This window comes from Mytilus trossulus, chromosome 2, assembly GCF_036588685.1.
Source record: "Mytilus trossulus isolate FHL-02 chromosome 2, PNRI_Mtr1.1.1.hap1, whole genome shotgun sequence".
Lineage (NCBI taxonomy): Eukaryota > Metazoa > Mollusca > Bivalvia > Mytilida > Mytilidae > Mytilus > Mytilus trossulus.
Window position 1 is genome coordinate 32,686,592 of NC_086374.1, and position 72,089 is coordinate 32,758,680.

Sequence of the window (72,089 nt, forward strand, 5' to 3'; positions counted from 1 at the left end):
ATAACATTAGCATTGAAACGAACAAAAAATGTTTGAAAAAAAATGATTTGTATAACCACAAATTTAATAACAAAATGAAATGGTTTTTGTTGTACAAAAAATGCATTATACAACTTTTACTGTAGTCGATCTTTACAATGTCAGACATTTCAAAATTAATCTTCAGATGACTGTTTACATCATGGTTGATCGTTATACGCCAAAGAATAAGTACTTTGTGCGCAGCCTCCATTCAAACGGATAACCGCATCTAAACGTCTTTTGATTCCTGCTATAAATCGACTAATGTTATGCTAAGGTAGCAGCAACTATTTCTGATGAAGGGCATCGTTTATTTCATGATGTGTTTGAACTGGTGTGTCGTTTCGCGCACTTTCCGCCAAATAGTGTCCAATATATGCTCGATATGGTTCAAATCCAGCCTACGATTGGGCCAAGGAAGATGAACCGAATTCCATTGAAACAATAGATCTTCCTCCACGATGCTAATTTCCAACTTTGGCGAGATCCTCACTACATTGGATACAGAAAACTGTGTGTCTGTTCGTAAGCAAAGGTCTCCGAAATGGTCTTATCGCACGATAACCAGTAGCGATGAGTCGATCTCGAACAGTTCTTGTTTAAAGGCTCCTGTATGCCCACCACTCCCAATTTAGGATTGTAGTGTATGCAATGGGTTCCCTACTGACAAACCTTCATTATGCTTGATTTTCCCTCGCAAATAGTATAGGGAGTCTTCTTTATCTTGGAAGGTCTTTAACATCGTTGATTGCCTGATTTTTATTCTGAAAACGACTTATAGTGGAAAAAGCGATGACCAACAATACGTGCAGTTGTTACAGCGACATACCTGCTTCGCAATCTTGCTGCAGTTAAGAGTTGTTGAGGACCCATTACAAGGTGTCAATCACATAACTTTAAAAACTTGTTTATTTAAAGTGCTGAAAACAATGAGGATAAAAACATCTGTTTTGCTGTTGACGGGTTCAGTAGCTACATGTGCAGATAAGAACTTATCGAGTCGATATTTATGGATTAAATCCAGGTGATACTTAAATAACTAGTTCTATTTTACCAAATTATATCACAAAAAAATAAAAAAACTGGGTTTTTTTTAAATTTCAATTTCAATTTGGTGTTGCAATACTTTTTTCAATGTGTATATAATATTTTGTTGAGGCGCCATGGTGACTACCGATCACCTTTACACAATGGATATCAGCTGACCTATGTTGTCATGATGTCATAAAACCCCTGGTAGTTAAACATGGTAACACCACTCCCTACCATGGGGAGTGACAGGGAAAAGCCCCAAATGTTGGCAGGTTTAGGCTTCCCCTCTATAAGCTGAGGTGGAGGAGGTCCTGGAGTTACCCATTTGTAGACCCCATCGTTACCTGTAACCAAACCTGCAAATTGTAGAATTGTCATACCCAGACCAAGGACCGTGTGAAATAACCCACCAATCACTACCACTCACCCTGGACAGCCTCATGAGAGCCCATGTCAGCTACCAAATCTGACTTGGGTTCTCTCCACAAAATTTTCAGTATTGAAACATTGGAAAAATTGATGTTGTGCGTAAGAATGGATAAACAAATGCGTATTGTTACAGGTAGGTCGTACCTTTAAGTATTCGTTAATGACTCGTATCGGACAGTATTTTGGGGGTTCTCAGGTATCAATAAAGTAACAGACTTTCCTTTTTGGTCAGTGTTTGACCACCTTACTCTAAGCTCTAGGACTTTTTTCTTCACTTAAATATAAGAAATTTGTAAGTTGGAGCAATTTATAACAAAATTAATTTTTGAATAGTGATTTCCCCTACTCTTAGCAAACCAAAGAAGACAACTGAAAAAACTGCTGAACATACAACAGCTTTATATCTATTCATTCAAACTTTATCGAAACAATCTATAATATCTGATAACAATTGCACTGTAATTGGTGCTCTAATGTCATTATGATTTCCTCCTTGAATTATTTTTATTCCTATTAATGGCTTTCCAATTATAAAGAATTTTGAAGTATCTTGTATGCCTTGTATTTTATGATGTATGAAACTCCTGATGAATAAGGTGATATAGTACCCCCGTAAGACCCTGTACTGACAAAAAAAGCTATAAAATGCAAAATCATTGACTGGCACTGGCCAATGCAGTTTCAATTTGTAAGATGATCTAAAATAACAAAGTTTTGACAGAGCCAAATTGTATGTTGTTTGTGTATTTTCATGGACACACTTCGATTGCCAATATAATCTGCCACCTGACTGAAATGGTCCAGATCTGTGTTGGAATTTTTGTTGGCCACTGGTCTGCTTCTGTAGATATGCTCCTGAGCTCCCCCCAATGAGAACAAGAAAGACAATCAGCAATTTTGTTTTTGTTTTGAAAGGATATAAGTTGCCTTAACTGACGTAAAGATCATTAAAACTATTTTCTTACTTAAGTCACTACTCAACTTGATTTCTAGTTTTTATATTAATGATTTCAACAACCGCCTGATTATCAACATGAACAATAACTTTTTTGTTAACAAAATATGATTTGCAGGACATAAATGCTGCTACAACTGGAAACAACTCTAACAATATCATATCTCCGCTGATCCAAGTTTCAACCCAATGTTTTGGCCATATGAGTGGGGCTCACTGACCTGCAAAATATATTTCATACCAACCTTTGGATCCCCCTGCACTATCCCTGAACAACTCTTATTTTTCATTTGAAACCCATACATTGTCGGTTATTACAGTGACACCATTGTATTGTTTTTAAAAAATTGATTTTATCTGCTTGTTCACCCGATTGTTGTAATATGATTTTCTGAAATTTCTGCGACAGAAGGTGCGGTCTGGAGTAACCACCTTACAAGCATAATTCAGGAGCCCAAGAAGGAATTGTATATCTGTAAGAGTTATTTTAGAACTGTCTAAGGCATCTCTGATTTTGTGTGAGAGTTTTTCCTTTGGAAGTCGCATCATTAAATCCTGTGTATCAAATCATATTCACCCCCCCCCCCCCCCCAAAAAAAAGAGTAATCTAGTAGGCAAATAAGTCTTGTCACTAGCAAGAGGAATACATTTGTTGTCGCATACCTCTTGAAATATCTTCAAAGTATTGCCAACTGTTGATGTTTGGCTTGACTCGACAAAAAGAAAATCATTTAAATAATGGAGTCTATTATCATTTCCGCTTTTTTGCTGTATTATTCAATGCAAATTTCGCCCACAGGGAACAACTTATTGAAGCCCCCATTTGAAGCATTATATTATAATAATATTACCCTAAATTGTATCTCCAAAAAGTCAAAATCTTAGGGCAATTGGCAACAAACGTAAAACCGCATTTACATCACACTGTCTTTAACTGGCAAATATTTTGTGTCTATTATAATTAAACATGCTGCTTCGTCCACTGAACTGTACTGCACTGAACAATAATCGTTATCAATGAAATCATTTATTGAACTATTCTCAGGATAGGATAAATGTTGAATAAGTCTGAAATCCCCATCATTTTTTTTGCACTAGCCCTATTGGTGATACATGAAGTGTAGGAAAAGGCGGGTATCTGAAAGGAACAGTAATGCGACCAAGTTTAACTTACTTCATTATTTTTTCTTTACAAATGTTGGGTAGCTGTTATGTGCTTTTTAAATTGGAACTCTCACTTGGTTCCATTCAAAATATTTGAATGAAAAACCATATTTAAAACCAGATATAATTTCATGTGCTACATTGTTATGTTGGTAAAATTCTAAAAAATATTCCTAGACCGATACTTTAACAGTAGTTTTTGCTAATAAATAAAAAAAAATAATTTCTGATTTTTCTCCGTAGGACCCGGTTATTACAATGGACAATGGGCCTTTCTGTGTTTGCCACTGCATAATTCACATAAATGTTTAAACCTACAACGAGGGAAGTAGAGACAGTAATTGCCATTATTATAGTATTTACATGACATATTTACACATCCACTAGTTACTAGTGATTGTAAAGGTGTTTTAGTGTATGAAAGTGTAGGTGCATTTGAGTAATAATTACCACGATTTTGTGTATTTGTTCTTTATCTCTGTGATTGCACTGATACATTATGTTGTACTGTGTGAGATGTGATGTGTAATAGCTAATTTTCACCGTATATGTTTCCCCAAGATAAATTTTGATTATTTTCTATTTTTAGCCTACATTGCTCGTCATAAGCCTAGGTGGCCCAGTTTTTATACCTCGTTTTCGCTAATCTTATATCGAGCATATATTTTAGAAATTCCTGTGCCAATGTCCTGTATTTCTCAATGTAGACATTCATAAAAATCAAGAACGCTGAAGTCCATTCATTTATGAACAAATGAACACCCGACGATCTTTTCCAATGCAATTTTCCCCCTTTCTAATTTCAAATCCCCCTCGTCAACCTCTTCCACTTCTTTTGGCGTTCTCAAAAGATAATGGAGCTCTATAAATCTTTCCTCCCAAATCTTTTCTTTATCTGTAAAAGGCACGTGTTTCCTCACTGTGTCATGAATGCTTGACTCTTGTGTTATGTCTGAATGAAATCAAGGGATTTATTTGCCATTACAAAATTTGTGTGTGACGGGTCGTGCCTAAAAGACCCTAGCTGGCGATACCCTAGCATTTCTTCTTTTGGCATCTTTTCATTTAAATCATTTCATTTATTTCTGCAGCACATGCTTTGTTGTCGACGTGCCCGATACGGGAATTCCAAAATTCAGATTCCACAAATGAGAGCGCCATCTATGGCCATGCCAAATATGGCAATGAGCTACGGACTGCAACACCGACATACTTACACAAATATTTGATTGAATTAAACCAGAATATTGAAATTAAGATTAAATTTTTTTGATAATCTCTATTAATTATGACTTCATGCAGGTTAAAAGCTTGTTTTATAATATTTTCCATTGGTTCACTCATTCTTTAAAGAGATAAGAAAGTAATAAAAAGTTTTTATTTACGAAAAGTTATGGCCAAATGTGGTTCTAATCGTCCCTTCTTTTATTTAACCAACTACACCCCATTTATAGCAAGACATCTATAAAACTAAAATTACGAAGTCCAATTTGTCAGCAGTCATCACGTAAAAACGATGAATCAAAGAATTCAACTTTATATATAACTAATATAGTAGAATGCTGTTGATTAAAAATTACACCACTCCAGACCCTTTTGTTTTCCACATAATTAATATTGCCAATAATTAAGAAGTTCCGGGTCGAATCCGATACCGATACCAATAGTATATTCACCCGTTACCTATTACCTTTTCTGTACGTTCCGCATCTGACAGGCGCACCACCAAACGCTGTAATTAGGATTTTGCTATATACACGGGTCGTAATCACAGGGTTGACACTAATAAATTCAACCATTGTCACATTGTTCCCGATTGTAGTATTTTAATCAGTATGACTTTCTAAGATGACAATACGAATAATAAAAATCTGGACTTAACATAAGGCGTATAGGGCGTATAGGTACAGCATGTACAGTTTTCAATTTGTTAGCCGGAATGACGTAAAACACAGAATCAAAGAATTCAACTTTATATAACTCATAAAGGACAATGCTGTTGATTAAAACAATACTCCTTTCCAGGCCCTTTTGTTTTGCAAATAAAATTAATAATACCAATAATTGGTAAGTTCCAGGTCGACGGGTTCAAACAGAAAGATGTTGAAAGCAGAGAAAACTGTGCATCTTATAATCGGCATGACTTTATCAGATGACAATACCAATACTAAAATAAGGCTTTCGCATAGTTATATTCTTTAATTCAGTCACAAACCCGCGATATTACGGGTGTGTTCTAGTCTTACATATACATGTAATCCATTTAAAAGAATAACATGACTGTGTGTGATTTATATGCATTTTACAGTGCACATGATTTTTAAGTACCTAAATTTTGTAAAATTTTCCTTTATCTCATAATTATAGGCAGAAGATGGATTCTTTCATATGTTATAAGACTTAAGTTAAGGCTTATAGAAATTTTTTTGATTTTAATCTAGTTTCATCATTCATTGAAATACGCTTATTTAATTTTATGCCACTTTAGCTCTATAAGCAAAGTGCCTTTATGGAGACGTTTTGTAATTGTTTTGCAATGATGTTATTCTAGATTTGAAAGACATAATATTTATGATATAAATCATTGAATATTGTAATTTTTCTGGAAATATCAATTTAAACATGTACCATTCTTACTGGCCTTTATGACATTATGAAATGAAAGACATCCCTATGTTATGATTGTTACAGTACACAAACAAATAAAAGACGGGTCACCTAGAAATGTTCTCTATCATATATCGAATTACACCCGAACTATGTTATGTAAATAGATTCATTTTGATTGATATAACTGATTTGACGTAAACGGACACTAAAAACATAAAGCAGAGTTCTGATTTCAAATGAAATATACACTACCTCTTACATCATGATGTGTACAACGGGTCGGGTCAAAATCTAGACAACAGGGGTATGTACCAAGATCACATATTTCAATCCTGCGTATTTTCAGCGAAGGCGTTGTTCCACCAGACTGTCTTCAAAAAGTTCCACACTCTTGAGTTGGTGTCCAGTCTTTTTCCAATTGATTTTGAATGTTTTTGTATTGCCAAGTTCTGAGGTACTGTGATGTAAGGTTATATCTTCTCCAAGTAAAACATCACAATGAGTATAGGATACTTCTTTTTCTTTGCAGTGACTGGATAATAAAACGATATTGCTTCAATTTTAATGAGAAGCCACGTGCACCGTACATCCATCAACCGTAAGGAAATTTCAAACCGTTAAGTTATCAACAAGAGGCCTGATTGACAATATGTGAATCAATTTAAAAGAGAGAAAAAATTAAAATGCTACTTCAATGAACGCAAATAATTTCGAACACAAACCAACGACAGGCTCTTGGCTAAATGAAGAATGTGCAGAAGCAACCTTCATCATAACAATGGGATGTACTATGACAAAACATTAATATAACAAACAGTGCAAATTAGTTGGTAAGGGATGGACTCATTTAGTATATAGGTACTTATCACACACAATTTATACACTTTTGACACACAGACATAATTGTGTCTCGCCTTTACGTTTAACGCAAACGTTAAAATAAAAGTGACAATATTTGAACGATGAACTTTACAAAATTTTCAATGTCAATAAGCCATGATTGAAGGTGTGGGGCCAATGTACAAGCAGGTCATGATGACATCCGTCAACTTTCGAATTTTAGTATATTGATTGAAGTTTGGCGGGAAATGATAAACATGCATTCCATATTTAGGATGAAAACAACATAAACTATAATTCGGTATTGCATAATAAGATACAAAATCTTTGAGAATTCGAGTATTTAGTATGACGATAAATTTTCACTTCTGTACTGGTACTGTGAACAACAAACTTATTATTTTGTAAAATGTAAAAAAAAACAAATTGACATTTAACAACACTATTATTATATTCAAATGTTCGTAATTTTATGTCTCTTTGACTTATTATACCATGCGTCTCCGTTATTAAAATAGTAGAAAGGGCCTCGGTGACCGAGTGGTCTAAGTAGTTTTTACTGTAATCACTAGCTAGTCAACACTGAGGTTGTCAGTTTGAACCCCGCTCGCGCAGATGCACTTGACTACAATTTTTATTTACTAGGATTGTCAGTTTTCCTTTCGAAAGTCTGTGTTTTTCTCCCGGCACCCCAGCTTCCTCAATCAATAAAACCTGACCGCCATGAAGTAGCCTAAACGCGGTGCTTAAACACCCAAAAACAATAACAGGACTACATCAAACAAAACCTAAGTCACTTTTCATAAACTGTTTCTACAAGGATACTCATTAAAAATTTCAAGCCGCGATCTGTGATGACAAAAAAAACATCAACATAAATTATGCATCTACATGCAATATTTAATGATATTTCCGGGAATTCGATTTTCTTTGCAAAATGTGCAAAATATAAACGAAAATCTTATCGGTGGAGTTTTAAATGCATGTCTTCATTTTAGCGAATAATTGTCTATTACAGAAGACTAAAATCGTTTTTTACTAATAAAGGTCTGGGGTAGTCTGATTACATATGACATTGTGCGATATTTTTCTTTTTGTGGTTTTCAGATATTTTATGTTTCAAATTTTGCTATCTGTTATGACTTATTTCATATTTGCTGTTTTGTTCTATCAAAGTGACGCACCAAAAAAAGCGTTAATAATGAAGAATGAAATAAGAGCGAAGACCGAAATAGCTTCGAAAAATATAACTAGTATTTTGTTCATGTTAATAAAAAATCATGGTGACATTCCCCGGGAATTCATTGGACATTCAACCTACATGTATAGTGCGTGTATTCAGTTTGAATTTTAGAATGTCAGTGTCTCCTGTTGTATATTTTTGAGTTATTTATTTGTATGCGTTTCGCAACGTGCGCAGACGTTATAAGTGGGCAAAACAGATGAACGCATACCTGATAAGACCAAGTCAAAGCATGATAAAACAGATTCAATAGATGGTCATTATTATACCCGGAACTTTCCGTGTCTCTTCAACAACATTCAAACAGTTTCCATATCTCCCATGTGTAAGATATTTCAAGACATGTGCTTCCTGTACCTTTTTTATATGGTTTGCTGCGTTTAAGGAGCATATATTAGTTAAAGGTTAATCTCTCGGACAAATATACGGACGCACATCATGATTTGATTGACTGTTATTTATTATCTTTGTAACATTTTACCAAATATATTCACTACTAGTGATCTAAAAAATACCCCCTCCCCTTTTAATATTGTGACATCAGCAAATGGGACTTATCACCAACGTTTATCTTATACTGTATTAACAACAAGACAGGGCTATTAGTAGGACAAAAACTCTTCTTCTCTTGAGCCTAAAAATCTACTCGATTTTTTATTTTTTATTTTTTTTGCAAAACGTGATGTTTTGTTTTCAGTTTTTTTCGTCGTCTGTCGTTGCTATTATTTCAATTGGTTTTGTCTGTTTTTGAAATCGACTTTATGGAATGATTACCCCTAGTTATCTACTTCTTATTTTTATGTCTCACAATAAAACTGACACAAGCGCTTTGTTTCTAATCACTGCAATGTTTTCTCATTGTTAGCTTTTAGTAAGATTAGTTTTTCGCCGTTTTTGATTCGATCATTATTGTAATATAAATCAGGCCGTCGATTTTCTCTTTTGGAATGCTTCACGTATTACCAACTATTAAAGACTTTGATACTCTACTGTATAAGTTTTTCAAGGCGTTGAAGACCGTACGATGAGGTATACTAATTCATATCCTTTCTTTTAGTCTTTAATGATATATAGTTGTCAAATTGGTTATAGTTGTCAAATTGGTTATAATGTCAGATTTGACTATTCGCGGACTATTGTATGTAATGCTTTTTCAAATTTTGTGCAAAGTACTTCAAAAATATATTTATATTTCAAGACAGTTCAGTTTGCAGAAAAACTTCCATAATGTAGGGTTATTGATTTACGTTATAAGTAAACGTATAAGTGAAAGGAGTATTAACTAACTGTTATGTTCACCGGTTTGACTCATATTCTCATATTTGATTTAAAACCGACTATAATATATTTCTAAATTTCAAGTCTGTAATAAACCTGTAATAAACAGTTGACATTTGTTTCACTTGTAATGTTGATATTCCTTTCCTTTTAATGGCTCAACACGACGAATACATGCATAACAAAAATTAAGGAAATGGGATAGATTTGAAGTAACACGAATACGAACCCAATGAGGTAGAAGTATTCACCTGTACGTGATTAATTCTTCAGCCATGTTTTTGTCTAATTTGACAAAATTGAACCGAATTGGCTGTAAAAGCAAAATGAATGGAGCAGTGTCTCATAGATTTTTTTGCCATGGCCTTCTTATTTTTTCCTGTTTTAAAAGCTAATAATTTTTCATATCTTTCCAAATCATAATTTTACATGAAAACTTATATGTATATTTATACCCATACCATGTCGAAAAGACGACATTTTAGAAACAGAAGTGATAATTATCGCAAACCTCTCTGTGTGTGTGCAAAACATTTGAATGATTTATTAAAAATCAAAACAAGATAATAGTGAAACTTGCATATTTATTTGTAAAAAGTACATCAACATACATAAAATGTAATGAAAAAAAAATGAAGCACTCGTTCTCTTTCCACTAATTGCCTGTATTACTATACTTTTATAATTTTTAAAATATAAAAAAAAACTATCTTTATTAAATTTTTTATTAAAATTTTTATAAATCACGTTTAATATTGATCTCGTAAATAGAAAGGTTTAAACGGTATAATGGTTCTTTTCCAAATGAACTCGGAGTTTTTGTTTTGTACACAAATATATAATGATTTAGTCTAAATCTACAAGACAGTTTTTTAGCTGCCGCCATTCACTTGACGACAAGCGTTTTATTTCGTTTGTAAGTTTTTGAAAGTCCAGATTATGAAACCGTATCTGGGTTTCTTGTAATCAAACACGACCTTATCATGGATCTGAGAGATATATTGAGTCATAATTTTTGTTAACTACATGAAAATAAATTGCATTCTTATATCTTTTCTTAAAACATATGTGTAGCTTACTTTAATGAAAAATGATTTATGAATAAACAAAGTACCACATCTATATATCATAAAAACATAATCTACAACCATAAATACATATAATAGCCTCGGCATAATTGTTTGAGAATATTGTTAATAAAAACATTTTTTTCTAAAAATTATGTGCTTGATTGATATAATGGACAAAAGATTATAAACATAGGTGTATTCCTTTTGATCTGAAACAGCTTTTCTTTGATGGACAACCAGTCAAGTTAGAACTTAGAAATGTCAAACTAAACATTCGATATGATAAATTAGAACGCCCGTACCAGACTTTCGTACATCATAGATGTTATCATCTTTAAATATAATTTTTATCCATTGTAAAAAGTTTATAACTATAAATTATAAGGTAAGATGAGTTGTAGCAATAGGATTTCAATAAAAATAATATTTTTAATATTTTACAGATTCCAGCGTCTTACAATAGTTTTGCATAATTAGCTTGATAGTGTAACACAAGACTTTATATACCAAATATGCAAACATATGCATGGATATACTACCAAAATATATTTGATTCTTTTTATAAAGCGCCTTTCCAATTTCATTCGGAAATTTGTGCCATTCGGTTGCTAACTCATTTACGAATACCCCAATCCCAACTTTACGCATACTCTAAACAAATTTATCGAGGCTTAAAATTAACAATAAAAAGTCATACGGTGGGTAGTCTTTTTTTTCAATTACTGGGCATTTTAAGCTTTAAGTATCATGCACTAACTGCTATCTGTTGTCATAAAACGTATTAGGACATTCTTTTCATTTGACGTATACGTGTTGTATATACGTTTTAAAGTAAACTAAGGAAGTCCGACTTCAAAAGTTTAATATATTTTTTTATTATTAAAAGAGATAAATGTTTCAACACCTACGTATAATGTCGAGTAGCATGTAGCTTGTGTGTTTCTATTTTAAATAAAGTAAATAAAAATGTTTTGATACTTATAATTTCATTGATATCTATATCATTGATCTTTCGATTTTAGATATAACTTTTGATTTTTTAAAACGTCGTTCATGTGTTCAAAACTGCATAGCTGTCGCAAATTACTAAATACGAATTCGAAAGCAGTGTATTTTCTGAAGTGCCATCTAGTTTTTAATCAAAATACTTTGTTTGCAACTCTATAAGATTTTTCAACTCATTATGCAATTACGCATCTTTTAACCCAACTTCTGTATAATCAACATATAGTGACAATAATACAATACAATAATAATTTTTATGCATTTTACACCAAATACGTGAATTTGAAGACAATATAAACTAGATAAATGTACAAAAAAGTAAATAAATTTATCATAGCTACCAGGACTAAATGTTGTATATACGCCAGACGCAAGTTGAAGAGCGTCACACATAGATTTAATGACCCTAAAGAGCAATTAAGCAAAAGCTTTGTATATAATGATATGGCTCTTGCAGATTAATCTTGTTATTTCAATTAATGGCAAATCGGTTTTACAAAAATAAAAATAAAACGTATTATTTTTGTTCTTTTATTGTATTTTTGTACATTTATCTGTACTTGAACATTTGTCGTTTAGTTTTTTATGTGTACTCGTCCTAATCGTCGACATCCTTATTAATTTTCTGTTCATGTGGTCTTTAGGAGACATATTAAAATATTTCCCTTTCAAATGGTCGTTAGGAGACATATTAAGTGACGTAACCACTAGTCTATTTTAATTTGATTAGAAGATCTTAGAAAATTTATAATAAACCAACAAATATTAACAGGTTTTTACGGTTAAGCCATCATAACAAACAATTTATAAATTTTTGTTAGACAAAATAAGTACAATGACACCTCACGGTGATTTCTCCCGGTGAATTTTGTGGGGATGCCATATCGAACATTCAATTTGTCCTAAACCTTTTATCCTTCCTACAGGAAGCTGTGGTAAAATACCAAAAAAACAAAACAGTTAATTGTCAGAAATTAAGATAACAGGTTAAGGGTCAAATGTAAATCTATGGACATTTCTCACATTTCTCAAGTTACAAATTATACAAACATATACAAAGATTAAACAATGAATCATTAATAGTTTACATTTTTTTTTATCATATTTTAACGATACAAATATGCAATAAAACACGTAAAGATCAAAACATACATCATCATTGAAATTAGAATACGTTACTTGCTACACATAGAAACAAGATTGTAAAGTTTATATGATTAAATGATATATGGCATAGTTTCCATGTGCCAATTTCAAACCATTGCAAAAATTTCAGACAAGACGAAAGCGTACAAGAAATTACAAGGCAGGAGTAGATTTGTCTTGGCCAAGAATTCAATGTTATCCCATTATTATTTTCCCCGTCAAAGTTTATGCATTTAAGCGAGATGGAAGATATATATTCATACAAAATTAACAGCTCGTTTGTCCATAAAAACTTGAAGGCTAGTGTAAGAAAAATAAAAAAAAAGAACAATTTAAAAACAAAATCCAACTGCATAGAAAACTAAACTTGGTATAACGAATCTCACTTAAAACTGGAGTAAAAGAGTTTATAAGAAGGTTCAAGGGAGATATTGACCATGCGATCTGAAGCAACATGACATAAAACATATGGCGGATTGAGTTTGACGACACCAGTATTAATTGATCCTCTAGAAGGTAAGAAGGTGGGATACAATCAGTTTAAAGACTAAGACTAAAATAGTACACTACCAACTTCATTTAAAGACATATTTGAAACTAAAAATCAACAATACAGAGCATTTTTTTTACACAAATGGAGCATACATGTACAACAAAACATACAACATTTAAGGTCACAAATACATTAATAGAACAGAACAACATCAGCGCACACACGTTCAACAACACATACAAGACTGAGTCACCAATACAAAATAAGAACGGGACAACATCGGCGCAAAATGTTTAACAAAACATAAAACACTGCAAAACCAGTCAATAAAAATGTGACCTTTACTGATCACTTCTGACCCTCAGTATGAAATTGTTCTGCTATTTCTTTTTTCATAAAATGCTTTAATTCTGGTTAAGTACCGGATAGGTGAAATAAGGAATCTATAATCCAAAATGCGCAGATGTTCAAAACCAGATCATCGAGGTCCTTTATCTTACCGTGAGGGGTATAACTTTTGATCTATTTGCATGAAAGACAAAAGTGATGCATGCACAGAATATTGAAATAACGTACAGATAAGCGAAAATTCGCAATTTTGTCATAATCAGATAGTAACATTTTATGATCATTGAAAATCACGAATATAAAAGAAAATGTTAGATCTTCTTAGAACAACAATGTAAGTGGTTTTCTAAAATAAAATAAAAAACTTTAGCAGTTAACAATAAAAGTCTAAGATAATGTACTGTAAAGATTTTTTTTAATATTATGCTGATTGTAGTGTTAAATGATATGTAAGTGATTATCACTTTATTGCAGGATTCTGAATTGTTTTGTATATGGCTTAAGCGAGGTACGAAACTATTACTATTAGGATTGATGATTGTGAAAAGCAACAAACATGGAGGTTTCCAGCTCAACATTTATTAACAACTTTATGATAATATGGCTTAATTTAATTGAAAATGTAGCGAATACAGGGCTATTAAATATTTAACAGTAGTGGTAAATATAAGAAACCTGATAACACAACTGGTACTATGGGTTTAAATCTACCATGCTTTAAAAAAAAAAGACAAATGTGTTATTACATTCAGCAAGGTATTTGGCAATGGACAGACGAAATAAAAGTTTTATTATCTGCTTGTCGTTATAAAATTGTAACAGAATAATATAGAATTGAAGCTTTAGAGTTACGGGAATATTAAATACATATAACTATGAGCGAAACTATGATTTTGAGATACAAGTATTGAAATAAAGAAGAAATTAGTAAATTTAAAAAGGTATAAACGAAAAGATGTTCATGAGAAAACAATTCAGCTCCAAACTCTGTCTTTTAAAATCCTTTTTTGTGCCTTCAAAAGGAAAACTATGATAAATGAAACGTGTTTAAATTATTCTTAATTAACCTTCATGAAAATCTTGATACTCTCTTTGCCAAAAACCTCTAACATTGTTTCAGTAAGAAGAAACATTATTTTATATCATAAGCTTTTGAAAAATTCAGAATCTAATTTGTTAAATAAATGTAAATTTTATCATTTATCACATCTGTCTACTGAAGTAGTTACTGAGTTAATAAAAATATTCTTTAAACAAATTGTAGATTTTGTTTCTTGCCTTTAACCACACAGGTGGGTATACCAAACATTTTACTGACAGAAATTGCAGACATTGAAGATTAAATTATCTCAACTCTATTAAAAGCTTCTCTGATGTTTAGCAAATATCTTTTGATGGCAATGATATCGAATACAATTATCACTCCGAAAGTAGCGGCGATGAAAACTATACCCACTAATCCAATCTGCTGAGAAGATGTCCTGTCATCCTTCGCACTTGTACGCTTGCGGATGTTTTTGGACAATTTGTTCTGTTCAAGCTTCATTTCCTCAAGGGTTTGTTTCAAGAAAGGTGCCATATATTCTAACATTTCTTCCTTCGTAAAATTTTTGTTCTTCCAAAACTCAAGCTTTTGTTTGAATGAACAGAGACATGGACACATTGTTGCTGAAAAAGAAATACAATACGGGATTTGAAAGTATGAAAAATGTTGTTGTGGAGAGTTGTCTCAAAGGTAATCATACCACATCCTATATATATATTTATTAAAGTTATGTACACCGGTATGTACATGTAAACATTACCACGTGTATTTGTTTATAAAATTACACGTGTTTGAAAGTATATAATAGATTAAATGTTTTTCATTGGTCGAGTTAGAACTGACCATAATATTTGAATAAGGTCATTTCAAATATTTCGTGCTATACTTTTGGCGGTTTTGTATATTAAAGATATTGTCATTCGAGGTTCGCTTTTGGTGCAGTAAAGTTGTAAGCTTGTGCTTAACCTGAGTATGTCTGAGAATAGAGAAGGAAGTCCAATGTCCGAAGGTGAGACTGAGCATTCACACATTTCAACCGGTAAATCACAAAGTAGCAACCACATAGTAGAAGAGCGCCGTGATTTAGCTGATACTTTTGAACTTTTTAAAGTATATTTTGACAATAAGCTTGTAGATCTTAAATCAGATTTGGTCCGAGAACAGGACGTAATTTCCAAAAAGTTAAAGGAAGAGGTTTCCCTTAAATTCAAGCACGAGGGCAACAAAATACAATACAAATTTAACGAGGAAACTATTACCGAGTTAAACAAGGTTTATAGCTTTGTTCCCCGTTCAGAAACCAAGGTGTCGCGTATCATCATAGACCTCATAGATAAGGTTAAGGGCAGAAACAAACTGATACGCATAGCAGATACTTCAGCCGGTGGTTGGGCTACTGTCAGAGAGTATGAAGCAAATGTTATCGCTTCAGACTCTGAAGATGAAAAGAAAATCCGCCAGGCGGAGTCCAGAGCCATGCGTTCGACTAAAGACAAATCCCGACGCCCAAATCCCTACAAGACAACTTCTAGACCGGCTCCCGTTGAAACTGCTCCTAATCCTTATTATTCCAATCAGTATCAGCGTCAGAACCCGCCGCCCTTTCGAGCTGGCAGCGGGCGGCGTGAGCCGTCCCAGCACGATATGTGCCATGCCTGTAAACAATTTGGCCACTGGAGGAAGAACTGTCCAAATATCAAACGCAACCAGTTCAACTTCAACAATACACAACAGAACAATTAACAATGAACAGTTAGTTAATGATAAGTATTTATATTTATTTTCTGAATTTGATAGTGATTATTGTTTAAATCATGATATTGAGATTTTGCTTAGACAAGTAAGATTTTTTGAAAATTTCAAATCCAACACGGGTATTTTCTCTGGTGTGAAGGGAAGGTTAGCTAAAAGTATTCAGTACTGGGAGCATATCGGTGCTAATTCATTTATTTTAGACACACTGAAAAATGGTTATCTTATTCCATTTATTGATACTCCTTCGAGCATGTACATGAAAAATAACAAATCTGCTCTTAAGAATGATGATTTTGTTAGCAAATCTGTAAATGAACTTGTTCTTTCAGGTTGCGTCATCGAGGTCCCTTTTCAACCTTACATTGTCAATCCGCTCAGTGTAGCTACTCAAAAGTCTGGGAAAAGGCGTCTAATTTTAGATTTGCTGAGCACTTTGAATTTATCGGTGAAAAAGGAAAAGATTAAATTTGAAGATTGGAAAATAGCTGTGCAATACTTTCAGAAAAATGATTATCTGTATAAATTTGATTTAAAGTCTGGTTATTTTCATTTGGATATATGTCCACAGCAGCACACGTATCTAGGTTTTTCGTGGGAAGAAAAATTTTATTGCTTCACTGTTTTAGCATTTGGTCTTTCAACGGGTCCTTACATATTTACAAAGTGTCTCAGACCATTGGTCAAGTATTGGAGAAAAAATGGTATAAAAATAGTTTTATATCTTGATGATGGATTTGGTATGAATAACGAAAATAATGAATGCATCAAAGATGCTGAATTTGTGAAACAATCACTTTTGAGTGCGGGTTTTCTTCTGAACGAAGAAAAATCAGTTTTTACTCCTGTACAGAAGTTGGAGTGGTTGGGAATCATTTGGGATTCATGTAGTTTCACTTTATGCATTCCTCAAAGGAGAATTGACGAATTATTTCAATCTATTCATAATGTTTTCAGAGAAATTCCATATATTTCTGCCAGAAATTTAGCCCAGGTAACGGGTAGAATTATAAGTATGTCTCCTGTGATCGGAAATATTACTAGAATAATGACTAGATATTGCTATATGTCTATCGAAAGTAGAATGTCATGGGATAGTTATTTAGTTTTAGAAAGTAAAAGTTTTGTGATATCGGAATTAAAGTTCTGGCTTGATAACATTGCTAATGTAAATTTTAAAACATTAAATCAATATAGTCAGTCACATGTAATGGTATATTCTGATGCTAGCAGCATAGCTGCCGGAGCATGTACAGTAGAGTTGGAAAGTAAAATTTTTCACACTATGTGGAAATCCACTGAAGTGTTAGAGAGTTCCACGTGGAGGGAACTAAAGGCCATAGAATTGGCGTTGATGTCTTATCAACATGCATTTGCGGGAAAGTCCTTAAAATGGCTAACTGATAATCAAAATTGTGTCAGAATTGTTCAAGCAGGAAGCATGAAAGAAAAACTGCAAGATATAGCAATTTCCATTTTTTCTATTTGTTTAAAAAAGGGAATCTCCATTAACATACAATGGATTCCGAGAGGTGAAAATTCGAAAGCTGATTATATCAGTAAAATCATTGATTATGAAGACTGGGGAGTCTCAGAATTGTTCTATACTTTTATTAACGACCTTTGGGGTCCTTATACAGTCGATCGTTTTGCTAGTTCTCGTAACAAAAAATTAGAAAGATTTAACTCTTTATTCTGGAATGTAAATACAGAAGCTGTAGACTGTTTTACTCAGAATTGGTCTGGTGAAAACAATTGGATTGTACCACCTATTTACTTAGTATTGAGAGCTATAAAACATGTAATTGCTTGTAAAGCTATAGGTACTTTAATTGTACCAAAATGGATATCTGCGACCTATTGGCCTTTCATTTTTGATAAAAATATGAATTACAGAAATTACATATCTGATGTTATTGAATTTAAAAATACAAGTGGTATTTTTGTCAGTGGTTCTAATAGACAATCAATTTTTGGCACTGAGCCTTTTATTGCTCCAGTATTGGCAGTGAAGTTAGATGCGACAAGGATAACAAGGCCCTAGTGCACTAATGTGTATTGTAGCTGGCGAGGTTAAAGTTTCAAGGCCCTTGTACACGAACGTGTATTGTAGCTGGCGAGGTTAAAGTGACGAGGTCCTAGTACACGGATATGTATTATAGCTGGCAAGGTTAAAGTTACGAGGCCCTAGTACATGCATGTGTATTGTAGCAGGCAAGGTTGTTGTTGATAAGGCCCTAGTGTGTATATACATTGTAGAAAGTATGGTTGTATTCAACACGGCACTAATGTATATAGCATTGTAGCTGGCATGGTCAAATAAATATTGGACAAGGTCCTGTTATGTTTACAGTGGCATGGTTCACTTGTATATAAGTTTTTAATACTTTGACATTTTATAATGTTTGTTTCACGATTGCACATTTTTCAGATATTTTTCGAGTTGGTAGATGGACACAGAATTCAGATATTTCGGATGAACTTTCTACATTGAAAGCTAGATTACCAGAGTACTGCTTGAGCTCACGTTCTCTGAACACTCGTAAAAAGTATCAGTATGCCTTTAATGCTTTCTGTAAGTGGACTAAAATACACAATATTACTCCTTTACCTTCATCTGATTACACAGTTTCTCTATATTTGATTCACATTTCACAGAATGCAAAATCGACAAGCAAGATAAATGAAGTAATATACGCCATTAGCTGGGCACATAAATTGGCTGGATTTAATAATCCTTGTACATCTGAATTAGTAACGTTTGTAAACGAAGGAGCACAGAGAAAATTGGGACATTTTATCACTAAGAAAGATCCTATTACACCAGACATTTTACGAAAGATTGTTCATACTTATGGTACTCTTAATAGTAATCTTAAAGACTTAAGAACTGTTTGTATGTGTTTATTAAGCTATGCAGGTTTTTTAAGGTTTTCAGAACTAGTTAATTTGAGAGGTATCGATATAAAAATGTATTCTACACATGCAAATTTATACTTGGTGAAGAGTAAAACTGATATTTACAGAGAAGGGAGGGATGTGGTTATTTCTAGAACTAATCTTGTAACTTGTCCTGTCTCCATGCTAGAACGATATCTCAAATTAGCTAGTATTACATCAAATTCTGATGAATTTATTTTTAGATCCGTTAATTTTTGTAAGTCTGATAATTCTTATAAACTTAGAAGTACAGGTCCGTTGTCATACACGAGAGCTCGAGAAATACTACTTTCAACTTTACAGAGTATAGGCTTAGATAGTAAAAAATTTGGACTGCATAGTCTCCGTTCAGGAGGGGCATCGGCTGCTGCAGCGGCTGGTGTAGAGGACAGATTGTTCAAAAAGCATGGTCGGTGGAAAAGTGACACGGCCAAAGACGGTTATGTTAAAGAGTCTTTGAAGGATAGACTTTCTGTAACAAATAATATTGGAATTTAATGATGTATTTTTTCGTTTATTTTTTCTTTACCCTTTCTTTATTTTTCGAAGCTTTGCTGCACACTGTCAGGCGAGCTGATCCCATACAAAGGTGTTGAGTTTATTTCGTAAATAATTTATGTTCGCTTGAAGTTATGAATTAGAACATAAATATATTTATTAAAGTTATGTACACCGGTATGTACATGTAAACATTACCACGTGTATTTGTTTATAAAATTACACGTGTTTGAAAGTATATAATAGGTTAAATGTTTTTCATTGGTCGAGTTAGAACTGACCATAATATTTGAATAAGGTCATTTCAAATATTTCGTGCTATACTTTTGGCGGTTTTGTATATTAAAGATATTGTCATTCGAGGTTCGCTTTTGGTGCAGTAAAGTTTCCCACCCTCCCACCCGACTTAATGTATTTTATTTGTGTTATTTTTTATTAATGTGAATAATAATATGTGTAAGAACAGAATCTTTATTTGATTCATAAAATGTATTTTCGTACATAATGAAAATTGTTTTTATTTTTGTAGATTGGTTTTTGTGTTTGTTACCTGCAGCGGCCTAGGCAGACAGTAACACTGATGAACATTTTTTACGCTGCATTTGTCTTTAATAAAATTAAAGCTTTGCTGCACACTGTCAGGCGAGCTGATCCCATACAAAGGTGTTGAGTTTATTTCGTAAATAATTTATGTTCGCTTGAAGTTATGAATTAGAACATAAGTGTAAATAGTTATCTAAGGTACCAGGATTATAAATTAGTACGCCGGACGCGCGTTTCGTCTGCATAAGACTCATCAGTGACGCTCAAATCAAAATATTTATAAAGCCAAACAAGTACAAAGTTGAAGAACATTGAGGATTCAAAATTCCAAAAAAGTTGTGCCAAATACGGCTAAGGTAATCTATTTGTGGGATAAGAAAATCCTTAGTATTTTCGAAAAATTCAAAGTTTTGTAAACAGGAAATTTATAAAATTGACAACATCATTGATATTCATGTCAACACCGAAGTGTTGACTACTGGGCTGGTGATACCCTCGGGGACAAAACGTCAACCAGCAGTGGCATCGGCCCAGTGGTGTTAATAGATATCAAAGGTACCAGGATTATAATTTAGTACGCCAGACGCGCGTTTCGTCTGCATAAGACTCACCAGTGACGCTCAAATCAAAATATATATAAAGCCAAACAAGTACAAAGTTGAAGAGCATTCAGGATTCAAAATTCCAAAAAGTTGTGCCAAATACGGCTAAGGTAATCTATGTCTGAGATAAGAAAATCCTGAGTTTTTCGAAAAAACTCAAAGTTTTGTAAACAGGAAATTTATAAAAATTACCACATTATTGATATTCATGTCAACACCGAAGTGTTGACTACTGTAAGTACGATATCAAATTACTTGGATATAGTTCTAGCTACGAATTGTAATCCGGTTTGTCTATGAACAGTCGAAATATTTAACTCTTCTTTAACACATTGAGTCCAATGGGAACCTATGGTGGATTTCAGTTACTACACATGATACTACTAAATTTCAAAGATATACAATAACACGACAGCTAAGCTATATCTACACAGAAAGCCTAATATTTTTCAAGAAACAGGTGAAATCAGTTTTCTATTTTTCTTTCATTTTTCTTTCATTTTTGCGCCTGTCCCAAGTCAGGAGCCTCTGACCTTGTTTGTCTTGTACGCTTTTTAATATTAGTTCATTTATATTTTTTTAGAGTTGAACGTGACACCAATTGTTACTGAACTACTACACAATTTTACTAAGGGGCCAGCTGAGGACCATCTGCTGTTGTCTATTCTTTGGTCGGGTTCTTGTCTCTTCGACATATAACCGATTTCCATTTGCAATGCTATTCTTTCAATCTTTATCAATAGTATTCTGAGAAAACAAACCTTTCTTTGCATGATGATGCACATATATCTATCTTATAATATAAACATACTACCCTTGGATAAAGGTGTTAGCAAGGAAATAGATATAACCCAAAACGCAATCGCAGGTAAACAAAAATGCTTCAAGCGTGTAAATCACCGAAGGACATTAATCCAAGGGCAGTGTCTTTTTTTTAATGCATTGAACGCCTTATGATTCAAGTGTGCGCTATGTTATTAGAAAGATCATTGAAGTATAAATGAGAATTTGTTAACCGGCGAGCGGTAGTTGATTTTTACCTGATCATTAAACTCGGGGACAGCTATTGTTACTTTCAGGCTGTGTTGTCCGTTGCTTATATCATCACATATTGTTGTGTGGGCGGGACTTTTGACAGGCTAGTGAAAAATTCAGCAAATGGATAATATAAAATATTTCAATAAAGTGTATTAAGGACAAAAACTTACATTCATTAACTTGTATGTATACTGAGTTTCCAGCACGTTTCCCTACTGCATTTGTGACATAGCACGTATAATTTCCTTCGTCAGATTTTTCTACCGAAGTGAACGTGATGTTTGGGTTATCCAAAGTTCCACCAGTGGTTTTTCCTGACAACGGGTGTGTATTATCACCGTTTTGCTTTTCCCAGTTAAGACCTGTTGCATTTGGGAAGGATTCATAACTACAAGTCAGTATCAAACTTGAGTCTGCAGACTCGTTAACACTTATAAATGCTGAGTGTTGCACTGTGTTGTAAATGATGTTACTGTTCACATTCGGAAAGTCTGAAAATAGATTTAAACTATTATATATCCGGCGGAATATTTATTATTATGTCATCTATAAAGGTCAATACATTATTTCCTAGCATTATCAGATGTCATAACCTAAATGTGAATTCTGGCTGTTCCTTTATAAAATTGAGAATTGATTTCTTTTCAATTGCAGTTGCTTGATATTCAGAAAAAAAAATGTAGACCTCATTTATGTTAGTAACTTTAGTAGATCACAATGTTCACTAGCCCCTTGTCCAAGATGTTAATTGACGAGTTTAACATCGATCTTTGTACTAATTTATCACTGTTAAATTGTTAATCCCCTCTTTGAGGACATCGCTTTACATCTTGATATTAGTAGAACAGTTATAAGAAATCAATTACTAACAAGATAAATTGTAAGCTGTGTGATAAAAAAAATCCACCCTTTAGTCTTTACGTCTGTAAAACTCTTTGCAAGTGACCCTAGAGATAATAATTCAGCTAAATCCAACTTTGATATTACGAATATAAAACAAAAGTGCGGATACATATTGTTTTGTCTTGGTGCAATAATTCGAGCATACCAATAAGTGTTAACTTCTGCTTACCTCCATTTACATTAAGCCAAAATCCACCACTGGTCCCGTTAATCAAATCTTTCTCAACATCACATGTGTACTCCCCTTGGTCACCAAACGTGGCATTTTTGATGGTCAGGCTAGTGAGTGTTGGCTGAGTATATTTTATTATGTTTTTAGTATTAACACAGCTTCCATTTAATGACCAAGTTATTTCTGTTGAATTAGTAATCGGTGGATAGGACTCTACGGCACAGTCGATGGTAATTCTTTCCCCAAATGTAATGTTTTTGTCAGATTGGTTGTGAAATAGAACTTAAATAAAAATAAATAAGAATTAGAAATTTTGAATGATTAGAGTTATTGTCGTTGTTTTTTTTAAAGACAAATTCTATTATACAGATTCAAATGCAAAATTTATTGCTGTTGTTCAATGATTGTCAAATTTTCTCACGATTCGAAAAACGTTTAACATTTAAATAGGATGTTTGATGGTTGTGTTCCTTGAATACTATATAGCGTTTAATGTTTTTTGTTTTAATATATATTATATTGAAATCAAACGAGAAAAAACAAATATGGAAACGTCATACAGCAGAGGCATCGACCCAGTGGAGTAAATTGTTATCAAAACATTAACTTAGTACTTGTTTGGCTTCCTAACTATTGTCATCTGAGCGTCACTGATGGGTCTTATGTAGACGAAAGGCGCATGTGGTGTATAAAAATATAAGCCTGGTTGGTTCTTTTGATAACTATTATGTTTTATATATATTCCGATATCTGCTGGTTTTTTTATATTGTCGGGTGACAAAATGCATGTGATTATATTTCTAAAATGAAATGTATGAAATATTATGGTGCGAAATGGTATTCAAATGGTACGAAGAATATGGTTTGTTATAACAGAAATATTACATTTAACATGTTTTCGTAGAAATAGCACTTACCTGCAGACCATTTTTTGGTCGTAATTTAAGTTATCCAAAAAAATTACAAAATTAATTATCAATTTGTTTTGTGTGTTTGAGCTTTTAATTTTACCATTTGATTGAGTTCAGTATTTTTGTGATTTAACTTTGTAGATATGAAGACAATTCATCAGGTTCAGGAACTACTGACGACCTCTTTTGGTTGAAGGATGAACTTTATTTTCAAATATATATTATGTCCATTCAATTTTGGAAAGAGAGACGACCTTGTGTGTTGATGTTGAACTCATCATTTATTTTCACTGAAAATCGGGAGGGGGGATTGGAGGAGGTCAACTTGTTCGGGTCAGTTATCTTATGATCTATAAATATTTTTTAGTAAAAAAAAATGCAAGAATGTAAGAGATTTATTTTTTATGATACTAAATAGTTCATAATCAAATAAAAACACTATAAAAAATTAATATAATTCGATTAAGTTCCATAAAGAAAAGATCAATTACCAACAATTGTAAACTATTAAAAAAAAACCAGTTTGAATATTTGATCATAGATACATGAGCTATACAAATTGCATGTTTACAAGACGACCTTAGGATATAATAGCTTAGGTATTGCAAAGGAAATCCGTCTGCATAAGGTGCACAATTTACTCTAATATGTGCTTCTGTTCAAACAAAAATGAACTGAACACACAGAGAACATGCGCATTTGTAACGTTTTCAAGGCGATATTATACAAATATAGCCTTTGTATGAAGTCGATACAATGATATATTGACATGAAAGAATTATTTTGACTGAGGACGAAGTCCAAGGTCGATATACGTCTTTGGGTCGATATATCCTGTATTGACCTCTTACAACGGCTATATTTGTTATATTGTTAATTTCCGACCATATTTGTATCAAAATAGTCATTTGATTTTGTTTGAATTTTTTTATATTTTATATTGTTTCCTTGACAATTACAAAATAGTAGTTGTTATTTCAATTGCTTTTTTTGTTTGTTTGTCATCTTATGTATTTGAAGATTTTTTCTGTCTAATAATCGATCACAGATATCATTTGTTTCCAAACGTTTACGATCGTTTAACAATATTCTGAAATTCATAACACATGTTACATGACGGCACAAAGTATATCGGTTTTTAGGTATTCTAAAAATACCGTGCAATATGCTTTTTGCTATCCGCCGTTTTCTCTCTACCTTCGAAAATATAGTTTAACATGAGACTATCCCTAAAGGAATCAAATTTGTTAAAATATACGAATTAATGATATAAGATTATATTGTAAATTGATTACCAAGTGCAAAAAAATCAAACCAAGTTAATGATTGCAATCAAGTAATATACATGTATTAGGAAGAAACAAATATTTTCAAAACGTTACAGAATAACGGACATATGCATAGAGGTATTGTAAAGGAAATCCGTCTGCATAAGGTGAAGAATTTTCTCTGATATGGGCTTATGTTCCCAATCCACCTGTCTATAGATGGACTGGTAAATGATGAGCGAACGGGTTAAACTCCAACCATTCAAGTGAAATAAATCAAGTAAAACAGTGAACTATTAATTTAGTAAATATAACAAAGGAAGTGTTCTACTGAACAATATATGACAGTTAATTTTTAACAATTCATGCTAAAGCAACATAAAAAACGTAAAAACAGCCTATAAGCCGAAAGAAAATAATATAATAAAACTTGCCTCCATATATTTCTAGTGTAATTGCCTCACTCATTCTGGATGCGTGCTCATTAGTTGCGTTGCATGTATAATTTCCACTATCCTGTAATGTTGGTTCGTTAATTGTAAATGTAAACTTTTTTTGGTGAGTTCCAGTGGATATGTTGAAGACATCTGCATTTAAAATCGTTCGTTCAGATTGAAACGTAACATCAATGATTTTAGGGGCTGATTTCACTTCGCAAATGACATGTACTGATTTCCCAATGAATCCTTTTGCATAATCTGTAGAATTTATTATAACAGGCGCATCTGAAGAAAAATTACCAGATCACATAAAGGAATCATAACATTTTTATCTTTGATTAATGTAGATTATCGCTTTTTTGTGCATATCTCTTTGATATTTTTTGGTGATAATTTTTCATATCATGTTAATCGCTAGAAACTAAGGACGGACGTGGCGATGCTAACGAAATTGACATGAAATTGACAACGTCGTCATATGTAAAATATCGATAAACAGATTATCATTGGTTATTTCAACTCGGCTGCTTTTCTCGATTTCGCCGTACCGGCTCAAGCGATAATATCTATCTCATTGAGATGATCATCGATAATCTATAAGTACATGTATATAAGTTGTTCTCAGAGATTTCTTGAAATGATATTGTGTTTTTGCAATGTATCAGAGATAACCACTGCATATCCGTGTTTAAGTGATGCGTTGTTTAGTACTTTTGTCGACATGTTTTTCTTTTTGTTGTTTTGGATCTTTTTTTGTCGTGGTGGTGTCAGTTTCTCTTTGACTAATGGGTTTTGAATGTGCCGTTGGAATTTTCCGCATATTTGGTCAGTTTATAAATGACACAACGAGGAAAGCAAGGAGGGTACACACATATATTTTTCTTAACTATTGGAATCTACGATTATATCGTTGATCGAAATTTGGATAGGGTTTCCATATTAACTGTAAACCCATAAATCACTGGGTCAATGTTCCTAAGGCGCATTAGGAACACAATAATAATATGTAAATAAAATATATCTGTGAATATATATTGTACATGTTGCCATTTTAAATAAATATTGAAGACCCATTGGTGGACTTAGGCTGTTGTCTGCACTATGGTCGGGTTGTTGTCGCTTTGACACATTCCCCATTTCCTTTCTCAATTTTATTCTATTAAACTGATGTCAATATGAGTGGAAATATTGTAAATATATATAGACATTTAGTTGCAAACCAGTATTCGATACTTGAAAACCAAATATAGTGATATTTCTAATGGTTTCAGTATATAAAGTGTTGAGTAACGAACATCCCAAAAATATAATCATTGATCCCCGAGTCCAAACATGTGTAAATCCTGAAGTCACACAAAAATATACACGTCCCGGAAAGATCTGTTCAAGAGTTCAGTTTATTTATATTGTCAGGGGTTAAAAAACAAATATTGTACACAAATTCGTCTTCAGACACGTTAATTAATATAGTAAAGTCTGAATTTGCTAGAAAGTGGCCAATATAAGGCATACCATATTGTATGTAATTAGTCACACACGGACTGTTTTACCTTATAGAGGCAAATGCGGCACATCATAGAAAAGATAAAGTGTAACCAGATATCTACCCATTGTACCTTCGATCTTAAATTAAGCTGAACACATCGACCGTTTATGCTGTCGACTTTGCTCTAAGTTTTCATGGGAACGAAGATTTTGCAAGTACTTTCTAGTGTTTGTAGTGATAAGTTCATCTTATATGTAATAGCACTTTTGTTGTTTATAAAACATTGTCATTCAATGTGTTTGAGCATTATCGTTCTTCAACACTTTGTACATTGGATAACAATGGCCAACATATATTGGTTGACAACCATATTTTGAGCGTCATGTGGGGACACTTTACATAAATTCAAAACAAATATACTAGAATAAAATATTTTTCTGTATTTTTCTGTATAAAAACGAAGATGTGTTATGATTGCCAATGAGTCAACTGTCCACAAGAGACCAAAAATGACAAAGACATTAACAACTATAGGTCACCGTACGGCCTTCAACAATGAGCAAAGCCCAAACCGCATATTCAGCTAGAAATGGCCCCCGATATGACAATGTAAAACAATTCAAACGAGAAAACTAACGACCTTATTTATATAAAAGAATGAACGAAAAACAAATATGTCACACATAAACAAACGACAACCTCTGAATTACAGGCTCCTAACTTGGGACAGGCACATACACAAATAAATTGGCGGGTTTAAAGATGTAAGCGGGATCATAACCCTCCCCTAACCTGGGACAGAAGTACAATATAAGAAATCCATTATTTTAAATTATTATATAAAGGCACTTTTGATTGATAAATATATAACATTTCTGAGTTATAAAATCATCTGAATACTGCACGTTTCAGTAACAAATACAAACATTCTCATTTATAAAAATATCTATCTTTATTGTAACTTTATTTATAAAAAATAAAACATGTATGCCATCATTTGTAATTACATGTTTTTTTCTTATTTTAAATAAAATTTAAAAATAATGTAATCTATCAAAAAAGGGAGTATAAATTCATTAAATTTCAGCGGATTATCAATTCAAATTTAGGTATCTTAAAATTTATGTATGATCAGTAGATGCTCTGGGTTCATTTACAACTATACACAGTGATGTTTGCGTAAATTGCACTCGACAGTACTTTTAACTATAAAGGAGAACCGGACATTAACCAACTAATAAACAGGACAGCAGTTTTTACTCTCGTACCACATGCAGAGGTAGAAGACGTCTGGTTCCATACATTGGAAGAGATGAAAAACTCCGACTCAACCGCATATACAACAACATTTACATACTACGTCAAAACAAACTATGTTGATGGAACCATTACTAAAGCGAAGAACCAAGGACGATAAAACACGAAGGAAGATCGGACAGCGGCTTACGGAAGATGATCATAGATTCAAGTGCCACATTCAAAAATATATATGCTACGAAGTGACTGATATCCAATACCATGCCGGTCGAGTATGACCAACAAAGAGAAGGATGTAAACGCATCTTAGTCAACGCATACAAGAACTTAAAGATCGACTTCAGAATGGTAAAGTAACTGTATTAAATTTGTTGTTGTTACCTGGTGCTCATCATTAAAAATATATATAGTAAATAGGAAATTAGAAGTCAGTTTAAACAATACTAGATTTACTGATTTAACACCAACAGTATATATAAAGAATTATAATACGTATATTAAAGCAAAGTAAAATTTTCCTAGATATTCCAACAAATTCGTTCATAAAAAAGCAAATGAGAAATATACAGTACATACGGAGGGGGACAATCATCATCGTGGTAAGAAAACTTAAATGCAGGAGAGACAATGTCGTACGAGCAATTCAATGAGAAATTCAAATATCAAGGTCTAAAAAGACATCGGTAGTTTTCCATGTTTGGTTTCGTTTGAATGAATTTAAAAAGAATAACTTTTACAAGAAAGTTAAGATAAAATCTCGATTGTTTAAAGATTACATAGCATCGAAATATGTGCATATATTGTTTCATTTCATATATCAACGAGAATTCGCATTTTTAACAATAAGTTTCGTGCCCGATTTTGTTGCTTGAAGGTCTGTTTCCCTGAATACAGACATTTTTTTAAAGGAAATGATCATAATCTCAATATCTCCAGACCAGATAAGACAAGATCATATAAGTATCTCCTTTTATGCATGCATTACATCATTTATAAAATCACAAACAGTAAGTGGTAAAGCTAGGGAATCGAAAAACACTTATGATCAGAACATCGATATTTAACCCTTGAAGTAGAATTGAAATAATAACTAGAATTGCTATTGCAAGCAATAGCGGATGTCACCCTTCCCCCCATTGCAACTAAGCGGCAACTATTTCAAAATTGTATAACAGTCCATGCACATATAGCATCAATACATCTTTCTATAAATTTTGAGTACATTCAGAGCATTTTAGAAAATTTCACATTTTTGCTGTTTCCATGGCAACGGCAGCCATTTAAAAAATTTCAAAGTCAAAAGTCTCATCTTTACATGCCAGTTTACAATAATATTAAGTTTGGAGCATTTTGAAAATATTTGACATTTTAGCAGTTTCCATGACAACGGTGGCCATTTTGGAAATTCCAACTTCAAAAATCTCATGCAGACTTGCCAGTCAACAATCCTATAAAGTTTCACTAATTTTGGAGCATTTTGAAATTTTTGACATTTTGATTGGTTCCTATGGCAACAGAGACCATTCCCAAAATTTAATGGCATATGGTACATTGGTACATGGGAGGGACCATACCATCAAAGTTTCAATCAATTTGACCTACCATTTTAAGAAAGTAAATGCCACTTTTAGGTTTTTGAACCATTTTGACCTGTTTTGCATTGTTTCCATGGTAACGGCAGACACTTTCGAAATTCCAACACCAAATTGCACATCTACCAATGTTGCTCATCGTTACTGTGAAGTTTCAAAAAATTTGAAGCATTTTGATATTTTTGAAATTTTTGGTGTAGTTTCCATGGCAACATGATAGTTCCAATGATTGCCAAAATCGTACCAAAATCAGTAGATGGCCGCCTCATACATTATATCAAAATATAATGGTTCTAAGTTTAAGCATCTCCAAATCATTCACCAAAACAAAAAACTGGAATTTTTCACACTTGTTCCGTTTCAATGGTAACGGCAGCCATTTTTAATGGTCTTAAGACCTACTGCAAACCAGAATTTTGTGTTCCTCATTATAGTTGACTATCATAAGGATTGGTTCCATTGGCTCAGAAAAAACTGCCGGACAAAATAGGTGGAAGAATAATAATAATACAGAAAAAGAAACAGAGGAAAAGCAATATGTCACCCGACATTGTCGATCGGGTGACATAAAAACATGATGTCATATTATATCAACTGATACTCGTTCCAACTCTCTGTCAGATACTTAGTATGCTAATTATACTTTAGGTCACATATATCAGATATCTACATCATTTCATGCTTTATACAAAGAAAACGGACTCATTTTTTAGAAACGAAAGGTCAACTCACATCCAAGTATAATATAATTACTGCAGTTGAAACTTATGGAATTGTTTGCACAGCATCTGTAATATCCAATATCGTCTGTAGTAGTCGTTGATATGTGTACTGATGGTTCTTGTGGAGTAGATCCGCGGTACTGACTATCTGTTATATCTATTATTCCGTCGTCTTTCGTCCACCAAACATCCGTTACCTCTGGATATACGTCAATCATGCACTCCATATGTACGTCTTCACCAAGATTTAGCGGGTATAGTTCACTTGTAACTTGAGGGTTAGGGATTTCTGATTGATAACAAAATACACGTTTACATAATGGTGCATATATGCATATATGTATTTATATGTGTGTATAACATTTTGTCCGATGTATTGCTGCGCTTTTATTATGTTGTTTATTCTTATCCATTTGATTGGCCATAATCTTATTCACTTATGGTTTTCATAATCTCTTTTGTTTCGTGTTATATCGTTAAAAAAATATACTTTTTTTTATTCAAGTTATACAGCCTTATAGAATGATAAATTATTTTTTTAGATTATAATTAAATCATACGTAACAACACTTAAAAAAACAAATAAACAATTTTTTTATGGTTTCCTTTTTCAAGTACAGTTGTCATAAGTAAACTTACCTTCATATATGAGTACGGTTACATTATCATCATTTTCTCCATTCTCATTAGAAACTATGCACTGATAAGTACCTGCGTCATCAAGTATAAAGTCAGATTTAAAAACCAATAAGTTGCGAGAAGCTTCAGAAAGACTAACACTAAATTTATCTGGATGAGTTGTTTTATTTAAAACTGTTTGTCCATTTTTTCCATGCTTGATCCATTTTGAACTGGTAATGCTAGTAAGCGATAGAAATGCACACTCTAATGTCATGTTACCGTGTCTATGTACATACATACTGCTGTTTCTGGGAGTAATATATACGTTTGGTGAATCAGAATCTGAAATGATAAAATTTATATTTTAAGTTTGCTTTGTTACGAAAGAGAGTCGAGAGATACAGAAAGAGAACTGAAACTCATAAACCGAAACGTATATGTTTACAAACATAGCTTATCATTTACCCATCAGTTTAGGACAAATGATGCCTTTTATCATGATCAGTTTGTGTTCGATGGTTGAGAGTTGTCTCACATGAAGTTAAAAACTACATCTTAGATACTTCAAAGAAATTAGAACTAAAACAAATACGGAGACACAATTGTAGGTAAAATTTTCAATAGTACATTGGATGTTGGAAACTTACAATAAGGTCTAGAGTAGCATATAAGTTACAGATTACGTCATATGAGGAATTTCTTCAAACAAAAATCCGTTACGTCATTGATAAAGGCGTCAAATGTCATATGATTGGAAGTTACAGGTTCAACATGACATTAATTGACGTCATGAAGCTGGTTGCTAAAATGTTGGTTTCGACTCGTTCTAAATCAATGAAGTTCATATATAGGGTAATGGGTACCAAGTAGGATTGCGTACCAAACACGCTCAAACTCGTAGCTGTTAGACAGTTATCCATACAGCTTCCTTACCATGTAGAACTAATTTGTACTTATACGTTCTTGGTCATTTACTTTGCCATATTTAAAACCTATAAATGCTAAAATCGTAATACATCATGAAGCGCAAGCATTTCTCTTAGTATCCTTTCATTTGCATTTGATTTTTGTAGGACTTTAAACCAATTCCATATTTTGATATTTTGGAAGGGTTTGCTCAAGCGGGTCCTATTATTTGAGTCAGTTGCATTTAAAAAAATACAAAATGTCACTTCTTGTCATGCCATAACACGTTGCTTCCTGTTTAAACATCAAATTCTGTTAAACTGTCAAATGGCATAAGAAATAAAACAGAATTTTGGATTGTGACTGCCGATGCAAGTTCAACTTGGTAAAAGGACTTCCGTTGACGATTGAAGTGTACCGCTGTTCAAAAGTTTTAAATCTATTGAAAGATAAGAAATACCTTTTTAGTTTAGTTACCAACCAAAACTGTGAAAAACTCATCAACTGTAAGACATGAAACTATATGAAATTTTTCCTCATTGGGTAGCAGTAGAAGCATGAGGGATACGCGTATTTTGGGCAATGCCAAACTGATATAAAAAAAAAAGACCGTCATAACAAGTCGCTTTTATTTTTATCCACGATGCATTGACTCAGGATTTGGTCACGATCTGTTTTCCTCTTAAAGATGATGCGTTTCCCTCGGTTTTAGATTGTAACCTGGTGGTATTTTCTCCTAATCGGTTTAAAACTTTTGAACAGATGTATACTGCTGTTACCTAATCAATCTGAACTATTCAATCAAAAGTTCAGACAGTCTGATTTAGTATAGGCATACAATTAGCTGGGGGTAGAAACTGTTTCACGTGCGCCTAAACCTTCGGCTTTTTTTGTGTGTACAATATGCGGTAAAACACTATACAGAGCATATACAGCGCAGTTATCAACAATATGAACACAACATTGGACAAGGTAATATAAGAGGCTCATAATTAGTGAAGTGAGTAAACGGACGACGTGATGAATTCCAAATGCGTGATTCGGCTACACATAAAATTATCGCGCTCGAATGAAATAGTTTAAATGGCCTGATCTATATGAAAATGTTCAACAAATAAATGGCTTGCGCGACTTATTTCTATTTTTTTAAATATTTTTTTTGCAGAGGAAATTTACGGAAGCGTATTACCGCAACACAATTTTCTTTAAGTGACTTGACTATAAGTTTTCCTCTCCAACTTTTGCAACTCATTCAAATTCTAACCAAATTGCAATGTGTTTTATGAAACCAAACTGTTCAACTGGGCCTAATATGGAACTGTAGAGTCAAAATGTAAAAGTGTAAGGTGATAAATTAAATATCTTCCTATTGAAACTTCTACAAACATATTGTAATTTCACAAATATTTTACTGAATACGAAATATTCACCATGTTCGATTCTTATGAATATAGAAGACTCCCAAAGAAAAACTATATGAAGGCTTATTTTGGACATTTTTTTTATAACAAATCAAATAACAACATTTCACCTTTAGCATGACAACTACTAAACAATATCTATACAAACTGTTTTACTGATTTTCACAACAGCATTAAAGCGGAATTAAAAGTCTTAGAGGATTGTAAGTATGTTTTATAAAATCCCCTTGCACTTTCATGACTTGACTGTGTTTTACTAAAGCAGCTTTTTCAAATTTCTGACCAGTTGAACAGATTGGTTTTAGAAAAAAAAATACAATTTGGTTAGAATTTGTTAGTTGCAATACATTTGTAGGTGGAAAGCAACACTCACAATCAAGTCACAGTAATATGTCTTCCTATGTTTGCCGTATAACTCAAATCTTTGGGAAAAAACGCAAACCTTTGAGGTTTAACGCACTTATTTGCGAAATAAAGTAAACCTTCGCGAAATAACACAAACCTTTGCGAAATAAATCAAATTTTGCGTAATTACGATAACATTTACAATATAACGCAAACCTCGTTATAATGCACATATTTTGATTTCATTTTTCATTAAGTTTGGTAAACATGTCCGTCTGTCATTAACATTTGGTGGTGGTTTAGTTAATAAAAATATGAACCATAAAAACAAGGCTAAATCATTACAATAAATATGCATCGTAATGAATTGTAAAATCACAAAAACACTGAACTTAGAGGAAAATCAATTCGGAAAGTCCATAATCAGATGGCAAAATTAAATCACAAAACGGATCAAAACGAATGAACAAGAACTGTCATATTCCTGACTTAGTACAGGCATTTTCAAAAAAGGGAACACTCGAAGTGCAATTATACACAAATTCACTTAAAGGACTGTTGGGGTATCAAAACAGAATATAAAACAAAACCTGTCAGGATTTAAGAACAGTTCTAAATGAGGACACTACAGTTATAATATATATTATATTCATTTAACTTTTTTATATTTCAGACAAAAAGTTCTTAAAACTGATCAATGGATAGAACAGACTAACTATTTTTTTTGCCGAATCGTAGAACTGTTCTTGCCGTAGAAATGTTCTAGTCGAAGAATTGTTCTAACCGCAGAACTGTTTAAGTCGTAAAACTGACCAAAGATTTGATCAGTTCTAGGTAGAACTGACCAAATCAGTTCGAGGTAGACCAGACCAAATCAGTTCTTCAAGAACTTACCAAATCAATTTAAGGATAGAACTGTTCTAGCTAGAACTGTTTAAGAGGTGTCAGGATGACAGTTCTTCATACAACAGTTCTTCAAACAGATTCTGACAGATTTGGTAAGAGGTTATAAGTGATATTCACTGTGCACTTCGTAGAAGTTCTTGCGATTCAAAAGGTGTCATAACTATTGATAACGTTATTGTCGATAAATTATAAAATTAACTTTAACCGTACAAGATAAACGTCTTTCGGTTACACATACACAAGTAGTTTTAACTTGGTCAAATAGTTTATTTTCGTCATATGATCTGTAAGTATGCATGATCAGTGTAAGATTGGAAAGGGTATTTCAAATTGTTGGGTTTCTTCCATTTGTTCTTACTGAATCTATCTGGGTTTTTTTTTATAATACTTGTCGATACTATTTTTGAGTATAGCTGCATTAAACGTTATTGAAATATTTGGCACATTTTCTGGTCTTAAATTAAATAAAAACAAAACGGAAGGCATTTGGAGAGAACAACTAAAAATTTGTAAGATAAAGTAGATAATACATAATACAGATAAACACGTTAAAGTGTTATGATTGTATTTCGGCACAAATAAAGCAGAATGCGCAAAACTAAATTGGGAAAATAAGTTTAAAAAAGCAAAACAAATCATGAAATCTTTGTAAAAAAGACATCTTACTATCATCGGTAAAATTCTTATAATCAAAACACTTATTATTTCACAATTCACATACTTAGCAAGTATGACAGTCATAAATAAAACGTATAGTGACAATCTAGAAAGAGAAATTTTTAATTTCATTAGGAACGGTAAACACGACAAATTAATGTCAACTACATGTATCATTATGATAGCAGATTACAATACAGGAGGACTCAATATGATAGATATCGACAGTATTTTAATACACTTAAAATTAAATGGGCATCGAGTCAAAACATGAAAACTGGTCAATTCTTCCGAGAATCTTTTTTGATAAATACGGAAAAAACTTCCTTATCTTCAAAATGAATTTAGAACTTAAAAAATTAAAACCACTTAAAATTACAACTGAATTACCAGAATTTTATCTGGATATTGTAAAATGCTGGATACGGAAAAGGGAGGTCAAACTAAATCACCCACTAACATTAGAGAAATACGCAAAAATAATTATATTTGGTAATAAAAACATGAAAATAAAAAATAATCCATTATTGATGCTCAATTGGATCACAAGCAATATAATCTATATTAATGAAATTATCGACGAAAACGGTCAAATCAACGAAAACGCAATACTGAGTAAGTTAGAAAGAAAACAAACCTGGATAGTCGAACTACCAATACTAAAAAAAGCTATTCCAAAATATTGGATAGATATCCTGAAAACAATAAAAATCTGTTAAAACCCGAGCTAGTATTAACGATAAATCCTTAGATCGATTGAATCAGAAAAATGTAGCAGATCTTGATAACAAAACCGTCTATCAATATTTAAAAAAAAAAAGTGACTCCAAACATTGGAATGATAAAAATACGCAAAGAATATTAGGCGTAAAACCATATCAAATTAGACACTCCTTATCATTTACAAACAAAGAAATATACACAAACAAACTTAAAGTTTATAAATGGAAATTATTTAGCTATATATTGCCAAACACAGAAAATCTTAACAAATGGAAAATATCTAATACGTCATAGTGTGCTTTATGAAAATACACAGACAATAATCAACATTTTTTTATTTTTGATTGTGAGTTTTTAAATGACTTGCGGAATAAAATAACAGAAAAAATTAATATCATAAACTTCTGTAAGAAAATTAACTAGACAAATATAGTCTTTGGATATAAAATAGGAGACCGACATTATAATGACATAAATTTTATTATAACGTTGATAGGTTTCTCGATTTACAAATCATTTTACACGTCGGAACAAAGAACAAATCCAACATTTTTAAAAATAATTTGAATTATATTTTGAAGTTAACAGATGTGAAAAAACACGTAAAAGTAATCTAATTCGCATATTTCAAAAATTTCTTTAAACTGTTAGATTATAAAACATGCAAACATAATATTCATATATAGTTTCGAAACTTAACGTAGAAAATATTTACTAAATCTTCAAAATGAAAAACTACAAATGCAAAATAAAAATTGACACCTCCGCGGCCGTAAAGAAAAACCTTTAAATCACACCTATTCCTAAACTTTAAATCAAAACACGATAACGTACATATTATTGAGAAAGACAATAAATTCATATTTCGATAATAATAAAAATGTAATATCTTTAAAAAAAACATTTTTAAGTATTTGCGCTTATGTAACTTTGCACTCTTATGAATTGTAAAATTTCCTGTTTTTTTTAAATTTTTATGATGTTTCGCCTATGACGTACGTTACATTGTCTTATTAGTTTTTATTCATTGCAAGTTATTTATCATCCGGAGATAGATCAGTATTTTGTATAAAGAAATTATAATCGGTAAAAGATATGTATGTACGTTTTAAGAACAATATGTATTTAAAGAAGAAACATTAAGAAATGTAAAAGAACTTATAAATTAATATTTTTTTCAATTAACTTTTTAATATAACAATTTATTTATGAAGCGTAAAAGAAAGTGATTCTTATTATTGGTTGAGTGTTACGTTTTTAGTGTTTTAATCTATATTTTTAATTATGATGTATGTTAATGTGTATTTATATTTTATTGTAGGGATTCTGTTTTCTTACGATTGTAATACTATATGAAGCCATAATTATATGTAGTCTTGATGAATAAAGGTAATAAATACTCTAACCGCATACGTCAATATTTTATGGCATATTGACAAATGCGTTAGGTTGGAAATTTCAATATTTTGTCCCTTCTAAAACAATCAAATTCAAATGTTCTAATTTATTCAAACTGTTGATGAGATGAAATCTTTTTAAAGACAAACTTATCATTAATTTTAATATTATCCTCGTGAAATCTTCAAATAATGTAACGTCATGAAAATTACAAATTTCAATTCTCATAACGAAAATTATTTTTCAGAAGTGTCTTCAACAGATGTTTGTTACATTTATCAAACCAATTTATTTTAAAATTTGTAGAGTATTTTGCAAAATATTTTTGTTCAGCTTAAAATGAAAATATTTGGCGTAAATATACACGGTCTCGCATACTCGACTTTATCGTCTTTTTTTTATGTTATCCGTACACTCAATATCAACATTTGGTCATGAGTATCCCGACAGGTGCAGGTACCTTGATATAAAACTGCATAGGGACACTTGTTGATATTTATTTTATCCGTTGTGCGATTTTTTTAATGATAAAAACTAAGCGCATGAATACCTTACTACTTACAATATCAATTTTGAACTAAGCTAGTTTAAAAAAGAACTGAAATAACAATATGAATGTTGAACATAGCCAGTTTTAAAAAGTACTAAAATTTAATTTGTTAAACAACAATCACTGTTTAAGGTGATTCTAGATTAGACAAAAACAGACAAATTTTGACAGAAGTTAATACGTATTTGTTATTTCCCTGTCTAAGTTAACAAACCTGTAGGACATTTGTCTAATATTAAAGTTGGTTCTTTAGCATCGCAATCAGGATGATCTGAAAACAGAAACATTAAACATGAAGTTATGGTCTGGTAAATTTATCTTTGTTTCTTATACCATTTTTTCTTTACTTTTCTGTTTAATCAAATTATAGTACATAGTTTTGAAATGTATTTGATTATTTAAAGTGGTTTTTATCTACAATGTAATACAACAGTCCTTCAAGGCTACGATCACACTACGATCTGTGATATAAATGCAAATTTTGATGATCGTAGTGCGATAGTGTAGATCGCAGTAAGGTCGTATCACGGTCGTGGTGAGGTCTTCAAGATCGTGATGAACGTGGCTAACTTTTAACATGTTCAAAACAATCAGGGTGCGGTCGTAGTGAAATAATGTTGTAGTAGAAGCGTAGTGAAAGCACACTGAGGTCGTAGTAATATCGAGAAGGTCGCTGTACCATCGTAGCAAGGGCGTGATTCTCCTCGGAGAGACTCACTACGATCTCACAGCGAAGTTTTAACAACCTCACTACGACCACCACGTTCTCACCGCGACCGAACTACGCTTCCAGTACGACTTTACCACGTTTACACCACGCTGTTCAAGACCATAGTACGAATCAAGCACGATCATGCAGTCCTCATCACGCTCTTCTTACGACCTGACTACGTTCATACTACGAACATTATTCTCATTGTCATTTTCACATAAAATATATTATATATCTCCAGGTTTTGATTGTCTGTATGAAGTTCTTGTCCATTTTCTCTAACGGCTCGACAATGCTTCTCGTTTGTATAGATCAGACTGTTAGTTTTTCCGTTTGAATGCTTTTTCACTTGACGTTATTTTTTGGGGCCTTTATAGCTTGCTGTTCGGTGAAAGCCAATGCTCCTTGTTGAAGCCGTACCTTGGCCTATAATGGTTTATAAATTGTTACTGTGATGGAGAGTTGTCTCATTGACACTCATACCACATCTTCATATATATTTTAACACATCTGTGTCATCTCTTCTCTCGTTCACTAAAATATCGTCATTCGAGCTTTGTGGACCTGCAAAAGGTTGTAATTTTGGTTTGATTGATCGGTCGGACATTTCTGCTTGATCATGATTCGTTAATGTCAGAGCTTTCTCTGCCTCTTCATCAAACCCTACCACCACGCCCACGTGTTCTAGAAGATTTTGGTGGTTTGACTGTGTTTTTTCCCAGAAATCTATGTATTAATCAGAAATAGAAGAAATGGAATTGTATTGATATGGAACACGAGGTTGACGTTATTATACCCCAGTCCAACTAGGCCACGATCGCACTACGATCTGTGAAAAAAAGCTAATTTTGATGATCGTAGTACGATCGTGTAGATCGCAGTAAGGTCGTATCACGGTCGTGGTGAGGTCTTCAAGATCGTGATGAGCGTGACAAACTTTGAACATGTTCAAAACAAACTTTGTACGGTCGTGGCGAAATCAGGTCGTAATAGAAGCGTAGTGAGAGCGCAATAAGATCGTAGTGAGATGGTCGCTGTACCATCGTAGTGAGAGCGTAGCGAATGCGTGATTCTATTCGAACAAACTGCACTACGATCTCATTGCGACGTTATTACGACGTGACTACGATCACCACGGTCTCACCGCGACCAACCTACGCTTCTACTACGACTATACCACGCTGTTCACGACAATAGTTCGATTCTAGCACGCCCTTGCCGTCCTCATCGCGCTCTTCTTACGACTTGACTACGTTCATACTACGACCATTATTCTCATTGTCATTTTCTTATAAAATATTTTAAATCTCTCCAGGTTTTGTTATTCTGTGTGTAATTGGTACTTCTTGTCCATTTTCTCTAACGGCTCAACCATGCTTCTTGTTTTCATATAAATTAGACCATTGGTTTTCCCGTTTGAATGGTTTAACACTAGTAATGTTTGGGGCTTTTATATCCTGCTGTTCGGTGTAAGCCAAGGCTCCGTGTTGAAGGCCGTATCTTGGCCTATGGTTGTTACTTTTAAAAATTGTCTCATTTGCACTCTACCACATCTTCCTATATCTATTGACACCTCTGTTTCATATCTGCCATTGTTCACTAACATATCGACAATTCAGCTTTATGGACCAGCAGTTTGTTGTAATTTAGGTCGGATTGGTCGGTCCGACATCTCTACTTGATCAAGATTCGTTACTATCAGATCTCCATCTGCCTCTACATCAACCCTGACACCACGCCTACGTGTTCTAGTAGATTTTGGTGGCATGATTGTATTTTTTCCGAAAAATCTACGAATTAATCGGATATAGAAATGAAGGAATGATACCGTGTTGATATGGAACACGATATTGGCGTCATTGCTGAAAGCGTAGTAACATCGCGGTTTGAACGTAGTGTAATCGTGGTAAGAACGTGCTATAATCGCAGTAGAAGCGTGGTAAGATTGTGTTGCAATCGGATAGCTCCTGTTTTGGTCGTAGTGAGAACGTGGTGGGCGTAGAAAGATCTTGATAAGCATATTAAGGTCGCCGAATAAGCGCGGTGAGAACGTGTTATAATCGTTGCGGGATCGTTGCAGAAGCGTAATGAGGACGTAGTAGCATCGTGAATGCAACGAAAATTTACATTTTCATGCCGCTCATACCGCGACCTCACCACGATCTGAATTTAATTTAGATCGCTGTGAGCGTGATGCGATCGTGGTCTAGTGGGACTGGGGCTTTGCTGATAACGTAGTGACGTTACGCACGGTATTGCGTCGCAAGACGTAACATGTATAATTGACGCCTTATACCAACTTTGACATGTTGTTATCAAAAGCCGAGTACCTACTCGATCGACTTTTATCAAATAAATACCATAAGCTGAAGAAATGTTTCAAAATTTATCATGTATAAGGCAATTAATTACGTAAGGGTCGTTTTTTCTCCGATCTGTGATTAGATGAAAACAAGGCAAATTTTTCCAATTTTATTTTGGATAGAATACATTTGTACATAGCAACCTTTAAAAAAACTTGATACCAGAGGGACACATGAGAAGATAAATTTAGCCTAAACATTTTTTTGACAAATTGAACATAAAAAATTATGGTATTTATTTCATAAAAATCGGTCATATAATAATTCAGCAATATTTTTTTTATAATAATTTTAGTTGAAATGATATGTTATTTGATTGAACTCAATTTTGTCCAATATCTGTGCGAGTTTTCATACTATTTCTCGATCTTTTAAGCACTGATGGTTTAATTTTCCAAATACGTATTTATATAGTTGTTTAAAATTTATAAGACCTTTGTAAGTCGGATTCTAATCGATTTCTTATCTGTAAAGGTGTTTTTCGATTTGCGTCAACACTTTTGTCCATAACAAATTATCCCTCGGCCCATCCCCCTTTTCCCCTGTGTCTATATATATAAATGGTTTATTCCTTATGTGTGAATGTTTTTCTAATCTGAGTTTTATTTTGATTCAGCAGACCATTTTATAATGAACATTTCCCGGCATCATTTTAACTGCCTGAACAGTTCGTAAATAGTGTGTATTTGTATAAAAGACGCTACCGTGCAGAAAAGTCAAAATGACACCCTTGGACATAATGGCTAGACATACTTTCCGAGAAAAAAAATGTAAGGTCATAATGTTAGTGAAAACACCCGACTCATTTAACCATTTTTATGAACTTATAGTATGAATCTTATTAATATGTTTTTTTGTTACTTAGTATATTAATGCACATTTAGTATTTATACAACATGTTTCACCTAAGGAATGGACAAAAATAAAGTTTGGACATAGTGGCTAGACATTCAATTTTTTAAAAATCTGCTTCAAGAAAAAGTTTTTTTTTTACATTTGAAACTTTGAAAATGTTTATCTTTTTCTGAACTTTCTTTTGAATATAGTTTTAATATGTTTTGATTATTTTATAGGAATAATAATAAAACTGAAAGTTTGATAAACTTTCCTCAAAACTCATTAAGACAGGTTCCTTTGCTGAATATTTCGTTGAAGGCTTGGTTCAAAGTTCAGCCAATACCAAAAAACGGGTATGATGTTATAATATAAATCTAGTAGGAAGCTGATTTACTTAATTTCACAGATTTTATGTGCAACATTACAACGGAACATAGAGATATCATTTAATTTAATCTGAAATGTTACACCGGACATGCAATTGTTTACGCAAAAGTAAGATTTGTGAGTTCAATAAAATAAATGTATGGTGCAAAAATTTATAGAATTAACTCAAAATAAGAAAATATATCCGGGCCTTTCTGTAGATATATGGATGTTGAAGATTTTTTTTTTTTATAGGCAAATGGTTGCTGTTCTACAATCATATAATAACGTAATTTTAATCCGAACGCATTACCGTGCGTAACGTCACTACGATCACGTTATGAACGTAGTATAATCGTGGTAAGAACGTACTATAACCGCAGTAGAAGCGTGGTAAGATCGTGTTGCAACTCGTGGTATGGTCGTAGTGAGAACGTGATGAGCATAGAAAAATCTTGATAAGCGTAGTGAGGTCGCAAAATGAGCGCGTAATGAGGATGTAGTGCCATCCAGAAAGCAACGAAAATGTACAGGTTCATGCCGATCATACCGCGACCTCACAACAATCTAAATTAATTTTAGATCGCGGTGACTGTAGTGCGATCGTGGCCTAGCGGGACTGGGGCCTTATAAAAACGAACTCGCATTACTTTTATTGTTGCTTAGTTTTTAGTTTTCTATGTTGTTTCTTGTGTACTATTATTTTTCTGTTAGACTATAATTCATTGTTAGCCATGGATTTGTCATTTCATTTTCGATTTATGAGTCAGACTGGTCCTCTGGTATCTTTCTTCCCTCTTGTAGGAAGTGTATGACGCGTTCATTTAAAAAAAATTATAGTTCGAATTCAATTTAGATCTATAAAATGAAAACCACATGCAGCTTGTTTATGTATTTTGCAGACATTGGTTGTTAGTTCGTTTGTTGTTTTTTCTGTTGGTTGTATGTTCCCTTATCTTTTTCTCTGTTGGTCTTTTTCCGATGATTTCTTCGGGACGTTCACTTGGGACTTATCTCCCTTTGTAATCTTCTGCCTCTTTTGAATGCCCTCACAATTTTTTAATGTAATCTGCGTACTAAGATTATGGTCTGGTTGCATATCCCCTGGTAATCATATTAATATTTAAAATGTGTTTTATAATTTAATTTAAGGATGTACTTAGGTGAGGTTTTGTAATAAGTGTCAAATGTTCGACCTCCTTGGGGTGTTTTCCATACGATACAAGGTAAGATATTTTGTAATATAAGGTAATAGTCCGAGTCAGCCTTTTCCCGCTATATAAGTCAAATATCTCGAAAAGGAGTTCCATGACCTATCAATATTTGTAGCTTATTTTGATTCTTATCAGCTTAAAGTATCAATTTTGAATTCTTGATTTATCTAATTTTAACTTAAATCACCTATTAAGTACATCCTTAAGTTGTTGTTTTTTTATATATCCAAGCATACATGTTTATCAAACATGTTTTTATCTTTACACTATCCCTGTTCCGATCGAATATCAATCCAAAAAGTCAATATCGTCTAACAACTTATAGAAAAATCATGTTTGTTGTTCTTTTACTGATACATGTCGAAATAAGCATGTATGACAGATAAAAGATGTATACCAATATATATCATGTTCTAATCAATGTGTTCTTGGCAATTAGTTTCGAATAAACAGCACGATTGAACTAGTAGTACTTTTCCTCTTTAAATACTTAAACTTTATAAGTAAGAGGCTTGTGTTTAAACAGTCTTCAAACTGCAATCTTCGATTTTGTTAAACCTATTTATTGTGTACTTTGTTTAAAAGCCATGACAAAAAATCCCCTACAAAGCCTTCTTACTTTTGACATGTTTAGCGGAGTGATACAGTGACGTATCAAGAATCGTTTTGAGATGAATTAAATATTAAAATAGAGATGATCTATATTAACACTTTTTTAATGAGTGATGAAATTTGAGATATGCATATAGAATTCGTCATTGGTACTAGAGGATTTTCGGAATTATACAACCTCGATAGTTATATTTGTAGAATATCGACAAATATAATGTTTTGTCATGTTGAAATAGAATTAACGAGGTATTGTCGTTCATAAGTTTTGAATTAACATATAATAAAAATAATTGATTATTTGTATACAATAAGCACACAAAACCAAAGTAAATTTTACTTTGTATGCTATGCCTACGATAAATAAGAAGAGAAAATATTATATTTTGAATTATGCAATTACAATATTATGTGCTTCTTTCATTTGTAAATAATAACGTGATAAAATTCTCGCACATTACATTTGTATAATAATTGTTATAATTTACCTCCTATGTAATCCACATGTATCGTTATCTAGATTAACATAAGCACTTGTTATACTTATTTAAATACTATTCCGCGAAATTCAAATTAATGCTTTTGGTGCATTAGTTAAGAGTCATTTTAAACATGAGGTTGTACGAAGAAAACGCTAGGGCGGAGGTTTTTTTTTCATGAAAATTTGGATAAAATTGCATTTAAAAGGAGTTCTGAGTTTGGCGTTGATTAATTTCTATATAAACTGGAATCCGCTTGTATAAAGCTTCACTCAATGTCAATGAAAAAAGTGTAGTAGTAAGCCAAGACCCAGCTTATTTTCTTTACACCCCAATTGCTATTTGTCTGCTATTACAGGACATCACTAAAGTTCCCCTAACATTTTTACGTCATAAAAAAAATTTACGACGCTATAATGGAAAAGTGATTGAGTGTTTTTATGACGTCTAGCGGCGCATATTATCGGGTCAACTGGTGCAATTTCCAAATAACGGTAAGATGTACTATTTTACATGATTCGCGCGTTTTCTTTTAACAACAATTATACATAGCGGCTCCTTAGTTACGAAATGTCAATGTAGATTTGACGGTAACTTAAAATAACATATGTTGGGGTTGGGACTTACAAACTATAAATTCATTGGAATTGTTGAGCTATTATCCAACAGGAGTAAAGTATAACAGCCTTATACATTGCATACAAACCCTCGCTTTAGTTCAAACATTAGCATATAATTAATGGACGTCATGGTATATCATTTGGTATGTGCCTTTCCCTAGCCAGGATGTTGTGATCATGTGCTTTTCATAGGTTGCTGTCTATCGTAATATATTAAGTTTAGTGTAGTTGTAATCATTTAGTTTTCATATTTGCATAGTTATGTTGTTTCATTCCTGTTTTATTTCAAGCTTTCATTTTGCATAGGGTTTTGCTAATTTTTATAGGCTACATATCTTTGATCGTATGTTTTACTTGGGTTCATATAGATATCATTTTGAATGCATATTGTAATCAAATCACTTCGTTCATTAATAAATGTGGATATTATAAATGTACCTAAAATAATATATCATGCATTTTTTTTATAAAACGAAGTTATATCTTGATGCAGATTTCGGCTAGAAATTATGATCGGGGTATAGGGATTTTTTTTTGCAAAATGTAGTGTTAAAAAATTAAAACTTACCGTAAATACTGCTGATTATCTTAAAGTTTGATACAATTTCGACAGAAGAATCAAGTTCGAGTTCAGAAGCTACAAAGGAATGTTATTATAAGCTACAATTAGAAAACACAGAATTTCTGCATAAAAAAAATCAAAATGCACAGAATGGGTTGATACTTTGTTGAGTGTACCAGTAAAACAAAAAGTAGTATTAATATTCCCGTCGAAGTTATATATGAGTTTGTTTTGTACATTTGTAAAGATAACACTGTCGTCATAATGTAAAACTATAACATACAGGGGCAAAATCCGTTTGCGCCAACTATTCGTCCTTTCGTGCAATGAATTTTTTGCGCCAACTCTACGTTTACGCCATTAGTTTTTAAAACACATATTATCATTTGAGCCGAAAATTCAGTTTAAGATTAGGCCAATTTAAGAGCATAAAATTCCTTTTTCATTATTAAATTAAGTGTAGGAAGTGAACATCAGATATCTCATTTTACTTTACCGTTGTCAAATTGAATATTATACCGGCTTAGATCGGTTAAGTGTTGTACATTGGGAAAGTTTTTCTACGCGGTCTTTGTTGTAAAATCTGAACAATCGTCACTCTTGAAATTTTAACCATGTACTAGATCATATCGCACACTACTATTTTAATTAGGAGCATATCCATTCAGTTCCTGTAGTAATTACCCATATAACCTACGTCAAATTTAGTTTTTTAGAAATTTACAAGCGTAAGAAATATCGTTGACTAGTACCTAAATAAAGGCAACAATAGTATACCGCTGTTCAAAACTCATGAATCCATGGACAAAAAACAAAATCGGGGTAACAAACTAAAACCGAGGAAAACGCATTAAATATAAGAGGAGAACAAGGACACAACACCGAAACGCAACACACACAGAAACGGACCAAGCAACAAACAAAACACCACGAGAAAAACAAATATAACATCAACACCAAATACATGAATTTGGGATAGACAAGTACCGTGCCTAAAAACCGCCTAAAAAGTGTTCAAAACAACACCAATAAAAAAAGAAGGTTACGTTTTTTTATGATATTTTGGATAACAGATATTTTTCATAAGTATGATTATGATATTAAATGAATCATGTCAATCTACTTTGATTTAACTACTAAAACAATCTTGAAATTTAGACAATAAAACAAATAAACTGAACATCATAGTTAAGACTCTTTGAAAATTCAAAATAAACTTAAGTTTAATGTTAATATGCGGACGAATTATATATAGATATCACAGTAGCATGGGTTCGAATCCCGGCGAGGGAAGAACCAAAAATTTGCGAAAGCAAATTTACAGATCTAACATTGTTGGGTTGATGTTTAGACGAGTTGTATATACATTATGTACAAAGCCATGTATCACCATCATTGATGGCAATCCGATGGATACATCTGTTGTAGGGTTGTCACTGACTCAGACGTACTTATGAATATAATTATTTTCTGTGACTGTTTCTTACATTAATTTGTAGGATCCTTTACTATAGATAATTTAGCTGATCTGTAACAATAGCATCTGCATGCCTTATATATCATGTACTGTAGTACGCCGCTAGATTAAAATTGACGTGGAAAGGTAACACATGCCCACCGTAAGCTCTTTTTTTGAGAGCCCAGGTGGTCGTGTGGTATAGCGGGACGGCTGCAGTGCAGGCGATTTGGTGTCACGATATCACAGTAGCATGGGTTCGAATCCCGGCGAGGGAAGAACCTAAAATTTGCGAAAGCAAATTTACAGATCTAACATTGTTGGGTTGATGTTTAGACGAGATGTATATACATTATGTACACAGCCATGTATCACCATCATTGATGGCTATCCGATGGATACATCTGTTGTAGAGTTGTCACTGACTCAGACGTACTTATCAATATAATTATTTTCTGTGACTGTATATTACATTAATTTGTAGGATCCTTTACTATAGATAATTTAGCTGATCTGTACCAATAACATCTTCATGCCTTATATATCATGCACTGTAGTACGCCGCTATATTAAAACTGACGTGGAAAGGTAACACATGCCCACCGAAAGCTCTTTTTTTGAGAGCCCAGGTGGTCGTGTGGTCTAGCGGGACGGCTGCAGTGCAGGCGATTTGGTGTCACGATATCACAGTAGCATGGGTTCGAATCCCGGCGAGGGAAGAACCAAAAATTTGCGAAAGCAAATTTACAGATCTAACATTGTTGGGTTGATGTTTAGACGAGTTGTATATACATTATGTACACAGCCATGTATCACCATCATTGTTGGCGATCCGATGGATACATCTGTTGTAGAGTTGTCACTGACTCAGACGTACTTATCAATATAATTATTTTCTGTGACTGTATATTACATTAATTTGTAGGATCCTTTACTATAGATAATTTAGCTGATCTGTAACAATAACATCTTCATGCCTTATATATCATGTACTGTAGTACGCCGCTATATTAAAACTGACGTGGAAAGGTAACACATGCCCACCGAAAGCTCTTTTTTTGAGAGCCCATGTGGTCGTGTGGTCTAGCGGGACGGCTGCAGTGCAGGCGATTTGGTGTCACGATATCACAGTAGCATGGGTTCGAATCCCGGCGAGGGAAGAACCTAAAATTTGCGAAAGCAAATTTACAGATCTAACATTGTTGGGTTGATGTTTAGACGAGTTTATATATATATATATATATATCTAAATTAAAAAGTCCAACATTTCCGGATAGTGCATATATTTATCTCTCTCTATATATATGTTCAACACATTTTAGAAAATGCTTTACTTTGACAGACATTATACAAAATGACTAAAAATACCTAGTCATTTTGTTAAATGACTGTAAATTTTAAACAAAATTTGACAAATTGCCTGTTCAGTTTCAGGCAATTTGTAGAAGAATATCATTGAGATGCTAATGACAAGGTGGGCAAAACATAATATCTTGCAAAACAATAACTAATGGTTCTGTAGAATTAATTTATCCTCTAAAAAGAAGCAGAGAAGGTGTGTATATTATATGGTATGTTCTTTTTAGTTAAACTACGTCACATAGGTACTCACTCCAATGCTTTTCACTCTGTATTTAAGATACGAGTAGTTATGATTATTTGCCATTCTTTTGTCATTATATCATTTACAATTAGATTTCTAAATAGTTTAGATTCAAAACAGTAAAAGGAAGCAGAGAAAAATAAGTTTGTTTTAGTTGACTGATTAGATAGATCTAACCTTATGAACATTTTATTTCCATGTCAGATTTGCTAGAAATGCATAAGATTTAGTTATCAGCCAAAAAATGCATTTGACCCTATGTTTTATTTATAGCTATGTCGGCCATGTTGTTCGGCAGGTGGGGTCATCGGACATGTTTTTTTTAATAAACTACTCTTATGATGATTGCGGCCAAGTTTGATTAAATAAGGCCAAGCAGTTTCAGAAGAGATGTTTTCCAATCGGCCCAGATGAGCTTAAAATCGACCAAATAAAAAGACAAAGAAAAAACTATGTATCATCATCAACGTTTGCAATGTTTACATCTTTTTCTGTTTCATTTTTTTTCTCAATTGATAGACTCGTAAAATATTGTTTATTTTGATATTGCATGCTCATATTAATATTGTATTGTAAATTATTGTCATTCGGAGCGGACTTCATTAGTGGCTTACTTGTGTCCAATCCATTTTACTTTGAGTAAATACAATATGTTTAAACTAAACTAAACCACTTAGCTTTACACGTCGTTTTGCATAATAGGGCGGTTTCGTCCATTTCAAAATACGTTTGAAGCGTTGAAGCTTATAATTGATGAGGTCAATTAACTGTTGTCAATTTGGTAATAGTAGCTAAGTCCAATATTTTGGGACAATTGATCACTTTATGGTAAAAGCCTGAAACTTTGCACAGTTTTAGTTATGATGCTTATAAACATTTTTGGATATGGAGCCATAAAAAAAATTCCACAATGGCCGCCAATTTCAAAATGGCCGCCAACAGTCATGAAGCAGAGTCCAAAAATATAGTATAATTTATCATTTAAAAATAAAAGCACAAAACTTTGCATATTGCCAGTTATGATGATTATTAATCTTTTCTGAATATGGAACAATAAAAAATAATCCATAATGGCCGCTAATTTTATAAATGGCCGCCAACAGTCATGAGGCAAAGTCCCAAAATATGGTATAATCTATCATTTGAAAATAAAAGCATAACACTTTGCATATTACTAGTTATGTTGTTTATTAATCTTTAATGAATATGGAACAATAAAAAATAATTCCATAATGGCCGACAAATTCAAAATGGCCGCCAACAGTCATGAGGCAGAGTAAAAAAAATGGTACAATTGATCATTTGAAAATGAAAGCACAAAACTTTGCATATTGCTAGTTATGATGCTAATTAATCTTTTCTGAATATTAAACAAATCAAAAATAATTCCTTAATGGCCGACAAATTCAAAATGGCCGACAAAAGTCTTATCAGAAACTATGTCGTGTATATCTAGAAAGTTATCAGCGTCACTGATACGTCATTTGTAGACGAAATACGCATCGGGCATACAGAAGTTATCAACAAGGAATATATAAACCAATTTACGATCTTAGTTTTTACAACATGGCTCCTAAAAAGACATTCAGGGTATCAAGTGTAGAATATGACAAACCGACTAAATCAAATAACATTGATTGGGCAAATTGCATCCTATGCCAAGAAATTATAGATGAAAAACGTATATGTCCATTTGATTCTAAACGTCTAAATGTTGGTGCTGGTTATCAATCTTTAGCTGACAATATTAAGAAGTTTCATGAATTACGATTGATGACTGAATGCATTAATGTGTGCATTGAAAACTCAGATGAGGGATCTGAAATAGCACAGTCCTTCATTGACCAAAAGGCATGTTGGCACAAATCTTGCAACTTAAAACTGAACAGGACAAAGTTGAATAGAGCAGAAAATTAAACTCACATGAGAGGATAGATAATAAAGCAACCACATATAAAAGAAAACTATACATAGCTTTTCCGTTCAGTCCATCAGTAACCCGTCTGTGTGCTTTTTCCATAATGAAAATAGCCAAGAAGCCCTTCACGAGTCCTAAAAGTTTGGAAAAGATACACGTGTCAGAGAATGTGAAGTAAAATTAAATGACAAATTGTTACTTACAAAGTTAACAATGGTTGAGTACTGTGATATAATTGCACAGGAAGCAAAGTACCACTCTGAATGTTTAGTTTCCTTATATAATCGTGCATCTCGAATTGAAATGAAAAATGATAATGTCGAATCTAAGAAGGAAAGTCAAATCCATGGTATTGCATTTTCAGAACTAGTCTCCTATATGAATGAAGCAAGTCATGCGATGAGACCATAAGTGTTTACAAGTTGTCAGATCTATGTACACTTTATACGGAAAGAATAACATGTATAGGTGCAGATGCTTCATCTCGAGTTAATAGTACACGACTAAAACACAGAATTGTATCTTATTTCCCTAACTTAGATGCTTACAAACAAGGCCTTGAAAACATTCTTGCTTTCAAAGATGACATTGGTCCTGCATTGAAGAGAGTCTGCTTAGAAGACTTTGATAATTAGTTTGTCAACATATCAAAAGCAGCTAGGTTTGTTTGTAAAGAAAAGCAGCTAGGTTTGTTCGTAAAGATATTTTGGCATCAAATTTAGAATTTAAAGGAACCTTCCCAAAGGGATGTCAGGAAGCTTTTGTACCTCAGTCATTGCTTCCTTTGGTCAGTATGATTCAGTTTGGACCCAACATTCAGGATCGTTCATTTTCTCAGTCGACATTAACAATAGCACAGCTTCTGATGTATAGTTGTACAAAGAAACTATCCAAACGTCACATGAAAGATCATGAACCTCCAGTTTGTGCTTATTTGGGAATCATGATCCACTGTAAGACTAGAAAACGTGATCTAGTAGATACTTTCCTCAAACTTAGACTGTCTGTCTTCTATGACCAAGGGTTAGAAAATTCTACTTCCATGGCCAATGATGCTTGTCGTCGTTATGTCCAAGAAGATATTGTTTGCCCTACCAATCTACTACGAAATGTGTTTACCTCATCTTCTGTAGACAACATTGATCACAATCCAAGCAGAATCTCGTTAAAAGATTAATTCCCTGGTACAGGTACATCTTTATTCCAACATATTTCAGAGGATGTTCAAGGCGTTGTTCAAACATTTGACCAATATGAACCCACGTTAAATGCCAGTCAAAGAGAGTATCTTTTACCAGAGAGTTAGTAAAATCTTCCACCATCTGTACTAAGATTCAGCGAACCAGATATAACATTAGTTGAAGGAGAACTGTCAATTGACATGTCCTTAGTTCAAGCTGCATTAAAAGGGGAATTCAAATGGCTAAACTGCTGTGGATAGGATTTGGCACTGGAAAGAACTTCCGATATATTTCAATCCATTGTAGATTGTGCCTTGCTCTAGGACCATTGAAATTGAAAGTCTTTCCACTGTTCCATTCATTTACGTGTTGTGACACAGTCTCAGCCTTTTCTTGGAAAGGTAAGAAATCAGCTTGGGACACATGGTCCGTATATGAGGAGATGTCAGAAGCATTTCTGCAGGTTATCGAGAAAACAAATGAAGTGGAAAATTTAAAAGTGTTAAAAGTAAAAGAACGATATATTGATCTTTTGTATGATCGGTCTAGTACAGTTAATATGGTGAATGAGTTAAGAAAACAGTTATTCACGCAGAAGACAAGAACAATTGACAATATTCCTCCAACACGAGATGCACTTCTTCATTGAAAATACGAAACGTGCAGCTTACCAAGGTAGTGTTATTTGGGGCAATTGTTTAGTTGCAAATCCAAGTATGCCTTCACCAGATTTATTTGGTTGGCAAAAACTTGATGGTACCATTCTGTTCTGTGCTTGCTGAAGCTTCAATGTCATGCATGTAAATTCTTGAAAGCAGCATTAAAATGCACAGCATTATGAAACTGCTCACCGGACTGTGCAAGAGAAACTGATTAAGACTGTGCTTTCTTTGATTTCCCTGCATTTGTATCATATTTTAATTATAATTTTGATCTGATGTTATGTTAAATAGTTACTTTTGAGGGTTTTTTTTATGTCTTATCTCATTTCTTAAAAAGGAAATACCCTTTGCACTGATTCAATACTGCATATGTTGGATTATTTTTTTATTTCAGGAAAATTGTGAAATTTTCTAAGGTCATTACCTGTAGCTGTGAAAAATAAGAACTCGTCAAAGACGCCATTTTGAGTTGTATCAGCCATTTTTATGTCATAGTTGGCCCGAGACCACAATTAATTTCTCTATCATTTCTTTATAACGTTTTGTCGCATTTAAAAAAATTTAATTGTTGTTTTTGTCTAATTTTTTGTTTGTGTAATGTACAGTACAAGTCCAAAGATATATGCAATTTTCAGAAAAATTGCATCATTTCATCATACAAATTTGGCCAATACACATCCCTACCCCTATAGGCAAGTCAAGAGATGTTCCGAAAAGTGTAAATATAACCTTTTTGCACCTGGCCTAATCACTCTTTCCTTATTGAAATCAGTTAAAATAAAACATCCAAAAGTTTATTTCAGCTCTCTTCTTTCATTTCCACCCCAGAAAAGCTAAGAAATGAATGAGAAAGGGAAAGAAAAAAAAATAAAGAAGAAATACACTATAACTAAAGGGAACTATATTCGTGAACAACGAAAAGAAGGGTCATTAATTGTGGTCTTGGGCCAGTTAATGTCACCTGTTACATAAAATAATAATATGTTTGTATATACGTGCATGTATTGAAATAATTGATCCGTTATTTTTTAAGTATTTTTATACCATATCTAAATACAAACGTCAAATTTTCACATGTTAAACGGCGCCATTTTGAAAATATTATCTATGCACCCAGGTTTTAATGATACATTGTAGGCCTTTGTCGATATCAAATTATCCAGTTTCACGGATTTGGTAACTTTCTATTACACAATGATGGTGTATACATACGAATACTGTCAAACTTAGATATTTTGACGCGCCATTTTGAATTTGGACGCCATTTTGATGATTTCTGTATTATAATGTTTAAAAAAATAATAATTGACATATCTTAATTGTGTTTCCTCAAGTTTGTGATATCTTCTGAACTCATTAAAATTGGAATACTTCATCAATGGAATTATGTTATACTTTTGTCGGCCATCTTGAATTTGGCGGCCATATTGGATTTTTTTTCGTGGATCCATATCTGAATTTTGTCTATACCCCGTATTCTTTCACTATGCCAAGTTTCATGCTTTTACCATAAAGTGATCAATTATTCTGATATCCGCTGGACTATAACCGATTTCGGTTTGTCTGAAATGCGTAGTTTTATACATAAAACTTAAAGTTGTCGTTTACCTATTTTTTTATGAATATTCATTTACAGGATTTGTCTGTCTTGCCAGACCATAATTGTTCATTTTCATTTTGGCAGCAATTCTCATTAATGAATCATGTATTAATTTAGAAATTTACACACATTTATTTTTAATATAAATTAGATTTTGACTTTATATTCCCTCTATTTTTTTGCATATTTTTTAATACGCCTTTTATTGCATCTTTTCCGTTTCCTATCTACATTTTATCATTTCCAGATGCTTTTTTTGTCGCAAATTATCTACTAGGTATAATGCCACATATCTGAAGTTATTTATAACTGCCAGCAATGTTTTTTTTTCTCTATTTCATTTTATTTTGTTAACAAAAACATTAAACATGTTGCTTTTGCCGACTTACGGACTTACGGATGTACTTACTCGGGGTTTTGGGATAACGTTGCGATTTTGGTACCACTTTTCGTTGCACGACATTCATCTTAATGAAGCGATTAAGACGATTAAAACCAATCGGCAACAAGCGTAAACAAGTTTATTAGAAAATTGTGCACTCGCAAGGACAATATAGATTATGTTGATTTAGAGAAACTGTTCTATAAAAATGGAACAATCATCAGATCTTTGTTTGACAAAGCCGACAACAGCGGTGTGCATATAAGCACCGAAGGTGCACTAAATATTTACAGAAAACTTGACGATTTCTTTCATTCTCCGAAACCGTGCGTACAGGAACAACACACACCAATGGAACCAAAACGAAAGAGAAGTGACGGAACAACAACACCTACCTCCGCGGATAGAATGAGCAAACGTTCCAATACTGAACCGAAAAAAGCTTAACTCAAAATATATCAAATCAAACTGTATTATGTTCATGAGAAAAAAAAAACCTAAAATTAAAAAAAAAATGCATGTATGAGTTTTTTTAAATTTGTAAATATGTCCTGACAGGACCACTACTTTTAAACATCATATTTGTATATAATTGTTTCTATTGATTGTAAACTGTAGTTTTTATTTCATATACCATATGTATAAAAATAACTGTTTCAGGAAAGATGATCAGTATAAAGTCAAATTATTGAATATTTATGATAGGTTGTTATGTTTAACCAAATACGGTAATGCAAACAAATTATATGTGATATGTAGTGTATAGGTAATTACTCTTCATGAAGTCAAACATCTATTGTTTGGAAAAAAAATTAAAGATAATCACGTGTCATTAAACGTTACATCAGAATTAAACAAAATTACCTTTTCAAACTTCTACAATGAGTATAAAAATAGCATCAATAAACGTAAATGGATTAAGAAATGTTAAAAAACGGACATAAGTTTTTAATTGGATTGTTTCACAAAACATAGATCTTGTCTGTTTACAAGAAACACATTGTACACAGGACCAAACTTGGCTTTGGAGCAAAGAATGGAAGAATATGGGGGTGGTGAAAGTTTTTGGAATTGTGGTACAAACGAATCGAGAGGTGTGGGAATTTTATTAAAAAAAGATTTTACGCTTAGCTTTGATATCTCAAGGATAGATGATAAAGGTAGAATGCAAATTGGTGAATTTGAACCTAACAGTGCGGTTTACCATATATTTAATTTGTACACCCCAAATAAGGGTTCTGAAAGGAAACATTTTTTTGAAAACCTGAAAAATTTAAAAATGACTTGACGTATTCAGATGATGGCACGGATCATTATAATATTTTTTTAGGAGATTTTAATTGTGCGTTAGATAGAAAGTTAGCCAGGTCCCCTTCACACCAAAATGATGATACAGGCTTAAACGAGTTGAAAAATCTTCTATTGAATTTTGATTTATATGATATATGGCGATCTAAATTTCCAACAAATAGACGGTATAGTTTTCAAAGAGGCGATTCAAAATCACGAATAGATTATATTTTTTGTACGAAATCCCTTAGCTGCAAAATTTTAAACACACGGATAATCACATTTCCATTTAGTGATCATGACATAGTTACTTCAAAAATAAAATTAGATGACATTGAAAGAGGACCGGGAAGTGGATCATGAATCTAAATACAATTAAGACTAATGAATTTTCAAATGCATTTAAAACGTTTTGGGAAAATTGGGTTAAAAGCAAGAACCGATTCAGTAGCATTCAAGACTGGTGGGATGTTACAAAATCAAAAATTAAATTTTTGACCATGGAAAACATGGTTTATCAAAACAAAATAATGTCATTGCTTTAGAAAAACAGCTCGAAAAATTGAAACTTCAATTAAACGAATCAAATAAATCATGTGACAAAATTTTAGAATTAGAAAATAAAATTAAGGAATATTATACTAAAAAAACAGTCTCCGCGAAAATTAGATCAAGAACTAAATGGGCAGAAGACGGGGAGAAGTCGACAAAATACTTTTTTAATTTAGAAAAGAAAAATGGGCAGAATAAACTATGGCAACGTGTAAAAACAGAAAACGGTGAGTATAAATGTGACATTGATTCAATCTTAAATGAACAAGTAAAATTTTATACTAAACTTTTTGCTACGGAAGGATGGGACAAAACAGCGGGCGAACAACTTTGTCAATTTATTGTAGACAAGGTTAGTAAGGAAGATCAAGAGATGTTAGATAGAGATATAAATATATCTGAAGTAGAAAAGGTACTAAAATTACTTAAACAAAACAAATCACCTGGCGAAGATGGTATAATATCAGAATTTAATGTTTTATACTGGGATATAATAAAAGACGATTTCTTTAGTTTACTACAAGAATTTTTTAATGATACTATATTGAGTAACTCTCAACATAAGGGGGTCTTAACCTTATTACATAAAGGAGGGGAAAGGGAAAATATAAAAAATTGGAGACCACTAACTTTTCTAAATTGTGATTATAAAATTATTGCAAAGATTCTATCTGAAAGACTTAAAATAGTATTGCCTAAAATTATTCATACCGATCAGAAGGGGTTTGTTAAAGGTAGAAATATAAGCGAGACTAACCGAATGATTCAGGACATTATAGAATATATTGACAACGAAGATGAAGAAGGAATTATATTATTTTTGGATCAACAAAAAGCGTTTGATAGGGTTGACTGGGAATGGATAGATTTTGTATTGGAGAAATTTGAATTTGGCGGGAAATTTAGAGCATGGATAAAAATGTTATTATACAATGCTACAACGTGTATCAAAACTAATGGGTTTGTATCCAGATACTTTTCTATTACTCGCTCCGCTAGGCAAGGGTGTCCAATAGCGCCTCTCTTGTGTATCATACAAGCTGAACCCATGGCATGTGCGATCAGGGGTGACATTAAAATCGAAGGATTAAAATTACCAGGAGGGGGAGGGAACTTTATAGAAACCAAATTATGTATGTTTGCAGATGACACCCATGTATTTAATAAAAATGAAAAATCTGTAGAAAATACTTTTAAAATATTGTCCTTATACGAAAAAGCTTCGGGTTCTAAAATAAACTATGACAAAACAAAAGGCTTACTATTAGGGGCTTCTTATAGAAAACGATTTAAATTTGATAAAATCAAATGGATCACAGGCAATGTTAAAACATTAGGGGTTTGCCTTGGTTATGAAATAGATGACGATGATATTTGGAGAAAAATAATAGAAAAAGTTAAAAATTGTACACATGTATGGAAAAGTAGCGGAAGCTTACATTTAAAGGTAAAACACTTATAGTAAAAAATATGATACTTTCTCTTTGTTCTTACGAGATCGAAATACGAGGAATTCCGGATAAATACACTAAAGAGCTAAATAATATAATTTGGAACTTTATATGGGACGGAAAAGTGAACCAGGTAGATAGAAATGTCTGTTGTTTGGACGAAATAAAAGGGGGATGGGAATGGTAAGTATAGATACGTTTATAAAAAGTAAACAAACAAAACTTGTATATCGTTTAATTCATTAGCCATTGGAAAGCTGGAATGCGATCGGTAAGTATTGGCTTCGGACATTTGACGAAAAATATAATGATGCTTTTTTTGTATGTAAATGTTCAAGTTTAAATGGTTTAGATATGAACCAACTACCACAAATTTATCAGAAAATTATGAATACGTGGTCAGGATTTATTCAAAATGTCGAAATACCTCCATATAAAAGTGCTATTTTAAATATGAGGATATTTGGAAACTCTTCTATTCGTTTCAAAAAAAAACCATTGTTCTACTCTTCTTTTTTAAAAAGCGGTATCACAACTATCCAGGACATTCGGAATTTAGAAACTACGGATTTCATTAGCTGTAATGAAATTTATAGGAAGCTGATTGATCAGAGAAATTGTATTTCCGAATTTTCAAAATTAAACAGGCAATTCCAAAAGATTTCGTGCAAATTTTGAAATCTTGCGGAAACCAGAATTTGCATTATGAAAGTAGATTAAACATATCAAATGACCTTGAGATCATTAACTTAAACAACCAAAAAATCAAACCAGATAAGTTAAAACTCAATTATATTCGTACGTTTTTAAATAAAGATGTATCTCCAAAATGTCAAATTAAGTGGGAGGAAATATTTGGAACAAATATACCTTGGGAAAATATGTGGTCGGAATTGAAATATTTAAAAATTGAAAATAAATTAAAAGAATTCCAATGGAAATCCATGCACAATATTTTTTATACTGAAGAAAGATTAAAAAAAATATAGATATCAAATGGAAAATGCCACATTTGTGAAAATGACAATAATATAGAAACCCTGCAACATTTATTTTTCAGTTGTAGTACTACATCACAGTTAATTTTAAAAAACCTCCAAGAAATACTTATCAAATCAAAAATAGGAATAAATAATCCTTTTGGTGAAAAGGAGGTTCTATTGGACAAAAATACGGGAGAACCAAAAGATGATAATTTTTTAAACATAATTTTCATATATTTTAAATGGACACTATGGAAAATTAGGAATTCAATAAAATTTGACAAAACGCCTAAAACACCACAAGATATTTATAAAATTTGGAAACACAACTTGAAATATAATCTAAAATTTGTTCTTCTTTTGAAAGGCGTTGATATCATTGATAAGACAAAATTGGAGTCTGTAATAATGAAAATTTAGACATTTTATATAGTATAATATAGCTTGAGTCAAAGTACATTTTTTATGGTTTATAGCATTAGAATAATGATTGTATATAAGAAAATATGACAAAAAAGTATTAGCCTATCATGGTTATTTTAGTAAATGCACATATTTTATGTGGGTTATTTACTTACTATTTTGAAATTAAAGTGTAGATCTGTTAGATGCTTCTAACATTATATGGATATAATTCTTTTTTACACTAAATGTAAATCCAAGGTTAAAAGTGGACTACTTTTTTATTGCCTTCTATTTCCCCTGGATAGATGGTTTCACTTTTTAAAAAGGGACCCTTAGTCTGATACTGGACGACTAAGGTAATTGTACACAGGAAGTATTTAGGAATAAAACGTTTATATGTCTTAAAAAAAAAAAGACGATTTAAAAAAATCTTTCATGTGTTCAAGCTTTAATTGGTGAGGTCAATTTACCGATTTGAATTTGGTTACCGATTTTGGTTTGATAATTATCATCATCGAACTTAACACTGTGAAAAAATTGTGTATTTTCAATAAGTAGTTTTTGAGTAATGAAATTTTCAAATTTTTAATCAAGTCTGTTTTGTTTAGAGAAATGTTGAGAAAAATGGGTGAGGGATACGAAAAATGATTTTACCAGAAACATAAACATTCCATATAAGATAACGATAAAGATATTTTTCTCATAACAAGCATGTAAAAATAAAAAGCCTTTCTCTCCCACTCGCATACACTCACAAATACAACTGTCGTTCTGATTAAGGATGATCGATTTAACAGTACAACATGTAAATGAAAAATAAAAAAACAGATAAAAATACAGATACAAATGCATTTTTTATTATTTTTATGAGGGGAGTCAGTTGCCTTCATTATATATGTCGTGTACATTTTATTATTTTGTACAGGTTAATACTTTTACAGAAGATTTCGAAGAAAAAGAAAAACACTAAATAGCAATTTAACATTAGATGACTTTGTCGCACATTTCAAGAACTTAGTATCAAAAGACAATATTTTAGACGGTCAAGTAAATGATGAAAACTATGATGTGGTTTATTCAGAATTAGATCGCCAATTTACAGAACAAGAAATAGACATATGTGTGAAGAAACTAAAACGTGAAAAGGCGCCAGGATATGACAATATTTTAAATGAATTTATTAAAGAGTGTAAAACTGTCCTTTTGCCGTTACTGTGCAAGCGTTTTAATGTTATATTATGTACAGGATGGTTCCCAGAAGTATGGGTTACTAGCGTATTAGTACCACTAGTCAAGAAAGGCTCGACGAATGATACGGGTAACTATAGAGGAATATCACTGGTTTCTCACGTTGGAAAGTTATTCACATCGGTGATACATACTAGATTGATGAAATGGTGTAAAGAAAACAGTATTTTGACAGATGCGCAATTCGGTTTCATTCCAGGATATGGAACAAGGGACGCAATCTTTGCTCTTCATTCTGTTATAGCTAAATCTTTCCGTAAAGGAAAACGGTTATATTGTTGCTTTGTTGATTATGTTAAAGCTTTTGATAGCGTTTCACATCTTATTTTATGGCAAAAAATGCTTAAATGTGGAATAACTGGTAATCTATTGTGTTTAATTAAATATATGTATTCTAAATTGAAAACATGTGTTAAGTTAGATGGTCAGTTTTCAGAGTTTTTTAGTTGTAACGCAGGATTGATGCAAGGGGAGTCATTATCTCCTTTTTTATATTCGCTCTATGTAAATGATATAGAAATAGAATTAATCAAACAGGGCCATATGAAGTCAGAATGTTAAATTTATATTTGTACATGTATGCAGATGATACAGTTCTTTTTAGTGAAAGTGTAATTGAGTTACAAAAAATGATAGATACTGTGAATAAGTGTTCAATCCCCTTCCCTTTCATGAATTTGACCTACCAAATTAGACTTTTTACCGGATTTGTAATCACATAAGCAACACGACGGGTGCCGCATGTGGAGCAGGATCTGCTTACCCTTCCGGAGCACCTAAGATCACCTCTAGTTTTTGGTGGGGTTCGTGTTGTTTATTCTTTAGTTTTCTATGTTGTGTCAAGTGTACTATTGTTTTTCTGTTTGTCTTTTTCATTTTTAGCCATGGCGTTGTCAGTTTGTTTTAGATTTACGAGTTTGACTGTCCCTTTGGTATCTTTGGTCCCTCTTCAACACAGTATGGGCTACATATAAATCTAAGTAAGACAAAAATTGTAATTTCTCGTAATAGAGGTAAAATAAAAAATAATGAAACATGGTATTTAAATGGTAACATAGTAGAAGTATGTAATGAATTTGTTTACCTGGGTTTATTGTTTAATTATAACGGTATATTTACTGTTACACAAAAGACACTAACTGAACAGGGTAGAAAAGCTACTTTCAGCTTACTTAGCAAAACATATGATGATTTTTTTGATATAGAAACTTTACTATCTTTATTTGATACTTATGTAACAAGTATAATGAATTATGCCAGTGAAGTCTGGGGCTTTCATAAAGCCGAAGATATAGAAAAATTGCATTTATATTATATGAAAAGAATTTTAAAAGTTAGAAAAGGAACTGTTAATAACATGGTATATTATGAGTTGGGAAGAGTGCCCTTGTATGTAAATAGATATGTGAAAATGGTAACCTACTGGTTGAGATTGTTAGACACAGAGAACTGTATTTTAAAACATGTATATAAAGATATGTACGAATCTAGTTGTGTGAAGCCAAATGACAAGCTAAATTGGTCTTGTAAGATACGAGATATATTATGTAAATATTGTTTCAGTGATGTTTGGTTTTCACAGAGAGTTAGAAACAGTGAATTATTTTTGAGTGAATTTAAACAAAGAGTAATAGATAATTATATTTCTGAAGGTTTATCATATCTTGAAAATTCGTCGAAATGTACTTTGTATCAGTATTTACATGATGGCCCCACTATGCAATTTTACCTTAGTCGTCCATTAAACAGTTTGTATAGATCTTATATAACTAGATATAGAATAAATCCTCATGCACTATGTATAGAAACAGGTAGATACTATAATAAAGCCAAAAATGAACGTTTGTGTAGTATGTGTAATAAAAATGCTATTGAAGATGAGTATAATTTTATTTTAGAATGTGATAAATATAACGACATCAGATGTAAATATTTAAAGAGTATTTATTATGAGCAAACCATCTACTTTTAAATTAGTACAACTGTTATCTGCAAGAAATGTCAAACAGCTAAACAACCTAGGAAAATATTTATTTTCTGCAGAAAAAGCACGTATTGGTTAATTATTCAAATGTTTATTTTTAGTTTAATATGTCTACATGTCATACTCCGCTTAATTTTTTCATTGATTTGTATAATTTGTGTATACAAGTTATATTATGCTGTATATTATCTATTGGATATTTATATTGTGTAAATCCAATAAGCTGTATTTGCTTACGGAAATAAAGTATTATTATAACTTGTATGATGTCATCATACAAGTTATTACCTGTACAAATATAGTTGTACCAGTAATTACTTGTACAATTTTTGTTGAGAAAAAGATAATAACTTGTACAACACTATTTCTTAGAGTTGTATGTGCTTCTACTTTTGCTTTAAACACAATTTGTCATTGAAAAACTCCTTTCTTTGAGTTAGTAAGTCTGAGATTGTTTTCTCAATTGTCGGGTATTATTTTTCTTTTACTGTTTTCTCGTAGTTAATATCTATTTTGTTTATTTATTTTTTATTATCATAGAGCGTACATGTATGTATTTTTTAAATTTATATTGTGTTTGGTTTTCTTTTCTCTTTTTCAAATGTGTATTATGTACTTAGTTGTTTTTTTTGTTGTTGTATGGGATATCCAAGTACCCCGGATCGTCCACTCTGTTACATGTAAGTATCTCTGATTGTGTCCATCTGATGACTTCAGCCCTTTTCAATTGATTTTTATAGTTCGTTCTTATGTTGTATTGTTACATCACTGTCCCAGGAAAGGTGAGGGTTGGGATCCTGCTAACATGCTTATCATGTTCTGTCTCATTTTGGCTCTTGTGGGGAGTTGTCTCACTGGATATTACATCACATCTTCTTAAATTGAATTATTTTTTAAATGCAAGAAGAATTCAGACACACGACGAACGCAGAGTAACAACTTTTAAATATGTTAATCATCTTTTGCCATGCGCTGTTCTTATCAAATGGTAAAGTTCATCACTTGCACAATATAAACAATATGTCTCCTTTGCGAATGTGTTTTTCAATTACTGGTACATTCCAACCACTATTCTGTCATAAGAAATATCTTTGAAGTGCTGTCTTTATAGAACTGAATTTGGCTTCCTTACATGACAAATATTCTCTCTGTACTATCTTACGTATCGTACTTATGAGTACAGAAAATTGTATATTAAAGAATAGCTATGATGAGATGTATGACAGAAGTTTTATTAAAAAGAACGATAAACACAACTGGTGTTGTAAAATTAGAGATATTTTGTTTAGATATGGATTTAATTATGTTTGGTTGAACCAAAGTGTAGATTGTAAAGATATTTTTCTATCGCAATTAAAAGAAAGAATGCTTGGTGCATTCATTAGTGAAGCAACTATGTTTTTTGAGAATTCAAATAAATGTCATTTGTATAGATACATGTATTGTACACACACATTGCAATTTTATTTAGATAGACCTGTAAATTATATATACAAGCCATACATTTGTAAATATCGTATATCAGCTCATATATTAAGTATAGAAACAGGTAGATATTATAATGTTGATAAAAATAATAGACTATGTACAAATTGTAATACTAGCTCTATTGAAGATGAATACCATTTTATACTTGAATGTAAAAAATATAGTCAGATTCGAGAAAAGTATATAAAAAAGTATTATTGGAGAAATCCTTCTACATTCAAACTTATCCAGTTGTTATCTGTCAGAAATATTAAAGAATTGAATAACTTAGGTATATTTCTAAAATCTGCTGAAAAACTTAGAATTTAATTGCAGTAAATAATATTTTTGTTCTCACTTTATTTAAGTATCATATCATTCTCCGCTCGTATTTTGTATTATGTATTTTGTATCATGTATTATGTATTATATGTTCTTTCATGCACACCTTATATTTATATTTACTATATATCTCTTGTGAAATTATTATATTGGTGTAAAATTGTGTATATGTATCCTATAAGCTGTATTGCTTTCGGAATAAAGTATTATATACGCGTGTGAAAGCCAATTATTAGAGTTGATTATTTCTTGATATTTTTTTTCTACACTGTTTTCCATCTTGACACTTAAGTTTTGATTTGTTTTTTAAGTTTTGCTTATCTATTTGTTATTTAATAAGCACACGCTTGTTGAAAGTGTATACCTTTATGTCTCAGTAATAAAATATTTATAAGGGAAACGATTTTTTGAGAACATCAAATATAATGATTTGAACAAGTTATTATCTTTTTCTCATTAAAAATTGTACGAGTAATTACTTGTACAATTCTATTTGTACAGGTAATAACTTGTATGATGGCTTCATACAATTAATTATTTGTATGAAATGTTTTACAAGTAATAACCTGTACAAAATAATAACCTGTACACGACATATACATATGGAACGAAGGATAACTCTAACTGCCCATAATAGAAAAAAAATATAACTTTTTCTTTTCAACTTTCCTAGATTTTTTTTTCAATCATTTATAACAAGGAAGTTGAAAAAATATGCCATTTGTTCTTTAAACACAGATAAATCACAAATTTATAAAATTGACAACATGGTAAAATTGACATAAAAAAGCATCAAAATATGATAAAACTTTCTTATATTACACCTACCTATACTTTTTAGTTGAATTTATTCAGATAGGTGCCCTTCATCTTTATTTAGAGTACGAACACAAGTTTAATTGTGGAACTGTGATATTTTTCACGATAATAGACCAAAAATGTGTAAGAACTGGTGAAAAATGGAAAAATCATCAAAGTTGGATGCTTTCAGAGGGCCATAGCAAAACAAGAAGCGCAATAACATATGATTTCTCTTCTTCACCAATTTTTTTAACAGTCATATAAACCCCAAAATTGGATTATGAAAAATAGTTAAATTCTAGAAATTTTTGACTCCTCAGAGGTGTACATCCTTAACTGCGCAAACCTGATATATATGCTTACCTTGCATATGCTTGGACATTTTTCAGACCGTTTTCCAAAATAACATTTCCGGTTTACAGTTTCAGTGCTATTAATTTAGCTTTAACATGCGAATAAATATAACAATAGCAATCCATTTAGGAAGTTTTACGATGATCGGTAAAAAAAATACTCAGCCCACATCTTCCTATATCTACGAAAGAAGGAAACGGAACTCCGATCTTTTGCACACAAAAAGTAACGTTGGATATGACATTTTTGCGTAAAAATAGCATAATTAAGTGTTATACGTTTTGTTATTCTGGTATTTTAAATTTTGTCCAGAATTGTTTATGTATAAGTCTAATTTAATGAATGCAAACAAAAATCACTATATTATTATCGAACTGACTAGTCTCCGTATTTATCTTCATGCTAATCTATAGCGAAATTAAATTGGTACTAAAATCGTGTACAACGTCATTGCAAGGCGATTTGGTGCCATACGATCTCAGTAGCATGAGTTCGAATCAATGCCTCGATATCCAAATAGCATTGCAACTCTATAGTCTATTGAAGAGGGAATGTAACACTAGGTCATGCATTTAATTTTCAACTTTATCAGAATAAAACTTTCAGTACCCATAGTTTCAAGTAAGAAAAATATGCATTGGTCTGGTGACACAGATATACGCATTTAGCTTGAATTATTTTGATTTGATTTATTATGAGCCTCAGAGGAATATATTAAAAAGCTAAGCATTTTTCGTAAATAATGAATTATTCCTTAAATGTTAAATTTATTTATAAAAGAGACAAACATTAATGTAAAAATAGTATTAAACAAAACAGGATAAAACTATATCCTATAAAACTAAACAAACCATTTTTCATGGGAACGTGTTGTTTAGCAAACAGTACTTTCATTTTCCTCGGAGTATTAACTGTTGAGTAGATTCCAGCATAGAAGGTTGTTTTATCAGCACTTGTATAGACAAGTTGGAATTCTTTGTAACTATAAAACAAAAGTAAAACCACGATTGATGAACCAATTCAATATCAATATACATATACGTATACACAAAATACAATCATCTAGAAAGATTTTAAGGACAAGTCATGGCCTTGTTTTGACGTCATTTTATAGAATGTAATCAAAATCAATTAGCAATTACATCAAATTCATTTGTAGGTTATCATTTCAGATAAAAGGTTTCGACTAACAATCATGATTTTTGGTGTCACGGTGAAAGAATTTGCAAATTTTAAGTTCGTTCAAAATGTTGCACAATGAATACTGAAAACATTATATCACCAGGGTGTTCGATACCACATTCCACACACAAAATCGCCGCCATTCACCTAAAAAGCTAACATAACCCTCAGACAGACTTATTTAGAACGAATATAGTTATGATACTGTTGTGAGGTTATAAAAAATGACATATTTAGGTAATAATCTTGTTTCACTCATAGCGGCTTTGCATCGGAAACAAACACATTTATTCAAAAACCAGTTGGTGGCATGATACGGGTGTGTTCTTCTCGCATATTCTAGGATGCAAATACCTAGTCTAATATCTGAACTGTATAAGATATTTACAATATAGAATATATTGTGGGATTAAGTGAATAGTGTGTACTTTTCATTTGGGGCTACAAGATTATGCATACATTTTAATATTTTTGTTTCATTATTGGTGAGCTATTCAAACTGATCGTGTCTGTGTGAGTCATTCCAGCCATTAATGCAATTCCGAATATATTCAACCAGGAATGAACATTTTTAGTCCCTTAGTAGCAATAAATAATACTGAAATCGGAACTTAAGTAGCATGCCATATTTGGCATTCGGACGACGCCGTGTGATAGGCAGCCTTTTATAGCTGAGGACTATGCGTGATATGCTCCTTAGTTAAAAAAAAAATCATTACTTAATATGGCTTAGCTATATCTCGGTTTGACAACATTGCTAATACTGCAGATGGGTATGTCATTAGGCAATGTTTATTTAACATAGGTTGGTGTTTTTCCAGATAAAATATCTTTGATAAAAAGAATACTTTTGCATGTGAAAACACTTCTTTAAAAACAGACAAAAGTATACACGCTAAAATGTCTCGCCTTTTTTTTTTTACTAATCATTGATATTATGTTGATAGTCCTAAATATAAAGCTCTAGTACAACTAAACATTAACCAAGAAAACTAAACATGACCACTGAATCATCGAATTGAGTTCAAGGTCAGATGAACCCTGCCAGGCAGGCATGTAAAGCTAACAATTCTTCCATACAACAGAAACAGTTGACCTATTGCCTATAGTTTAAGAAAAACAGATCAAAACCCCAAAAAATTAACACTGAGCAATGATCCGTGAAAATGAGGTCAAGGTCAAATGAAACCTGTGCGATTGACATATCGATCATGAAATATTTCCATACACAAAATATAGATGACCTATTAATATTGCATATAGGACTAGAAAAATCGACCAAAACTCAAAAACTTAACTTTGACCTCTGAACCATGAGAAGATGACACCTGCCATGTACACCTTACAATCATTCCATACACCAAATAAAGTAGACCTATTGCATACAGTATAAGAAAAACAGACCAAAACCCAAAACTTAACTACAACCACTGAACCATAAAAATGAGGTCAAGGTCAGATGACAGCTGCCAGCTAGACGTCTACACCTTACTAACAATCATCCCCTACATTAAATATAGTAGACCCATTGCATACAGTATAAGAAAAACAGACCGAAACAAAAAAACTTTACTATAACCACTGAACCAAGAAAATGAGGTCATGGTCAGATGTACACCTTACAGTCCTTCCATACACCAAATAAACTAGACCTATTGCTTATAGTATCTGAAATATGGACTTGAACACGAACAAATTAACCTTGTTCACTGATCAATGAAATGAAGTCGAGGTCAAGTGAAAACTGTGTGACGGACACGAGGACCTTGCAAGGTACGCACGTATTACATATAGTTACCCTATTACTTATAATAAGAGAGAAATTAACACAACAATAAATCTTAAATTTTTTATCCTCAGAACTTTCAACATTTTAGATAACTAAGTTTATAAAATTATGTGATTGACACCTTGTAATTGGTTCTCCACAACTCTTAACTGCAGCAAGATGGCAGATTATCAGCATGAGAGAACCAAGTATGTTGCTGTGCCAATTGCACGTATTTTTGGTCATCACTATTCCACTAAACATCGTTTTGAGAATTAAAATCAGGCAACAAACGATGTTACAGACCTTTCTAGATCAAGAAGACCCCTATAACATCTGCTAGGAAAAATTAAGCGTAATAGAAGTTGGTCAGACGAAAACCTATTGCAAACAATAAAATCCTAAAAAGAGAGTGATTGCTTTTCGGGAGACTTTAAACAAGAGATGCTCGAGATCGACTCATCGCAATGATTAACGTGCGATAAGACCATTTCGAGGACCTTTGCTTGTGAACAAACATAAATTGGTCCGTATCCAAAGTAGTGTAGAGCTCGCCAAAGTCAGAAATTAGCATCGTGGAGGAAGAACCATTGTTACAATGGAATTCGGTGTATCTTCCTTGGCCCGATCGTAGCACGGATTTGAACCATATCGAGCATATATGGGACACTATTCGGCGTAAAATACGCGAAAAGACATCCCCCAGCTTAAACACGTCATGAAATTAACAATGTCCTTCGTCAGAAATGGTTACGGTTACCTCAGCAACAAAATTAGTCGATTGGTGGCTAGAATCAGAAGACGTTTAAAGACGGTTATCCGGTTGAATTGAAGCTGGACCAAGTACTATTTTTTTTTAAGTTTGACGATCAACAATCATCTTTTAATTTTGAAATGTCTGACATTAAAAAGTTAAGCTTTGTCAAATAAGTGCAGATAAAGTAGTTTATATAATAGAAAGTGTTGTAAGTTTACCTATTACCCAACTTAGATCTTTTAAAAAATATTATCATGTAGTTTTCTTTTTATCACACAAAATGTGACAATTTTGCACAACCTGTAGCGTGACCAATACTTTTTCTAATATTTTTGAGAAAAAAAGCATGATAAAAATTCTATTTTGACAAATTATTTAAAATTCAATTTTAAGTAAGACGCACATGCCACATCAACTAGGATCTAACTCGTGACGAATTTCTAGACACTAACTAAACCATGTCAAGCCTTTAACCAAACCATACTTATTCCGACATTTGGGTTATCATGCGTTAATTTCTTTGAACAAACATTTCAATCTAGGTCGTTTGACTTACCATGTAAATTGAAACAGGTAATTTATATGTATTAACTCATTTGAAAAGTACAGTGAGGCTATCGTTCTACAAAGTAACCTAACTTAGCATGACCAACTCAACCAAGCTATGACAAAATCACTGAACTGAATGCTCATTGGTATGATGACATTGCTTCCCGGGTAAAACGTATAATATTTGTACAACTGTAAAGAATCATTAAATCCTTATGATTATCGTTCATCATATTTTGTTGTTCAGATGGCCTACAGTCTTCCAATTCATATAATTTTTTTTATAGATTATATAAGCACATTTTAAATTACCTACTAAATAATGTATATCTGAAGTAAATCAAATTGTTTGTTTGATATATTTTCGATCTTGAAAAAAAAATCTACATCAAATTTAAAAAAAAAAGGCTGGACTGTCACCGTTTTTGATAAAAAAAAAAATAATGAACTGCTTGGACAGATGTGAACATCATTTCAACATTTCAGTTGTAAGTAATGTATTTTCATGGCCAACCAACTCAGTTGTACAGCAGTTCCAAGAGGGGAAGTGAGTGAAAACGACAACTTGTACTTGTTATCTTCATAACAATAATATTATTTTTATACAGTTTTGTGAATTTCAAATAATTTTGTACACTTGAAAGAAATCATAATTCATAGTCATAATTATGTTGGATTACATTTCAAATTTGAAGTACACTTACTTTTTTGAGCAGTTAACATCATTCTGCAAGTTACTTCCTAAAGGGTATATGACTGAAATAAGGCTTGTATTACAGATGACATTTATGTCCAATGCATCAAACTTTGGTTCTAAGAATTGTATATCCATACAGTCGTGTCCATACATGAGATATATCTGATGATAGAAAAGTAGTTTTTGGTGAACTTACGTTGATTTGTTCAAATAAAAGTTTTGCTGTCTGTATAAGAGGTCGGTCATTTAAAATCGTATCAACCGTATCATGTTGTTAACGTATACGCATCTGCATATATGCGAAAAAGTATTATGTGATCCCTAGCTTAAGACTATTATAAAAGAGGGACGAAAGATACCAAAGGGACAGTCAAACTCGTAAATCTAAAACAAACTGACAACGCCATGGCTAAAACTGAAAAAGACAAACAGAAAACAATAGTACACATGACACAACATAGAAAACTAAAGAATAAACAACACGAACCCCACCAAAAACTAGGGGCGATCTCAGGTGCTCCGGAAGGGTAAGCAGATCCTGCTCCACATGCGGCACCCGTCGTGTTGCTTATGTGATTACAAATCCGGTAAATAGTCTAATTCGGTAGGTCAAATTCATGAAAGGGAAGGGGATTGTAGTTACGACGTAAGGAACATATCCGATATCATTTGTGAAACGGTTATTCCATAACGGTCAACCAACTCGTGATGGCGTCCGTAAAATTTACGAAGGGATGATTTCAACTTCACCATTTGGAACTCTTGGTTTAATAGCTTCCTTGTGAGCAGTAACCCTCTATCAAGAAAATCATGATAGGAAATGCAAGCACGGGAATATCGTATCAATTTGGAGATGTATACCCCGTATGCAGGTGCCGCTGGAATGTTGCTACTTCGAAATGGAAAGTTCACAATTGTAAAGCTGAAATCATCTCTTTTGTCGTAAAGTTTTGTCTTCAACCGACCCTCATTGTTAATTTCTAGATGTAAGTCAAGATATGAAGCCGACTTAACTGTATCTGTAGTATCCTTTATCTCCATTTCGATGGGATTGATGCGATCCACATAGTCACCAAATTTTGAATTGTTTAGTGAAGGAACGTCATCTATATAGCGGAAAGTAGAGTTAAAGGATATTGCTAACTTCTTATCTTTCTTCCTAAGAAGTTCCTGCATGAAGTCAGCCTCATAATAATAAAGAAACAAGTCAGCAAGTAGAGGGGCACAGTTTGTTCCCATTGGGATGCCGACAGTCTATTGAAAACACGTCCTCCGAACGTAACAAATATGTTGTCAATCAAGAAATCAAGCATCTTGATAATATCGGTTTCAGAGAATTTTTTGTTTGAATCAGAATGATTCTTT

General features: G+C 32.5%; 1 protein-coding gene across 1 annotated transcript; it reads right to left on the reverse strand.

Annotated features, from left to right (window-relative positions):
* Nucleotides 1-22,849: 22,849 nt before the first annotated feature.
* LOC134705724 (muscle M-line assembly protein unc-89-like) lies at nucleotides 22,850-40,810 on the reverse strand. The gene is made up of 7 exons (XM_063564445.1): nucleotides 40,672-40,810; nucleotides 39,607-39,768; nucleotides 38,545-38,601; nucleotides 31,443-31,766; nucleotides 30,814-31,092; nucleotides 23,125-23,409; nucleotides 22,850-22,881 (listed from the first exon to the last, which is right to left on the reverse strand). Exons 1-7 carry the CDS (start codon nucleotides 40,808-40,810, stop codon nucleotides 22,850-22,852), a joined length of 1,278 nt encoding a protein of 425 aa, XP_063420515.1.
* Nucleotides 40,811-72,089: the final 31,279 nt, after the last annotated feature.

Excerpts from the sequence above, each read along its gene's own strand:
- LOC134705724 (XM_063564445.1), bottom strand. The coding sequence starts at position 40,810 with ATGCCACCAAAATCTACTAGAACACGTAGGCGTGGTGTCAGGGTTGAT. Across the intron at positions 39,769-40,671 it reads TAAATTACAACAAACTGCTG|ATTTCTGGGAAAAAACACAG; the intron begins GTCCATAAAGCT and ends ATTAATACATAG. Across the intron at positions 31,093-31,442 it reads AACCGTACTCATATATGAAG|AAATCCCTAACCCTCAAGTT; the intron begins GTAAGTTTACTT and ends GTTATCAATCAG.